This window comes from Eutrigla gurnardus (genome assembly GCF_963514095.1).
Source record: "Eutrigla gurnardus genome assembly, chromosome: 22".
NCBI classification, from domain to species: Eukaryota; Metazoa; Chordata; class Actinopteri; order Perciformes; family Triglidae; genus Eutrigla; species Eutrigla gurnardus.
Window position 1 is genome coordinate 3,691,738 of NC_139933.1, and position 60,948 is coordinate 3,752,685.

Below are 60,948 nucleotides of genomic sequence, written 5' to 3' on the forward strand. Positions count from 1 at the left end.
TTCATTACAGCTTTTTTATTTATTTTTTTTTTTTTTTACCGATACGTTTTCATTCTTGGTGTTATATGTGTTATTTCAAACATGCCATGGAATATGTTTTATTTATCCTTTTTTTAAAAACTGCTAAAGCTGTTAAATAACTTACTGAACAGCGTAGCTGCCTTTATGCTGTGTTCACTCCAAACAGGAAGACCCATTAGAGAGGAGGCGGGGCTTACCTCCACGAAGACGCCAATCATGGCTGAATTAACCACAATCCCTGCTCTGTACATGTGTAGTCTCAGATATGCCGGGTAATCAAACGGCGTCCTGTCTGAATTCATCCAGAGCTGTATCCACTGTATATATAGACACACATCGGCTGGTTTACTACAGCTGTGTTACACCAAAATAAACAATTTTGTTGTGATTTACATGCGATAAACGGATAAAAATTATGCAGAAATAACTACATAATAATGACTATGTGTATCAGAAGTCATGCATTGTTAGGCCTTTCTGCAAGACGACAAGCAAAGAACTTTAAAAATGCTTGTTTTCTGAATGGAGTTCGGCTCAACACTAGCTGCTCCCTCAACACTCAAAATAACGTCTTCTTTTGCGTGAAACGTTTGCTCCCGAATGTTGGTTTGAACACAGCATTACAGTTGGGATTGTCGTCTTTTTATTCCGTGTTTCTATTATTTTGTCCACCTCCTGTAGAGCACAGTGTGTAATGGTGAAAGTGGGGTGACCTGAGGTCCTCCTCGGACAGAAAACAATTTACAGGGAAGAATGTTGACTCTCCTCCTCTTCCTCCTCCTCCTCCTCCTCCTCCTCTTCAGCTTCCCAAACGAGCGAAAGACTCCGATGTTGTGAAACGTCCCATGTCGCTGCATTTCTTTCTCTGTCGGTCATTCAAAGGGCACATGGACACAGTGGACGGGACGATGAGCTCACGCAGCACCAGGCCGTCCTCTGAATGGATGTCTGCTTTAAAGGCTGGGACTAAATGAGTCTGTGTGGTTTGCGTCCAGTGGACGGACTTTTTTTTTTAATGCCTGTCCAGCACCCGTCCCTCAGCTTTCCACTGCTGAGCTGTTTCAACTGGGATAACAGGAGCGCAAAAAGACATGGAGACAGAAGGAAAAAAAAAAACACAGACTGGGACTTTTACGGAAAACAAACAAACAAACAACAAAAAAACAACCTAATGAAAAACAACTAACGATGTCAATCTTAGCAGAGATCCAGGTATCCTCTGATCTCTGCCATGTTCTTCTGATTCTGAAGTTTTCTGTTCTTTTCGTTGTCGGTTAAAGACTTCCGTCCTGTTTACATGTACTGTAAATGCTGTCCATCCATTTTGGTTGGAGAGATTTAAAAAAAAAAAAGGAAAAAAAAGGTGTGACGCAGCTTTCATTCTAGCTCTGGTATTCTCTATGGCTGATTACTGTAATCCTAAGAAAACCTTTCTGTTCAAGCTAGCATGTCCTCCTTTACCTTGGTCCCTTAGTCCTTCCATCCCTCCAGAAACCCCCCATCTCTAGGCACCCACACCTAAGCAACCCCCCCCCTCTCCTGGCTCTACACTGCACATACCATATGAAAAATCCTTGAGCTTCCTACCAAAATCTATGTGGGTCTTCTGCAAAACGTCCCCTGATCCTTTATATTGTGTATACCTCAGATGCAAGCAGCTATTATTCTCTGAAACCTCCTGGCAACCAGACCTCGTTTCCCTCCCGCCCCCTCCCTCCCCCCCACCCTCCCACACCTCTCCACCGACCTCCCATAAGCTAAAACCACACCTACCTCCCCGACTAACCCGCTGACCTCCACCATAAAGGCCGCAGTATACTTTCTGCACAAAAACTTGTTTCCACATTTCAAATTTGCATTTCTCTGCAGTTTACATATTTATTTTTCTTTGTTGCCATTAAATCAGTTTAGAAATTGCTTGTATGACATCCTGTGTGAAGTGAAGGTCCTGCTTTGTAACAGCGCTCCAAAATTCTTATGTAAACCAGAGTTTGGGTCCAATATTTGGGTAATGATTAGGTTGAGATACATCCCAACAAGCCTTCTTACCTATGTGTGCAGGAATGGAATATTTAATGGCATTATCACAGTTGCCATGGCGACAAATACAAGAACTAGCGAGGTCAACTGAGAAAAGAGCAGATAAACGAGTTGTTTTTAGTCGAGATCAGCCAGACGTCGCTGGCTGTTCGTCTGTTTTGTAAATGTTGTTCAATAATTGAGACTTTTACAAAACCTATTCTTTCAAAATGTGAAGGTGCCGTTGTTTCTCAGTTATTATGCATTATTTTTTTTCTTTCTTGAGATCAAAATTGGACTGCATGTGGCCCATGAACTAAAATGAGTTTGACACCCTTTCCCCCTGTTGATAGGAAACTAGACTTCCTCCCCCCGGAGGCCCTGTTATCCCTGAAGCAACAACAACATCCCGCTGCTATCTAGTAAGAGGAAAAAACTGTCACCACTCACAGGACAGCGAGAGATTACTCGTAAGGACGAGATAAACAGGTTTATTTTTATTGCAGTCGTTGAAGTCACAGGTCACTCTCAAATCCTCGATCTCGCTGTGGAATGTAAATACGCGTACAACGCACTTCTATTTCAGCAATTTGGACGTTGGCTGTGAGTATACTGCTGCCTTCCACACATCCATGTCACTCCCCAGAACCCCAACAGCCTCCCTGTCCTATGCAGATCCCCAAAGCACAAAGGTTTGAATGGTAACCAGTGAGTACAATAGAAAGAAATCAACACATTTCTGTCCATTCTGTTTGTATTCGTCGGTCTGTTTTATCTGTTTGAGGCTTCGGTGTGCGTTTGTATTCCTTACAGTCTGTACAGATCCTCCCTTTCTCTCTGTCAATAGCAGAACCTTGTATTACTGTATATTAGAAGAACAAAGAGACTCTTCATGTGTGGCTGTGGCTTCACTTAACCTGTGCAATCAAGACATTCTGTTTTTCTCTCTTTCTCTGCAAACAGCTCCAAGGGTATGTAATATATATATACCGTACTGGGTTTGGTTGTTTTTGTCTTTGTTTTAGTTTTTTATTTTTCCTGGTTTTTATTTCCGTGTGCTCCCAAATGTGCTTCAACGAATCAGTACTATTTATTACATTATTATCACAATTATTATTGCAGTTATTACTACCATGATTACTATGAATAAACATTTCTTTCCTCAGTAACTCCCCTGTTAATGCGATTTATGCTTAAAGTGGTTTCCACGCGTGATCTGCATAAACACATGATGTGATGGATTGCAAACAAATGTGGAAGTTACTAAAATACAAAACAAAAGCAAAAAGCAATGTTTTATAGAATACTGATCCATTTTACCAGAACCATTTCTGTTAAATGTACTGATATTTCCTTCAACCCTTAAACAAAAAATGTAATTCACCAACACAGCTTTAAATATATGTATATTAGGTAGATTTCAGTACATTGTCTATATTATTCACGGACACTTGTTCGATACAGAAAGTTCCTTGTGTGGGAATTGGCTCAAACAGTAGATTGGCTTCAAGTGTGTAGAAAGCACTGACTTAGATAAAAAAAAAAAAAAAAAACATTCTAGAGATTAGCTTTTGATTCACCAAAGTGTCACTTTGAATTCATAGATTTTTATGTCGTTTGAAGGGGGAAAAAAGAGTCCAACAACAATATGAGAGCATGACTGTACTAGCCAATCAGAGTAGAGAAGGGTGGGGGGGGATCAATAAAACTACAGTCAATATCAGGTTGTTAAACTGCCATTTGCTGTGAACGAGGTCATTTGGCATGCAGATGCCTTTTGCCGTATCCAAAATACACACACTTCCTGCTGTATCTATAGACACACATCGGCTGGTTTACTACAGCGGTAGTAAACAATGTTGCTGTGATTTAATTGCAATAAACTGATCAGAAAAGGATGCAGAAATTGCATCTTTTCACATCTTTGCATTGACGTTGTATTCAACAGTGCCGCTGGGGTAAACACACCTAACATACAGCACTTGCCATCGCTTTCTACCCTTCCAGCTCCCACGGATGCCAGTCCCAGAGACAGAGATAGAGAGAGAGAGGCATGATGGGACATTGATAGCCATTTGTCTTCCATCTCCCTAGGGACCCAAGATGGAGTGCTGTTGTCCGTCTCCACCACTATCATTTACTTAAACAAAACAAATGCCTCATCGATCCCCCTTCCCACCTCACATCCCCCCTTGTTCCCTATCCACCAGCCACCAGGGAACTCAACCCACAACACACACACACTGTATTGACACAAAGAGAAAAAAAACAAGTCTTGTACACCTCACAGCATTGATCCTCTTCTGCAGCACTTTGTCATCAACTTCCATTGTGTGCTAAACAATCCCCACTGTCGCCACTGTCCAAGACAATAGATTTTGCTGTTTTAGCAGCTTTCTCTGTCCTCTGTGGGGCTTAAGTGGTCTAACTGTACCGCGGTGGAAAGGAGCACTCAGGCCCGTCACAGGCTTACTGATTGGACTTGTCCGTTCAGTAAATGGAGATCTCCAGAAACTGCCCTGATCACACCAGCTCCCCTTCTCTCCTCAGACTGTTACAGGGCATTTTCAACAAGTTCAGCTGCAGTATGCAAACACACAAACACACCTACACACACACACACACACAAACCTCTCCGACTAATAGCATTACCCCACACCAGATTAAAGCCATCTAGCCTTCCATTCTCCTCGCTACGCCGACCAGCTCCTCAAAGCGGCACGGACAACAGTCCCATAATTTAATTCCCCCCAGTAATGAAGCAGTTTAGCTAGCCGGCACTCTATTAGCGCAGTTACCACAGCTGGCCGGCCCAGTCCTCCCAGCTCATAAGTGCAGGTGTTTCAGCAAATGACTCTAGAGCAGGCAGCAACCTTCCGGGAAAAGTGAAGCCAACGCTGAAGTGCCTTAAACTTGCATTCTCTTTTTGCTGACCATCAGGGGGCGACTCTTCTGGTTTTGAATCAAAAAAGAAGCTGGAATTACTACGTAGCCACTTCCTGGTATGCTGGTAGATCGTGGTTGGAACGGACTACGGCTAATGCAGACAAAAGGGTGATGTTAGTGAGCTATTAGCGTATGAGCTAACACGTTTAGCCCTAATTAATTGAAAGACAAAAATGTGGGTTTTGCATTTCTGACTTCAGTCACACACACCTACACACACACACACACACACACACACACACACACACTGAATAACCGTAATGCACTAAGATGTATGAGCGATCACATTTAATTACCGTTACATGTTTATGTCCACGCAGTGATCTTTCCTGATGTGTAAATCAAAGCATCGCGACAATCTTTGGACAGGCAGACTGACTGATCAACTCATTGGCTGAGTGATACGAAAACAATCTCCGCATTATTACTGACTGAGTGTCACAGTAAGGCAACGTGACGCGTCTCTTTTATGGTCCAGAATGATTTGTCACATGCGAGCGAGCCCCTTCCACGAGAAAACAACGGAGGCTTCACAAACACAGGAAGAGACGCAGGGAAAAAAAAGTGCCAGACAATAGCCAGGGTCCCCCGGAGGACAGTCTATTAGTGCTAATACCCGCCGTCCTCTGTGTATTGTTCTGCTCCTGATGATTACACGGGGAACATCCCATGTTACAACACACAGCCTATCGTCTCATATCACATAACCCATGTAAGAGATGAGGATGTGGATGGGTGGCTGAGGGGAGAGGGACCGGCAAAGCATTAATACTACTCAGTGGTGCGGTAAATTAATTTTGGATTGCTTCTCTGGGTTTGAACAAAATTGTTTTGTTGAGGGGAAAAAAAGAGATTAAGGTTTTTAATTATACTGGGTAATTCATTCCACAAAATAAATCCCCACTAAAATGGTCTCTTCAGAGGCAGATGAGATGTGTCAGCCGTCTCGCGGTGTCGTTATTGAGAAAATGCCCCACGCTCACAAACACACACACATTCTCACCGACGCCACTTTTGCTCCATGGCAGTTTACGGGACGTGGTTGCCTCCCTTCCGTTGCTACCAATGCAATTAGCAACTCTACGCTTTCCAAATATGGTCACTTCCTTCACTGGTTGCAAATATTCCAAAATGGCAACCAAAAAAATCCAAAAACTGGAGTTCACAAACCAATGGGGGAAGTCCCGATGACTACGTCCACTTCTTATATCCCGTCTGTGGGCGTGGCCTCCTCTATCGTCACATTTTCTCAGTTTTTAGACACGCAAAAAGTTGTAATCGTCTCCACTTGTCGCCACACTGCTTGTACGATATCGTATTAGGGCTATGGTCACTTCCTTCAGTGGTTGCAAAAATTCCAAAATGGCAACCAAAAAATCCAAAAACTGGAGTCCACAAACCAATGGGGGAAGTCCCGATGACTACGTCCACTTCTTATATCCCGTCTGTGGGCGTGGCCTCCTCTATCGTCGCATTTTACTCAGTTTTTAGACACGCAAAAAGTTGTAATCGTCTCAACTTGTCGCCACACCGCTTGTACGATATCGTATTAGGGCCAATGTGGGGGGGGGGGGGGGACGGAGCCGAGAGAGGTGGGCAATATTTGAGATAAAAGTCGCAAATTTGCCACTTTATGAACTAGCAAATTTGCGACTTTTTTCTTGGAATATCACCCCTCTTTCGGCTCCGTTTTTTTGTTTCGTTTTTTTCAGTGACCCTAATACGCCGTTGTACACTTGGCCCAGACAGCCACTCAAATCCCCCCCTTACAACTTACACTTCCTGTTTATTAAACCGAGGCACGGCCTTTGGGAAGTACAACCTGCAGTTAATGACTGTAAAATCTCTCTTTTCCTCTCTGCTCCGCTTTGACCACTTTATACTCGGAGGGTGACACATTAATGTTTGTCCTCAAACTGCCGGAGCTCCATCCAAAAACCACCTTGTCCATTTTTCCAATTTGCCAATTCAACACAGGAGAGGAGGGGAGAGTAAAAATAAAAGTCTCCTGCAAATGACATCGGCTCTGTTTGCTCTATAATTTATTCATAATTGGATATAATTGAATGGCGATAACTGCTGAATGTGTTCTTTAGCGAGGTTCAGGCAATTAGTGGGGGGAATTACTGACAATTACTGTTGACTTCCCCTGACATCCTACGATTTCCTGTCACTCGAGGTTCAGGTGAACTGGCTCCAACTGGCAGAGGTGTGTGTACCTTCAGCTAATAGTCACAATCAATGGGAATCATGTGTGAAGTGGACCACAGCGAGGAGCTGTTTATACTAAAGACAGGAAGCCAGCTAGAGAGGAGGAGGATGGGGGAAAAAATGTATTATTATTACTCATTTATAAAAGGTTATAGAATGTTCTGTTTTACTGTGAAAAGTAATTAGTTACACTTGTTTTTTTTAATTCCCCAGTTCTGCTAAAGCTGCTTTCCAGCAACTCAAACACCTCCGGAACATCTTTAAGCATCTTGTAAACGGCTGAGTTTCATATAGTTAAAGTTCATATAGTCCTCTATATAGTCCTCTATACAGTCCTCTATGTAGTCCTCTACAAAGTCCTCTATATAGTCCTCTACATAGTTCTCTATATAGTCCTCTATATAGTCATCTACATAGTTCTCTACATAGTCCTCTATATAGTCCTCTATACAGTCCTCTATGTAGTCCTCTACAAAGTCCTCTACATAGTCCTCTACATAGTCCTCTATATAGTCCTCTATACAGTCCTCTATGTAGTCCTCTACAAAGTCCTCTACATAGTCCTCTACATAGTCCTCTATATAGTCCTCTATACAGTCCTCTAGTCCTCTATACAGTCCTCTATATAGTCCTCTATATAGTCCTCTACATAGTCCTCTACATAGTCCTCTATATAGTCCTCTATACAGTCCTCTATATACTCCTCTATATACTCCTCTATATACTCCTCTACATAGTCCTCTACATAGTCCTCTATATAGTCCTCTATATAGTCCCCTATGTACTCCTCTATATACTCCCCTATATACTCCTCTATATAGTCCTCTATATAGTCCTCTATATAGTCCTCTATATAGTCCTCTATACAGTCCTATAGTCTTCTACATAGTCATGTATAGAGTCTTCGTTATAGTCCTATACAGTTATGATGATGTCATACCCCACTCTAGAGGTCCTGTCTGTCATGTCATAAAAACAGTGAATGGATTGCTTTGTTGCTTTGGAAACGATGGTAACAGTTTGGATCTTGGCCATGGACACTTTTACCCAGCGAATCAAAGCTCACACGCCGACATCAAAGGATGGGAACGGCTGCCATCACTGCCAGGCGTGACAGATTGAGCTTCTGAATTGATAGCCGACGAGAGCCTCAGTTATGAGTGTATTTATTGGTCGGGGGAGAGAGAGAGAGAGACATAGAGAGGACTTTGAGGAAGTGAGGACCGTCCAAAAAGTCCTCACCATCAAAAACATGTGCTCACTATACGGCAACTACAAGAACAAACAACCCTTCAACGAGAAATAATGTAGTGCTGTGAGATACTACAGATGGTTTACAAGAAGAAGCATTTAGCATGCTCACACACACACACACACACACACACACACACACACACACACACACACACACACACACACAGTGTTGACATGTGGGAGAGTGTGTACACCATCCTGCTGTGTGGCCGGTGGCCTTGCTCAATATGTTGGCTGTGAGGAATAGCTCTATTTACCACTGGTCATCTATCTCAGTCACATCCACTCACGTACACACACATTTTCTCTCTCTCTCTCTCTCTCCTCATTCATGCTCTCTCTCTCTCTCTCTCTCTCTCTCTCTCTCTCTCTCTCACACACACACACACACACACCTGGCCTGAAGACAGGCAGGCAGCTCAGCCAGCAGGTATTTAAAATGGAGGAATGCAATCGGAGTGGGATGCCAGATTGTGTTTACAACATCCACTTCCACTGCCCTCTTCTTCCTCTCCTCCTCCGTTTCTATTTACTGGTCCTTCCTCGCCCGGCCGGAATCAAACCAACGGTCCGACTTGTTTCGAGGTAGAGCGATGGGCGAGCACGTTTAACACGCTGAGACAGGAAACTAAGCTAAATACATTTTTACCTGCTTTAGTTCTTATTAGGAGTTGCTGTTTTTAGCAAATGGAAGTCTGATGGCGATGATGATGGTGATGATGATGATGATGATGATGATGATGATGATGATGATGATGCACTAGATCCACTTCTTAAGTACAGATTTATTATAATTCCTCAGGTAAAAGTACACAAAAACATGTTATATGTTACAGCAACAAGAGTAAATGTTTTTTTTTTATTTAACCCTTGATTATAAAATACTATTTTAATATGTTATACTGATGTATCATATGATACACTATGTGTTATTTCTATATTAACACAGACACATACTATGTGTCATGATTCAATCATATCAAATATTAAATATTACATACATACGCTGTTTAAATAATCTCCGCGTTGCTCACATATCACTAATTACACAATTGTCACTCGTTAATTGCTCATGTTTAGTTTCTATGTTCTTTCCTTTTATTGATTTTATTTATTATATCTTATCTTTATCGGAATTTCTCTCTCTCTCTCTCTCTCTCTCTCTCTCTCTCTCTCTCAGACACACACACACACGCACACACACACACACACACACACACACGGCTACCCGTCCCAGTGTCCCAGTGAAGGACCTTCATGTGGAGGTAATAGCCTGTGTGTGTCTGGGGTTTGTTGCAACCCACAAGGTGGGTTTTTATATTGTAGGGACTGTGTGTGTGTGTGTGTGTGTGTGTGTGTGTGTGTGTGTGTGTGTGTGTGTGTGTGTGTGTGTGTGTGTGTGTGTGTGTGTGTAGAACTTAATCGTTGTGGTGTGCTGGGATAGCTCCCTGCCCTGGGCATGTGTTTGACAAGAGCTCACTGTGTAAATCCATTAATTACCACCAGTCACACCAGTGCTGCAGTCACTGCTGCTGAAGCTGCAGAAGCTGCTGAAGCTACAGATGGGGAGTGCTGGAAGCAGTACTGGGAGTAGTACTGGGAGTAGTACTGGGAGTAGTACATGTTTTGGTGCACCCAGTGTTGGTGTACACGGTGTTGGTTATAAGGGACTGAAAGGATCGCATCTGGGCAGACGGCGCCAAGAAGAGGCCTTAAATGCTGAGAGTCGCCTCGTAAAGCACTTTCTATCTCTTTGTCTTGTGTTTCTCTGTCGGATCATTCACTGTCTGACACACACACACACACAAACACACACACACACACAAACACACACACACACACACACACACACACACACACACACACATACACACACACACACACACACACACACACACACACACACACACACACACACACACACACACACACACACACAGTTTAGTCATTTATTTGAGTGCGATTAGGCTCCTCAGAGGAAGAGCCTCAGTGGCAGACGGATTCATTTCACCAAATGAGCCCTTATTGTTCTGGGCCACACTGAAGCAGAGCAGTGTGTGTGTGTGCGTGTGTGTGTGTGTGTGTGTGTGTGTGTACTAGGCATGTCAGCCTGGACCAGATCGCATCACCGTTTCACACACTCGACTGAGTTCTGATGAAGCAGGTCCCTGGAGAACATGCAGACATGCACTCATACAGCCACACATTGCACGTGCACACCAGGGCTGTAACGTGCACACCAGGGCTGTGACGTGCACACCGGGGCTGTAACGTGCACACCAGGGCTGTAACGTGCACACCGGGGCTGTAACGTGCACACCGGGGCTGTAAGGGTTCATGTGTGCCCAATCATTAAGGTACGAAGGTCGTGGTCCGGTGCAGAATGTACGATATGTTGATGAATTTATTGAAAAAATCCTCCTAATGCAGATGTTAGAATTTATTCCATGTATTTAGGGATTTTTAAGGCATGATAGACTCTGGTGGGTCCGTCTTTGCAAAGTTCACTAATAATGTTTTCATCCAAATTTATGGTGTAACCATCAAAAACCTGCATTTGTGTTTGCTCAACATGAAAACATAAGGGGACGTTGACCTTTGACCCACTGAATATTTGTAAGAACCCAAACTTTTGCAGGTTGATTCCCATAAACATTTGTAATAATGATGGAGGAACAGAAATGTAGGTTGATAAAAATAAAAGCGTTCTAATAAATATGAGAATATTATATAATATATTCATAAGAAACATATGTTTATCAGGTCGTCTTCTAATCAAACTCTAAGAAAAGTCCATAAAAATATCAGCCAATGCACCGTTTTAATTTCATTTTTCACAGGTTTTTTACCTCCGATTTTAAAATAAGCATGGAAGAACGTCTGGCAGCGGCCATCAGCCATGAAAATTATTATGAGAATAAGCAAAAAATATCCATTTAAATGTAATTCCCTGAATTAGCTTTCGTTTTTAAATATATTATCTCAGGTTCACATGTATCAAATGGCTCAGAATGATCACTCACACAACCAAACCCTGTTTAATGCAGTTTAATCACAGCATGGGCCTTTTTTTTACCATTTTGGACCATTTTAATATGAGGGAATTTTCTATATCGATGTTTTAAACCGTATATTTAATTACGCATTGATGTGGGAGAAAGAACTTAAAAATGAATAATTTTCGGACTCTAGGGCAAGTTTGATTGTGTAATGTACTTTTTTCTAAGTGTCGGTCAATATTTCTGTCCATATGCTGAAAAGTTAAGTTAATTTAGTTACTGCTAAATTCCAGACTTTTTTCTTACACTGTAAAAAGATGTGGTTCAAAAGCATGCAAGGAAATACTGAAAGTGAATGCAGTATATTGTGGTCCCCCTGGCACTTCTGTTAAACCTATATAAATGACAATTTACAGTATAAGATCTGTGCCATTCATGGTCAAAAATGAACACTTAATTACATGAAATTACATGAAATTACAATAAAATGATGAATGAAATGAAAACTTGCTGTAGAGTCCGAAAATGAGTCTGTAAAATATTCTCTGGTAACAAAAGCTGAACAACTCTTTCCAACTAAAACCTTAATGAGGTAACATTAAATCATTTTATCAAGCATTATAATATTATTTTTACCACAGAAGGTTCTCCAAATCCCAAAAAATCAAATCAAAGTTTCCGTGCCTCGGGCGCTAGCGGAGCTTCTCACTCCCACAAATCAACGCGTCATTAAAAATGCGTTAAAACACCCGATACATACAATTCCTTCACATTAAAACAGAACATGTTTCTGGACTTTTCTCATCTGACTGTTGATTAATCAGTGTATTTATGTCGAACTGCTCCTTTAAGAACACACGTCTCTTCCTCAGACCTTCATCGGCTCCAGCGTGATGCTTTTAAAGCAATATGTGGGTGTCAGACAGCAGAGACAGTTGTGGCCTCGGAGACAAACTATTGTCAGTGTGCTACCTGTGCTGTCCGACATGATTAATGATCGCATTAAGCACATTAATTACTTCCCTGATTAGAAAATGAGCTTGTTTTATTACCGCATGCTTCCCCCGCCAACATTTAGAGCACTTTTTCATTTTTTTCCCCTCACAGCTCCTGATGACCAGCTCCCCGAAGATGACATGGAAGGCATGTGTGTGTGTGTGTGTGTGTGTGTGTGTGTGTGTGTGTGTGTGTGTGTGTGTGTGTGTGTGTGTGTGTGTGTGTGTGTGTGTGTGTGTGTGTGTGTGTTAGCTTGCTGTGCTTAGCATGTTTATTCAGTTAATTATTTAGTGTTAATTAAGTTGGAATCCTTGGCCGGTAAGGCAGAACAGAAGCATCTGCTGCAAAGACAAAGAAAGAGCAGCGAGTGAAGGGGGAGGCAAACTCTGTCTGTCTCCCCCCTCTCTCTCTCTCTATCGCCCTCTCTCTCTCTCTGCTTTCACACACACACACACACACACACACACACACACACACACACACACACACACATAGGGGCAGCACCCTGAACCATTTAATTACAAAAGGGGACAACAGGGAGTATAAGGGTTAGAGGAAAGGAAAAAAAAACCCGACAAAGCAGAAGACACAGATAAATCTTTTAACATCTCGATTAATGAAGTACACAGGGAGGCAGGAGGGGAGAGGCAGCCCAAAACGACATCGACATCTGGCCTCGGCCCGCATTAAAAGCCTATTTTGCTGTTTTAACACCCATAAAATAGGCACTGAAACAGGCCGTAAGTGGCGTCAACCCCGCTTTACACATCCCCACTGTGTGCTTCTTCTCTCCCTCGAACCCCCTACAGACGACTCAGCGTGTGCGTCGGTACTCTAATAACAACAACACAGACAATAAATGCTTTATGGTGTTCGGGGTCACCGGAGAGATCCTCCCATCAGCGTTGCTTCACTGCCTTCACTGCAGCAACGACGCCGCTGATTTTTACATTTTCGAAAAACGGGATCAATCTGAACGGAAAAGGCATGTTTGGTCACCCGGAACGGTGCTTATTAATGAATGGATTCTTCCAACTTCTGCAATTTACATTTCTTTTGACTGGAAAATTCAAAATATAGCCTTAAACGTCCATGTTTTTAATCCAGCTGTGAGTGTGTTCACATGATGAGCGGCGTTTGCGAAGGATGACCAATCATAAACATGGACAAGTCCATATTAAGTCTATAGGCACAGACTGTATATATTATATATTATATATTATATTCTATATAAGTGGATGTCGTCATGGTGACGTCACCTGCTGGTTTGTGGACTATTGTTTTAAAGGTTCAGCATTTTTTTGGCCATCACCCTCTTTGTTTTGCAACCAGTGAAGGAAGTGACCATATTTGGAGTGTGGAGGAGCGACGGGTGGATCTGACGAATACACATTTTGACCCTGCTTATATCTTTTTAAAAAAAATCTGGCTTTTGACTACGTTCTTGTATACAGTCTTTAGTTAGTTGCCTATTATAAAATATTTAATTACCAGCTCCGTCTAACCTCTGAGGACCGACCAGAATGAGTGGATTCTTGGGAATGATAATTCTATTTGACCTCCTACATCTCGTCATACATTTCCCATGCTCATTTCATATTGGCTGACACACTGTATATGTCGATACTGATATATCTGTGATGAGCAAACCGATGTAATCAGCCGGGCTCCATGAATAGTCAGTATTGGCCGGTACCAGCGTGTGTTAATAATCCATAATAATCCAGTAATAACCATTCATGTTTTTTCTTCCCGTAAAGAGAAATGTAGTTCCAGAGCTTTCAGTTTATAAGTTTCATCGCTTTTGGAAATCTTGGAAATGATCAAATATTTTCTTGTCTCGTCTTTTAAATGTGACACTCCATGACATCCACGGCGGAGCTGACAGGAGTGTGTGTGTGTGTGTGTGTGTGTGTGTGTGTGTGTGTGTGTGTGTGTGTGTGTGTGTGTGTGTGTGTTTGCATGCATCAAAGACAACATGGATACGGGGGCTATCCAGGGTAAATATTTGCAGACAGAAATGAGGTGGCGGTGCCAAGCCAACCACTGGAATATTAACTATTGGCAGAAACAAAGAGACTGGCAGTCACTGCCTTCTCCCTGCATCACCTCTTACTTCTCCTCCCCCGTTGCTCCCCCAAGTCTCACCCTTCCCCTCTCACTCTCTCTCCCAGTCTCGGCATCTCTCTCTCTCTCTCCAACCCATTCGGTTTGATTTTAATGCTTCTCTCGCATAGAAGCAGCTTTTAATCATTCCTGCATTTTTGTTCCTCTTTATTAGTTTCCCTCCCCAGAGATGTGAGCGCAGGATGGAGACAGAGTGAAGGAGAAGGAGGGAGAATAAGTGTATTAATGTTTCATATTTCACTGGCGCGGGGGAAGGAAGTGATGATTATTTCATGTTGTCGACATTGTCTTTTTTTTTCTCTCTCTCTCTCTTTTTTGATTTTTCTCCCTCCCTCCCCTTTTTTTTGTTCTCTGAGGTGTCGAGCCGCCGTCCTCCAGCCACTGTCACCCAGACAGCCGTCGGGGAGACGAGGTCCTGCACTGACACTGCTGCTAACACAAAGGAAAGGTTTCGGGTCAAGTCTGCTTTAGCTGCTTGGTTTGACTCGTTGACACTGTCAGTCACCCTTGCCCATCTCTTTCTCTCTCTCTCGCCCCACAATGATGCTCTAGGTTCCCCTCTAGCATCAGTTTTGGTGTCTTTCCATAATAATCGTCTGCGTTTGTTGAATGCAGACGTATTTTAGTTTTTTGGTTACGTTTAAGAAAATATCTTGGTTTGGGTTCAAATAAGTATGTTACATATGATAAGTGAGCTTTTTATATCACTAAGTTACAAAATAAGTCAACATTGCCTTGGTTTCACACAGGACAGGAACATTGGTCTCCTGGGTGAAAGTCCTGTTCTTGTTTGACCCCTCCATCCACACCTCTTCTTACACTTTTTTGGTCTTTACATCTAATGATGACGTGATGGTGTTTACATATCAGTTAGTTGTAAAACATGCTGAGGTACTTATAGTATCTGAATGTTTAATACTTGCTCATCCTATTTTATCTGATCGTCATCTACTTTACATTGAAAGGATGATTTCACTGCCTTCATGTGACACGTTTAATTAAAGGTTGTTTTTTGCAGATTAAGATTTTACATGGATTAAAAGCTGCTAAAATTGTTAAGTTAGATCCACTTTGGGTGCTTGTGTGGTGACCCACAATTGCTGTGTGAGACATTCACCAAGGGACTGTACCTTTAAGGTAAACAGTTCCGGTTTACGACAGTTCGTGTTTACGTCAGTTACGATTTGAACTCATGTGCGAGTAAGACTCGTTTGTTTTGATGTGGAGAGTAAAGCTGACTCGACCCATCTCCGTCTCTTGTCTCATCATTTACCCGACTCCACACTTGCATATTAATGAATCATTAACAGTAATGGTACAGTATAGTAGCATGTTTTTTGCTCTCTTCTTCAAGTCCATCTGTTAATCTAAGAATTTAACTTGTTAAATTAACGAGTATTGTGATATTATTAATTTACTTAAATACGATCTCCCTTTCCACCTTCTTCAAACATAATATACTCCTCAAAAATGCTGCGTTATAGGACAAAAGGATGAAAAAAAAAACGAACCCGCATGTGATGAAGGGGAGGTTCAACGACAGATAATAAACCAAGAAAGTGTATGTAAGAGCACGGCAGAGAGAATGATGAAGGAGGAAGCCGGAGAGGAGGTGGAAAGATGAGAGAGACGCAGCAGAGATTGGGAGAAGGAGGTGTGTTTGCGTGTCACCTGGGGCCAGCGCTGCTTTGAGTATTGGCTTTAATTATGCAACAGCAATCAGAGCAGGTAGCGACATTGTCTTCTTCTTCTTCTTCTTCTTCTTATGTGTGCAGGTCTGCTGCTGAGGGGGAGACAGACCGGCAGGTGATGGAGGGATAGAAGAGGATGCGTGGCAGCGTATCCCGATGGGAGTTGGTTCCTATAGAGTTGAGCTTCAAAATATCTTTCAAAACCACAACTTTTTGGCCTTGACGGAAAACAAATTTTCTACTTGTTGCCGTATTTAGGTCTATTGCATTATTTTGAGTGTCGATGGAGCGGCTACAATGTTAGCATAGCCTAGCACTAATCGGTCCAGACTCGTGATTTGCTTGTCGTCTTGGAGACAGACTTACAAAAGCTTGACTTCTGACTTTTTTACAAATGGTCATTATTATGTAGTTATTTCAGCATCCTTTTTTATCTGTTTATTGCAATTAAATCCTAGCAAAGTAGTTTATTTTGGATTCATACAGATTTAGTAAACCAGCTGATGTGTGTCTTGCTAGATACAGTGAATACAGCTTACTTGCTTTACATTACAAACATTTGAAGACAAACCATCTTTTCCACAACCTAACCACATCATTTTGTTGCTTATTACCGGGCACTTTCCAAGTAAAAGGAGACTTTTATCCATATTGCCCAACAGTGGATGATGTAATGACGCATCCTCATGCACTTCCTGCTGTGAATACATATGAATCAAGCCCATACACAGCTGCTTCTGGGTGCATATAACAGTAGTTTTTACACTGCTAAATTACTTTTTCTTTTAAAAATATGTTTTCTTTTGTCCCCAAAGCTTTGTTTTCATGCAGATGTAGATATCAACACTGTAAGCTCTGAACTTGACACGGCCGTCTCATATATAAGGAAAGAAATTATGAACTGATTATTATTATTTGAAGGAGCTGACACCATGCGATTGCTTTCGAATAACACATGTCCGTGCTGACGATTTTTCTTTGACGTTTTTATGAACGTGTGCTTTTTTTTTTTTATTATTGTCCCTGAAAAAAAAAAAGGAAAAGAAAAAAGATCTTGATCTCAGTGAGACTACTTGATTAAATAAAGAACGACTGAAAAATACACTCAGGCACACACAAAGAAGGCTGACGAGCAGCATCGGCGTGCTGTGAGGCTGAGCGGGAGCTCTTGGCGGTGCTGACACAGCCACCACTGTCCTCGCCATCGATCGGCCTGAGTGGATGGAGAGACACACAGAGCGAGGCCTGCTGTTTTAATCTGCTGTAGCAGGGGGCGGTGTGGGCTCCACATCCCTGGGTGTGTTCGATTCCTCGCTAATAAGACTAAAAGACGACCTGGCGAGCTTTGTTTGTCTATACAAATTCATTCCTTCCTTCCCTTGCTTCTTTTTTCTCCCTTTTTTTTTAATTGTCTTCCCGTCCGTCTGGTTTCATTGGCTCCCCTACAAATCTTTTCTCCTTTATGACCACTTTTTTAACCTGTTTTATTAGATTGAAAGCCTAAAATTCAATCAAGAGGATCTTTACACTTACTCTTATTTATTTTCTCTCTCGCTCTCTCTTTGAGTTTGCTCTCGCATCCGAGTCAATCTGCTGACCGAAGGGCGTTCGCTCTCACATTTAGACCGGCCACATTTTTTTGCCTCGACCTCTGTGAACCGTCATCTGGCTGCTGCCAAAGTTTTAAACTGTTCCCTTCTCTGCTGCAGTCAGCTGTCATTTTAAGTGACCCACCACCACCACCTCCTTCACCTGTCTCCAGCACAACCAGTCTCACCACCTGGTCCTTCCCACACATCGATAAGCACTGCTGCTTTTTCGTCATATTGGATTTATATGTGATTTTTTCGTCTGATATGTGCAGGTTAATTTATCCAAAAGCACTTTCCTGAAATTTGCGATTTAATTTAAGAAGCAAGGAAGGAACCATGTAAACATTTTTTTTCCCTGTTACTCATGTGACGAGTTGCAGGCTTGCTTCAAGACATACGTCACACGACACACGTGTCCTGATTACTGAAAAAGCAAGGGGGTGGAACCAGAGTTCAATCTTTAATACCTAATAAACCATAATGAAAATCACAACTAGGACCATCTATGTTTATATATACACAGGTAGAGCATGTGCTATGAAATATTAATGCCTCGCCAGCAGCCCCTCGGAGGTTGATTATTTAGTGCAGGCCTCCTATCGGCGTATGCTAATAAATAGACGAAACCGCCAAAGTGCTCACTGAATTAAAAATTGATATTTCTCCTAGCCCTAACATATAGAATCACGTACCCCTCGCCTTCGTATAGCCGTGTTTCCACGAGTACCCACAAGCCCCCTTGGGGACCAGGATGGCTGGTTATTGGAGCCAACGCACAAGACGAGGTAAAGGTGACGAATGCTGATATTCAGTATTTTAATATCAAAAAGGAAAAAGAGGTGACCCTGGTATGATGCTGCCTACGCTGGCAGGCTGATTGATTGTCATAACCAATGCATTATGGGATGGTTGTTGGCTAATGCATTCACATGGACTGGGAAACAACAGTTTTACTTTTACTTTTATATATCCTATAGACTTTTTTTCATTTGTGTAGCGTGCTGTATCTGTCATCGTATCCTAATGTTTGTATAACATCACCCAACTGTCCCACGTCTCTTCTGTCATGTTATTTTGCACCAATTCTGTTGCTTTATTTTGACGGGGTGTCTCATTGGAGGTCCCTGCTTCCTGTAAATCAGCTGGCTCGCGTTGGTTTGCCACACAGAAGGGACAATCTAGCTGACTGGCATTCAATCAACTGTGTAATTGTTACTCACCTACTGTGCTTTAAGTTCTTTGTTTTAATTACTTTGTCGATCCCTTGAGTGACGATAAACAATGCTGCAACTTTTTTCAGCAAATATATATATATATATATATATATATATATATATATATATATATATATATCTTGTACTGTCTCTTGTACAACAAATGATGCAGAGGATGAGAGGCTTTACGTTTGGTGTTCAGTGAGATGAAAAGCAAAGTGGTTATTTGTCTCACACACAAAGTAGATGAGAGCCAACTTCTGCATTGCAACACATTAGGTGTAATCTAGCTAATGGTCAATATATAATATATGGGGAAAAAAATGTGATTGAAGCTGTTTGGTTTCCTGCATGTTCAGCTGACCGCCTTATTCCTGTTATTAATGATACAACGAACATCCATCTGAACTCGCATGAGTCGGACTCTGGGCAAATCGCAGTCAAGTGTGCCACCATGTGGCGGTAGGGTGACATCAGCACTGGCCAGGGTTTACAAAGCTGAGAGTGCTTGTAGAGGACGGACTCCATTTATGTGTGTCATGTCACTAAATACTTGTTACAAGTGAGGAAAACACAAGAAAAGAGTCATAGACCGTCATTGAATGAAACACACACACCCAGGCCAGTAGAAACAGTTGATTTCATAACGAAACATGATGACATCACATTCATCATTAAAGACATTATAGCAAATATACACAAATATATAAATCTTCAATATTATCTTCAACCTTTAAAATGTTTTAAGTGATATGGTAGATCATTTAAATCAGAGGTCTTCCATGTTTTCCAGGCCAAGGACTCCTCAGCTTATATTGACCCCCTATTACATATCCTATAAAATTGAGTTGCTTATTAAACCAAGCCAATAATAATGTGTAGTACTGATCTCTATGAATTGTAATGTTCATATTACTGTACTGTTATACAGTACTGTTGTCAGCTTTCATGCTTTAATTTTCCAAAACAAATGAAGACATGCCAAGCAGGGAGCGTAGGACACAAGTAGTAACGTCCTTCTACAACCACTCAAATGTACTGCAGATATAAATCTGAGATAAGATTTATTGGGCGACCCTGATACTGCGGGTCCCGACCCAGTCTTTGGGACTGATATTTATTGTCTATATATATAAAAATATATATACAACCCGCTCCTCTCCTACCTACAACTCATGCTTGGGCTTGATCAGGTGTCCGTTGAAGGTGATGTACGCGTCAAAGTCGTCACTGAAGATGGCGTTCTCCCTCTCGCCTTTAAAGAGTCTGACCCAGACCTGGTCGTCCCGCTCCAGATCCAGCATCAGGCTCTGGCTCTGCATGACGGAGCGGTCGCTGGGCTGGGCGTAGAGGATCACCATCTCCCGCTCGTTGTGCATCACGTGCAGGTACGTCTCCTTCTCGTTCCACGTGTGCACGTTCAGGCTGAAGTAGTAGATGCCCGGCACGTAGCAGTAGAACTTACCGGTGAACATGTTGAAGTGGCCGTAGAGGTTGACCAGCTCGGTGTCGAACACCAGCGTCTGGAAGTAGTCATTGGAGTGCAGGCCCTTCTTGCGGGCGACGGAGAAGGCCGCGAAGTAGGACTTGCAGGGCTCGCCCGGGAGGCCCATGCTGCCTTTGCCGCCCTTTATTCCACCGGGACCTGGAGGACCCACATGGCCTGCTCTGCCTAATTTACCATGAGGTCCTCGTTCACCATTATCACCTTTCTCACCTAGGAGCATCAGAAAGAAAATTGCTGTATAGCATTGAAACAAATAAGGCGTCAAGGCTGTCATGATGCCTTTGAAGTAGAGCAAAGCCTTTATTAATTAGAAATGATCAAATTAAAAAAATACCAGCTGTCACCATAGGAAATTAAAATGTCTTTATATCAGTATCAGCTTTCAGAAACTGTAGCCACATGTGCTTCATCTGACCTTTGAGCAGAGTGATGTTGATCTGTGGTACTATCTGGTACTGTGGGTGGTGCTGGGACTGTTGGGGAGCCTCCTCTCCTGGGTCGCAGCATCTTTGACACTCCCTCACCTCCCTACTCCTTCACATGCGGTACAACAATGTAAGCATTTGTCTTTTAAATAGAAGTTCAAACTTGCCCATTGGTACCCATCTACCGAGCATCGGTGATAAGAGGTGCCTGCGCAGAACCCAACGGATATTCAAAGACAAAAAAATGCATACAAAAGGGGGACCATTTGCTCCAATACATTTATATTGTGTCCATTACTCTCATACACATTAGCTGTGGGCCAATAGAAACTAATATCATTGTGACACCCAATAATTATTTCATTTCAAGTTGAAGCACGCGCTGAAAGTCTGCTTTAGGCTGGTACATTTAAATATCTGGATTATGCTTTTGTTCATTTTCCTGAAAGCTTTTAAGATCAGTTATTAATCAAATTAAAAACAGCTTATATTCCCATTAAATAACCTTCTGTGGGACTATTGAAGGATTATCTCAGTTTATAGTAACACGATTGCATGCAGGCTGGACTGAAAGGTACCTGACATCTTGATGGTAGTTCTTTGGGTCACTACTGGGATCTGGATCTTTTCTCTCATCATAGGGTGTCCGGGAAGGGTCTACTGGACTGGCCCAGAGGAGCAGCAGGGCCCACACACATCCTGTGGTCATCTAACACACAAGAACAGTGTTCCTTCATAGACGTCATAGACAGATACCGAACACTGCATGATAACGTAAGTCACAAAACCTCTCTGAAGTCTTACAAAACGTTTCAGTATTTTTTGTTTTTCCACTTCTGTTGTTAATCTGATGAGTTGATTAGCCTGAAGTTCAAAGAGCTCTTTCTCATGTGGTCCACCCACGTTTAAACGTCTGTAGGTCCGTGTAAAGCACACATTAGAATGGTCACTCGGTGGAAAACACCAGATTTGTTGAGGATTAGAGTTTCCCCCGTGAAACCACGAGTCTCTGAACTCCACCTCTCAGGACATTCCACACACACACCATCCGTAACGTTTAGGTAAGATAATAGAATCCATGAAGTCATTGTGAACTTTGAAGACGGCATGCCTGCCCAATGTTCAACCGAGCAGAACTCACAGCAGTCTGCTTTTATTCCACTCAGTGGATCGCCCCTTTAAACATGAACCTTCAGCCAACAGGCCGTCCTAGCCCGCATGGCCGACCTGAGCCAAGGTCGGCTCCACGATGGATCCAGGTCTCTGTAAAGACGTGGGACCAACAGTCAGAGACCTCCCGTTGCCGGGTTACCTTGAGGTCTTATTTTCGTCACCATGATTGCATTCACCCCCACCCTTTGCCGTTCCCATCACCTAGCAACCTGCTGCAGTTGATAAGAAAGAGGGGAGGAAACTAATGTCATATGATCCATATTCATATTTTATTCTTATTATTTTTATATTATGATGGAGGATATGCTTTGTCATATATTTTTCAGGTTGAGGGGGGAAGAGGGAATCTCCCGCTGTGTTGATTAAAATCCAGTCGTCACAATGAATCTCAGGATAAGTTAGAGAAAAGGTGGATCCATCCGTAATCCATTGGCAATATTAATTTGAGTTTGCTTATTGTAATCTACAGTAATTAACTAATACTGAGTTCCAAAAGAGCAAGACGACACATATTGAAATATTTCTGGTCGTCTTTTAGTCAGGGTGAACACTGAATAAGGAATATTGATAACATTAATAGTCGAGGCAATCCTTTTAAAGTCCATACAAGTGTTCTGTATTGGCTTTTATGGAGTTTAACTTCTTAACTTTTGGTTTTTACTCATTCTTAATGTACCTGAGGGACAGTGGGAGATTATTATATGACCCACGACAGCCTTTTTTCCCTCGGTGGTCTTCGGTGGTGGTAACACAGAGCCTAGGAAATTGATTAAATGGGAGGACATTCACTTTAATATGCCAGAGTGAAATGATAAAGGAGTGCATTTCCATCTTTGTAAATCAGATTCCAACTCAGTCTTGCAGTTGTTTCTTATTCCAAGTATTTGTTCTGAACCGCAGGCATGTAGCTAATGGAAATCAGCTGTTTTGCAGATGAGTGAGGCAGATTCATTTTCCAAACCCTCAGATCTGACAACAGTTATAGAAACTCTTTGGAAAGGTGGGGAAGAGACATGAGTGACATGACAGAAGCAATCACCGGCAGACAGAGGAACGCCGTGCTGGGTTGAACGCATTGGTAAGAGGTTCATGACTGGCTGATTGTCCAACGGCCGGGGCCCCGGGGTTCGGGTGGGAGAGGGCCAGCCGAGGCCAGATCGACAAGATGCAGAGGCTGGTTTGGAGCGGATGCTCGCCGTCAACACGGTGGCATCGCGGGTTCGAATCAAAAGAACTTGAATTGTTGCATTAAAATGCCGTGTGGAGCTATGGCTGCCCAGAGAAAAAAGGCCATTCAGGACCATCAAAAGCTTTTGAAGAGTCAGTGATGACAGAAGTCAGTAATATGAAGAAGCTTGTGTGCATTGTCTGTTTTTCATCCTCATTCAAGTAATATTCCAAGTGAGAGGCTATACTTGATATTCCTGTGAAAGCTGGAGGGAGCTGCAGTGGGACTGGGTGTTGTTTTGGCCTTTTAATTCATAAACATGGGGCTCTTATTACATAATAATAAAGTGAAATAAAGTGATGTCATGGTCACATATTCCCAGAGTGACTGATTGTTGACATGAAAATGGGTGCTGAGCCAAAGCTGAGCTGTAATCCCACGAAGCGAACGTCATTATTATCTCCTGTGACTAACGCAGCAGCTTTCACTCACAAAGAATTAATCCGTGAATGTGATTTTTTAAAGATTGACAGCTGAAGTCCAGGATCCACTTCTACTGATTCCTGTATTCAAACTGCTTCAGCAGCAGCAGCAGCTGATGCTGATGGAAGTGTTGAGAGTTTTATTTTGGTGCTGCTGTCTCCTAAAGCCATGGGATGTACGGGGCATTCAAGGTCTGACATCTGGGAAAGTGTGTGTGTGTGTGTGTGTGTGTGTGTGTGTGTGTGTGTGTGTGTGTGTGTGTGTGTGTGTGTGTGTGTGTGTGTGTGTGTGTGTGTGTGTGTGTGTGTGTGTGTGTGTGTGTGTGTGTGTGTGTATTTCAGAGCACAACAACAGCATGAAGGACCCGATGCCATTCAATGTGTTTTTGAATCGTTTCCCTATAGAAAGTAGAGGAATCTTACTTTTGCCGTGATATTCCAGTCTGTCCCCCTCTGAAGAATGAACGTCTGGCTTCTCCCCTTCGTTTCTGTCTTCTTAGGTCGTCGTCCCGTCCGTCCCTCAGGTCATTCTCTTTCTCCTCACACACAGAACATAACACAATGTCGGCCAGAAAGCCTCGCTCCTCCGAACGGGTGGAGGAGGAGAAAATAAGGGAGGAAAAAGTGGCAAAATGAGGGAAGAGGAAGAGTGTCAAGCAACACTTAATGGTTCTGAGGAGGAGGAGCTCCAAGCACAAGTCGAACTAAAAGGGGAGAAGAAAAAAAAACAACAAAACAGAAGAAAAGAAACAGACGAGTGCTGTGTGAAGATACAGAATAGAACTAGAAGGTCAGTCTCTGTTCACTTTATTAACTACAAGTTCAAGTGTCTCTCCCATGTCCTTATCACTGGAGCCCATTCATGGGGCGACTAAATGACAATCACAATAATTATACTAATAATGACAATAATGGCTTCTTTATGAGAGCAGTTTTCATTGTCAAGTGTGGATACGACCCGGCATGACAGAACAAATCTGCACATCTGTTGCCCAGCATCAGTTCTGCATGTTGCAAGTGTTTTGTTGCCTGCAGACACAACAAGAGACACATTTTGGTATGTAGGATTTGTCTTATCTAGCAGTGAGGTTGTAAACAACAGAAACCTCTCTGTGTGCCAGGTGGAGGAAGTAGGGGTGGCTGATTCAAGATGTCTGTCTTCAGTCAAAACTCACTCTTCACTGCTGGCTTTTCTGAAATCATTTCTCACACTGCACTGATGGTTATGTCATTTTACATGCATGTTGTCTGTTGTTGTGTGCTGCGTTGGATTGCCTTGTTGCTGAAACGCGCTGCGTAAATAAACATGCCTCGCCTTGACACCGCAGGTCGTGGCTTCCGTCTGAAGGAATTTCTCAGCCGGCGTCAACATGCAGCAATCTGGTGAGGGCGGGAGACAAAAACAAGGAGGAGGAGATGTTGATATGGATGATGGATCCCTGGTAGAGACCCCATCTTGACCCAGCAGTATAGCCTTGTAACTTGTAACCCCCAACACCCAGTCTACAATTAGCCTGCATGCTCTGGCCAGACCTCCCACTTACCTGACCTGGTCTTGATGCACTGGGACTACCTGCATATGAGAGGACCCACATTTGTAGAATTAGCAGGACTCTCTGGAGAAAAGGTTGGGTCATCAAAGCATCCCTTCAATCCTCTCCCGTCTCCACATTCAGAGCAGCATCTTATATTATAACACATACTGTATCTACAAACATATCCACTACTCATTACTCATATAGTCAATTCACTGCACTACCTCCAAACGCCCACTAGATGTCACCCTTAGTTGGAACTCAGACTGCTGCAGATGTCATTGAGATGAGATTGTTTTTCAGTGTGATTGTCATCACAACATCAGCTGTTTCCCATCAGTGGATCCCATTTTTCAAATGTAAAATTCCTGAATTATCAGCATTCGGCTGTTTAATCTCCTCCTGTTATCTTCATCTAAGAATCCATGCACGCTTTTTACATACATGGCTTTCTGCAGACATGCTGATGTGAACATGTTTATGTGTAAAGCACTTCCTGTCAGGTAAACCCATAGTGATATGGGTGAGCAATATCTACCTGGTAGGGTCTCCCTAAGGCAAACTAGTCCCAGGACGGGGGACAGACTTATCACAAAGAGGCTGTGAATCTGCCAGAAAAGAGCTTTTCTTTGAATGATAAAATGCATCAAATTTCATGTCACAATTTTAGACACTAGTACAACAAATTGCGCGGTAGCGACCTGTCAAACACAAGGTAGCCCCGCCCTAACGCATATCCCCTGCTTTCTGGTCTGAATATGAATATCGTCCCATAACTGATGCAGGCTATATGATATGGAAATGATACTAAATATATCTATGATATATGACAGACAGCCCTGATTTACATATAGAATAAATATAGTATGCATGGCGTACTGTATCGTGTATCATCCCTCCACCTTTACAGGATGTACCATAAGGGTCACTGTGGCTGAATACACACTCATGCATCCCCTGCTTTCTGCTCTGTTGGACTCTAAATGGACCATAATGTACTAAATGAACATCATGCTGGATTGAAGAAGACTTGAAACTAGAGATTGAGACCATAAACTCATGTTTACAATGTTTACTGAGATAATACATCAAGAGAGAAATAGTAGTCGTCATTTTCTCATAGACTTTAATGGAATCAGGAGTCGCCCCCTGATGGCCAGCAGAGAGAATGCGAGTTGAAGGCACTTCAGCGTTGACTGCCCTGGTTTGGATGCAGGGATAGAGAGCAGTAACCCTTTCATGATTGGATTACTCCACCTAAAACTGTGGCAGCTCCCCAACCAGCTGAGAGTACACTCTGTCCTAAAGTGTCAAGTGCCCTTATGTTGCACTGTTTTCACACATTTACATTTCAAATGATACAAAATTGTATTTCATTACACAGTTTATTTGTGTATTTTCCAATGTAGTTTGATATTATATTTCAACCAGGAAGTAAATGATCACCAAAAACATGTCTCAAGCTTGTGGAACAACTGACGTCTTCTTAAGCTGTGGAGTTGTTGTCACTGTTCCTACAGGATGTGAATGCAGAGTGCAGATTCCATGCAGCGCGTTGCTCTGCACGTGCAAGAGGATTACCCAATCTGGGGAACAACAGGTCTGCCATGTGAGCTGCCTCGGTGTCATGTTGACTGGCCTGCAGGCAACCAATGGGAAAAAATCCTGCGTGGCCGGTGCACATGCAGCCAATGAGAAAAATCTGCACTCGGGGTCTGTGGGCGTGGCTTTTGGGGGGAGCTGGAGCTGACATAATTTATGGGTACATGTAGGAGCTGCTCTCTGCCTCTCCGTCTGTCTGTCTATCTTGCTTTTATGTTTTTAATCCAACACACAATTCAAGCAAATAAAAAAAGAAAATGACACTTTCCCACATGGATGTGAAAACAAGCTCTCATTGTCAGAGGATAATCAGTTTTAGGGGCGAGCGTGTGCACGAATGCTGTGGGTTAAACAAATGCTGTAACAACACACAATAATGATTTTTATCTCCATCCCCACACTTGTCTCTGTGTGACAACCGAAACTGGTTTCGACAACAGCAGATCAAATTACATTCACAGGAAGTGGGAGTCAGATGTTTTGGGTAACCTGACGGATGTCTCGCACGCAAAGCAGGGGAGAGTTTGTTGACACAACCATTTTACAATACAAAGGGAATTTATGTGCACGGTTGCATTTCAACATATTGCTCACAGCTCTTGTCATTACAACATGGCAATAAATGCAAAACAACTCGCACACACGTGTTGTATTAATGTGAGCTCCCAGCTTACAACAGGGCACCCTTTTAAGGCTGTATGTGCAGCATGTGTTGCCATATTATGCATTACACAGTTATAGCTATCAATTACTCCATTTGTCTTGTTTTAATCTTCATCTATATTTGATAATGCCTGGATAATTTAATAATCTGTCACAAAATACTTTCTTTGCCAAGGAAGCAAAATGTGTCGCCTAATTGTGTTTACCCTAATTAATTTGTATTCTACTACAAATGCATAGCAAACACAACATATTATTTACAAAGCATTATTGAATGTTATGACGTAGCCTGTCCTAAATAGGAAATATGGATACGTTTCTTAATCCTAAATCACATTTCCATGTTTTCAAACGGCCTAACTTCTGTGTATTACTGTACTAGTGTTGTTCTGCCTGTGGTTGCTAGGGGAAGTGACGTCAGTAGCGACGGGCAGCTTTCACGGCGCAGGGGAAAAAATCCGACAGCGGAGTGAAGCTGCGTACGATTAAGTCTATCGGCAAGAAATCCGTCTCCATCCTTACGTTTTGGGCTAATAACGACATCCAAAATACGGAGAGCATAAGCTACGCATTTCACAGCATCGAAGGACGTCGATATTTCTGAACTTCGTATCTCGGAAAGATAAGAAAAAGATGGTGAATTTGTGTCTAGTTCGATAGCGGAACTGGGTTTCTGGTGGAGAGAGGCGGGGGGGCGGGGGTATGTGAATCAAGGAGGGTTGTAAACCAGTCAAGAAGGAAGGTGGAATATTTTTTTTTTGCAGAGCTAGCGTAAACAAAAGGGCAAAAAAGCGGAACATTTAGGATACGCGACGTTGAACTACAAAAAGGTACAAACACGAAGCGAACGGACGTAGCTAACGTTTGCTAAAATAGCGAAATGGAGCTGAGAGTGGGGAACCGATACCGACTGGGCAGAAAAATCGGTAGCGGATCTTTCGGGGACATCTATTTGGGTGAGTAAACATCTTTTCCCTTCAACTTGCGCGTACTTTAAAGAATCAAAAATACCTGCTTTAAAAAAAATGTCCGAGCATTAGCTTCATAATATCACGTATTTAAGCTAGGTTTAAGCCACCAGGCTAGCTGCTACTTGTCCTTAATGTTACCTCTGTGTTGCTAAATCAACCAACAACCCATTAAAATGATATAAAAGGCGATGTGAGTTGATATACCTTTGTCATTGGAGGCGTTGTGGAAAATACAGGTGAGACAGCTAGCTTGTTTATCTGGCATTTATGTGGAAAAACCAGGGGACACTTCAAACTGCTGCTGGTTTTTGTTCATCTTTACGGACCGTGTGTAACGCTACTTACGAAGAACAAAGTGTTTTTTTCCCCCTCTAAGCCCAAAATTACAGTTGTTTTCCCCAGTTAGGTGAGCTAACTACCACGGCCGAGACACGGGACATAAACCACGGATATTACGACATGGCCATATATGTTTACAACTGTTACACGGTTGTCAATTTAAAATATATAATGGCAAACTAGTGGTGTATCTGACAGGCAACACTTAACTTGCCATAGAGGAGACTTCAACTGGAGCTAATATCTAGTTGCACCAACTAGGTTGTATCAGCAACAACAACAACCTAAGTACAGAAGCAACGTCATTAACCTATAAGCCTCCAGTGTTTCGGTGATGATGCTTTCAAAGTTAAACTGATGGTGTGATCTTTTGTTCTGTTGTGTCATTGTGTTCCTCTCCTGGCTGCCTTGTACAGTTTGCAACAAGCTGTCTGAAATTGCTGTGATGCAATCCTCCCCTAAATGTTTTTTTCCATTGGCTTGCCGCTCACTCTTTGCACAGCCCAAGACATGACCCAGCCTGCCATTTCAAATGTCACTGTGGGTTTCGCTTTTTCAAGCTGTAACATGGATAAGCGTCCACGTTTGACAGGCAGCAGCTAAGAGTTTTATGCTCCCATACTGCAGAATTTATTTGAATCTGGTTGTTGACGTTTTAGCCAGCGGTATAGATGACCAGCTAAGTGAATGTGTGGCCTACGCCGCCGTCTGTCGGCTAATCCCAGTCCTGAGGATGACGGCAGCTGGATTGCGAGGCCGTTCTGCCCCTCAGACCTGAGGCACGATGAACAGAAACTGGTGCCCTCGACCTCAAAACTGCCACCCTCCTTTCAGTGTTTTTTTTCTACGAGGTTGCTTCTGTTAGTTTCTGTCACCCGTTTGATGGATTCGCCGTTGAGTAGTCATGGGAATGTGTTTGTGATCACATAAACACTGGGTGCGCTGGTTTTTCCAGTTGATGAAGATGTCGGTTAGCTCTCAGGCAAAATGGCTTTTGATAATGTAGGACAAGAAAATCCTCTCAGGTAATGGTTATTCATGAGTCAATCTTTCCATGTCATAATGAGTTATTGGAGGAGTTGATTTCTCTTATGCCGGGTCACACAGCTTGTAATATGGTGTCTAGATGTTGACATGCAACTTGTATTTGCACAGGATTTATACCGTTATTCTACTGTAACTGAACCTGGATCCAGCAGTTACCAAACGCTGTTTTTAGGGCTACAACTAAGACTTTTTCCTTTTCACTTCATCATATGATGTTTGGCATTTAGCTTGATAAACATCTATTATCAAAATTGTTGATTTTATCCATCAGCTATTCCAACATTAAAACCCACGAGACAAACACGTGGTGGTGTCTAAAGTCTGTCATCAGTGTCATAATGCAAATGATAGTTTTTTATAAAATACATCATGACAACTTTCTGCACTTTTGTGATGCTCGATGCGACCACAGGCCAAGTTGTACTGCTGGGATGATTTGTGTTTATTTGCATTAGTCCCGTCGTGGCAAAAATAACCACAATCGGTGCTTTGTGCATGTTGTTGTCTCTATGTCTAGTTAAAATCATCTGCATGTCGGTGGCGACAGAAGGAGAATATCAACTCTGATGGGTTTTCACCACATGAACTTTGTAGTAAACAAACAATGTGCACATCTCCCCTCCCCCTTCCTACTGAAATGTGATCTCCTTCATGTTGCTGTGCTCTTGTCAGACACTAGTGGCTCCATTACCCTGTTTTTTAAAAAAAAATTACATTTTCGTATTGGTTATAGCTTGCAGTTGATTTACGACATGGGCATGCACTGCAACAGGAAATAAATGCGGAAGCATTTGTAATCTTTACATTTAAAACTGCTAAATATATAGTGTATATTAGTGTATGTCTCACACATACATTACACGCACCAATGCTAAAATTTCACACAATTATCTCCTCTGTTCTCGTGTTTCACTGAGTGCAGTGGAGATAAGTAGGTGCCCCTAGGTTTGATTTTTTTTCTTGCACTAGTGGGGTGTACTAGTCCATAATGTGTATTACCTTTTTGTCCATTTCCAGGCACAGATATTTCCGTGGGCGAAGAGGTTGCGATTAAGTTGGAATGTGTGAAGACCAAACACCCCCAGCTCCACATCGAGAGCAAAATCTACAAGATGATGCAAGGAGGAGGTGACTATCTGCTCCCAATACTCATCCTCATCCCTCATTATACTTCTTTATCAATCTCAGCCCTATTGTGCCCAGTTTCCGTCTCCTCTTCACCCCCCAACGCCCCCTAGTCACATGATCTTTTTTTTTTCTTACTGTACCCATATCTGATCCTTCCTCCTCCATGTAAATGTGATGGCCACATGATGAGTCACCAAACAAATCTGACTGCAACGTAGAAATAAAATTTACTGGGACTCTGAAGCCACACCTGTGGGTGAAGGCACACGACTGGAAATGATGTAACCCTCTCTATTTATCCAACAATCATGACCTCATGAGAGATGAGTCATGGGACGATATGAATATGTCATGTCATGTTTATCCTATGAATCACACATTCAGAATCATAGGAGTTGGATAGAAACTAGTAATAGTGCAGAGAGCAAAGACATGATTGTGATTGAAGTTACAACCCATACAGCGTCATCTCTTCAGAAAAGGAAGTTTATCATCAGACGGTGTTCCCTAGACTACTTGTTTCTCTTCTTACCGTTGTTACAGCGTTTACTCCTGTGTTTTTGCAGTGGGAATTCCATCAATAAAGTGGTGTGGAGCAGAAGGTGACTACAATGTGATGGTGATGGAGCTGCTGGGACCCAGTCTGGAGGATCTCTTCAACTTCTGCTCTCGCAAGTTCAGCCTGAAGACAGTCCTGCTGCTCGCCGATCAGATGGTGAGACCGCCTACTCAACTCACACACAATATAAATAATATATTAGAATACACTATAAATACACCACACTACCACAGCTACAGTATAAAATATTAACATAGGATAACAGACTGTATATATGTACATATGTGCAAATTTGCAGCTGGTTTTGTTTTGAATTAAATAAAAATGAGGTAGCAGGATAATAAAACAATTTTTTAAAAACAATGCGCAAATTCACCTTGTGCAGCTATAGAAGAAGCAGAACAAAAACTCTCCAGCTGAGAGTTCTCTGTAAGACAGAGGTGAGGTGTTGTACTGGGTTATTGCTCTGGGCAGGACGGAGCAGCCATGAAAGGCGCTGGCCTGTCCATCTGGAGCAAGTTGTGGTTCAATGTCTTGCCCAAGGACAGTTGAACATGTGGACAGGAGGAGCCAGGGATGGAACCGCCAACCCTGTGATTAGTGGACGAGCCGCTCCACTTCCTGAGCCAAAACTGCTCCTAAACCATCAAAACTCTTTGTGAAAACAATTCCAACATAAAGCAAAACATGTATAGAATGCACTTCAGGAGTGGCTGGTCCACCTTAACCACAGTCCATCTTAAGTGAGCCTGAGCTGCACTTGTTGCTAATCCTTTACTTTAATCAGCAGGTGGAAAGTAAAACTCAAACTACAACGACTGTACACACACAGTCAGCTGTAGTAATCCAGCTGACGTGTGTCTTGCTATGCACACTGATTGCAGCTCAGTGAAATTCACCGAGCACCTCTGGGTGATGGCATATACTCAGACAGGATGGCGTTTGGTTTCCCACATCTACAGAGCAGCAACTCAATTGCCGAAAACCCGCATATTAACACGGTGTTGTGATCTAATTATTTTTGTTCTTCTCCACCACAGATCAGTCGCATCGAGTACATTCACTCCAAGAACTTCATCCACAGAGATGTGAAACCGGATAACTTCCTGATGGGACTGGGCAAAAAGGGCAACCTGGTCTACATCATCGACTTTGGCCTGGCTAAAAAATATCGAGACGCTCGCACACACCAGCACATCCCCTACCGCGAGAACAAGAACCTGACTGGCACCGCACGCTACGCCTCCATCAACACACATCTGGGGATTGGTAATAAAAAACACACACACATTGATAGTTTGAATGCCTTTCTCAGACCATTTAAAACTGTATTTTTGGAATCCAGTTATGACACTTTTTCATCACCCATCCTCTTGTCTGTTGTCTCCCTCTACAGAGCAGTCGAGGCGTGACGACCTGGAGTCCTTGGGCTATGTTCTCATGTATTTTAATCTGGGCTCATTGCCTTGGCAAGGCCTCAAGGCTGCTACCAAGAGGCAGAAGTATGAACGCATCAGTGAGAAGAAAATGTCCACCCCTATCGAGGTGCTTTGCAAAGGATACCCCTGTGAGTCTCAATTCATTTTCGGCTCTCTTCATGACTGCATAATTCTGTATCTACCAATAATATTCAAGAGCAGTCAGCTGATGAAATGTTTTCTCCCTCTCTGTCACAGCCGAGTTTGCGACCTACCTGAATTTCTGTCGCTCCCTGCGCTTCGATGACAAACCCGACTACTCGTACCTCCGGCAACTCTTCAGGAACTTGTTCCACAGGCAGGGCTTCTCTTACGACTATGTCTTTGACTGGAACATGCTCAAGTTTGTGAGTACTAATCATAATGTCTCAGTTGTTTGTGGTTGAAACTTGAGCGTCAATATATACTGAAGCGTTTGTAGATACCTGCGTTAATTTGAAGGGAGGCATTTGTGTGTTTTATAACGGATTAGCAAAAGTCAAAACTAATGTTTTGGGATTTAAATAATTAACCATTTTTATTCACCTCAAGGTTTTATTTTTAGTACGATTGAAAATCCTTTGAAAACGCATCCAAGCAGAGGAGATTATTGAGTTAGACTGATATGTAGACTGAGCACTGTGCCAGACTCCAGTTTAAAGAAATAGCCTTTTAAATGCAACCAGTCACATGGTAACTCAGTTAACGTGTTTGCTCTGATTCATTTGGAATGCAGTTAACACGCCAGTCACAATTTAGCTGTAATGAAAGTCGACTCCTGGTATTTGCTCCTAGTCTTTTGGAAGGAGGAAACGACCCGAGTGAAAGAGTGTAGCCTGTCGAGTTTGATGGATTTCTCTGTTATCGTCGTACTCAGGGAGCCAACCGTGCAGCAGAGGAAGCAGAGAGAGAGCGCCGGGACCGGGAGGACAGGCTGAGGCACGGCAGGAACCCAGGGGCCCGAGGGATCCCCGCTGCATCAGGACGACCACGAGGAACCCAAGACGGAGCCCCGCCCACCCCGCTAACGCCCACCTCACACACAGGTCGGTTCAGTTCTAGACTCGATCAGACATGATCCCGAAGGCTTCAGTCATTGTAACAGTATTTCTGATTTCTGTCATCATATCCACTCCCTCCTCTCTGTTTCCGATCCGTGATCTGCAGCGAACACATCCCCTCGACAAGTGTCCGGTATGGAACGCGAACGAAAGGTCAGCATGCGACTGCACCGCGGCGCTCCTGTCAACGTGTCGTCCTCGGACCTAACGGGACGGCAGGACACGTCCCGCATGTCCACCTCACAGGTACAAGACCCATCTGCTTTCTTCTTAGAGGGTCTGCTAACCCACTAGCATAAGCAGAAACTTTATACCTACCATAGATCATTCCACCTCACCCCCAGGCTAGGGTTGAAGAAGAAGCCTTTTCTTTTAACTTAACAGTAAGCAGATAGGACTACATTTTTAAAGTTTAGTAAACTTCATGGAATCTTGCTATTTCATAACATCATAAGACGATAGTCTCTGATTACTGGAGAGTTTTGGTCTACATGATTTACTGATGTGTACAGCCCCAGACAGAAGAAAGTCTCAACACTCACTTGTTGCAGCAGCCCAGCCTCGTGTTTTTCTTGTTAGACACGTGCTGTTATTCACACAGTGTTCACCAGATGTGTGGTTGGATCAGGATGTGGGTTCTGACTTGACATATTGGGCCTTCTCTCTCCCTTCCCCCCAACCTCAGAATAGTATTCCATACGAGCATCACGCCAAGTAGACGCTCGCCACGTCCTTGTGTGACGGCGGCAACACTGGGTGAGTTCTGTCCCTAAAGCACCAGGGATGCATGGGTCCAGATACCAGTTCTTCACCGGGCTGCCTCAGAGACTCGTGTTCAATCCTGGTTCCAGCGTCTTCTCACCTCCCAGACTTTTGTCTGCCATTTTTATTTCCAAGGCAAATTCTCTTAAGCGGACAAGGAATCAGGGGTGAACACGTCCCGTCTGTGAATGAGACTTGGCTTGAGGCGACTGGTTATTGATGTCATGTTACATAATACCATCACAGCCGTCAAGCAGTACATCCACCCGGCTGTTGATGACATCATAGCTGCATCGTGTCAGCCTAAGTCTCATTGAACAGTCCCATACTGACTCCGTAGAAGGGTCCTCTGAGAACTGGAGTGGATAATGCATCGTGGTGCAGAGTCTTAAGAATGTAACTCCCTTATTGCCTGCTCAGGGTTGACGTAATGCCCCTTTAATCAGCTCTGTGCCTGTGGCTTGTTGCTTGCACTGTTGGTGTGACGCCCTCAATAGCAGGCCTGCAGCTAAAGCATCCAGAAGGAATGTACCTACCTCCCTCCCTACACCAACCCACCCACCCACCTACCCACCCCTCCAGCCTTGCTTGGTGCAGTCCAGCGTTATTTTCACCTTTCTGTCTCCCTGGTCTTTCACGCTAAAACACCTGCATGATATAAAGCTGCTCCTGTCCAACTCGTCATTCAGCTTTGTCACGGCTGTGGCTGAAAGCAAGTTGTAGAGAACGGGAAGGGTCGGGGGGATCAGTTTTTGTTTTTTGTCTATGTTCAAAACTCCAAGGAACAGACTGTTGACTTCCCGTGTCAGAGGTTGCTGGAACAAAACACTGGCAATAAACCTCCACGCGACTACCAGGAAAAAGATACCCGGGTTGATCCGTCCAACAGCTGCATCCCCAGGTCTTTTCCACTACAGGAGGTTGACAACCCGTAACTTCACATGTAGCCATTGTCAAGGGTTCTGTTTTTATTTCCACTCTACTTTCCCGGCTTTGGAGGGCAAGTTCCTGAACCTGAATATTTGGCACCGTCCAGGCGGAAAACAAGCTCCTTCACTTCCCTGTCTTGTGATTCGGTGATGACTCGAGCAGCGGGATGTTTTTTCTGTGGTATGGAGAGAGTGGGAGCTCCACAGAATGACTTTGATAACTGCTTGTGCTCGACTTGCCTTTTATTTATCAGGTGGAGGTGTGTTGCTCAGCTTGGAGAGGCTCTAATTTCTTGGGTTGCCAGTTGCTCTGGAGAGAGGTTTCACATTTGTTCGATACGACGAAGGCAACACGACGTTATCCTCTCATCAGTCGGCTGCAACAATAACCTCACGAACAAACGTGTTTATCGTTCATCAGCAGCTGCAGTGTGACGCTAAACAAACTCCACCACATCAGTTCATTTAGCTGTGAAGTCGTCAGCTGTGTCTCTGCTGATAGAATCTGTCAGGGTTTCACTAATGTAGGAAAGAGAGAGCGTGACAGTGAATATGCAGCTGTAACATAACAACATCCCGACTGTAAACTCTGCTCTGAAACAACAGCATTATGTTGTATTTGTTACAGTCAGAAAGTGAGGATTATCTGATGAAAATACATGTTTTCAACGTTATTGTTAGAACTATAATGGCGTTATTAACTACTCATATACCTGTACTTGGTCTGAAGAAAGTGGTATGGGTGCATCCTTGGTCTGTATTGAACCTGGACCTTGCAGGTTCTTACTGGGTCGGGTTATGTGAAGCTCCAGATTACAGCTTGTTGAGGTCCTGTAGTGGAAATAAAACTCATATTAGCTTCAGCTGAACTTCAACAAGCATTTTACCCCAGAATGACTAATGGTTACTTGTAGTGTAGTCACTCTACAGAGGGATCCGTCACAGCCGGTAATGAAGAGGAGTTACTCCGTTATGTGTCCTCACAGCCTTGTTGTTGTCGAGCGGTTAGAATAATCACTGGCTGTCGGCGAACGCACCGCAGCGCTGCGGCTGCTTCACAGCTGTGCCACTAATCGTTGCACTCCTTGACCTTTTTACTCTGTGTTTTAATTTCATACGTTTTTGCAATTTCCACGCATGCTGATGCTGTAAGCCCTCTGGTAGCTTGTTAGTTCTCCACAGCTGTATTAAGGTTTGTTTTTCTATGAAGGGGTATGAATTTGTCCCAATTATGTCATTTAAAAGAAAAATATTGGGATGTGAGCACCAATCAGCCACCCTTCATTCCTGCAGCTGTTTTCCCTCTGTTTCCAAATTGCACTGTTTTTGTTTGTTTGTTGATAAGCTTTTAGTATTTTGAGTATTCTAGGCTTTAAACACGTTTAGCCTGTAGTTGAATTCAAAGGCTGGCAGCCATGGAAGCGTGTTGCCCCCGTCTGACCCTCCTGCTTCCTGTCCTCTGTTTCCTCTAGATGGTGTCCGGCGTACCGACGGCAGGTCTCCATCTCCTAGCTCCTCGATGAGCTCCCCCCCACAATGCACCCTGGTGGACCAAGCCCTGTTCACTCAGAAGTAATCTGACCTACTAATACTACTATTCATCAGCTCTACTACAGCTACTATTGGAAGCCAGCTTCTGACTCGGCACAAACTGCTTTCTGACCGACTACTCTCCGTACTGTTGCCCCCCCAAAAAAACAAAAAATGCCCCAAAACATTAACTTGTGCCGGACCTCAGGACCCCCCCATGGCCACCCCCCCTCGCCTCCACCACATTCTGAATGAACAGTGCTTTGTCCGGGGCAAACACGGCAGCCAGTCTTTTCTAGGACCCCGACTGACTGATGAAACAACAGCTAAGGCTCCTTCCTCTGCAGAAACATTTCTCCACAATCACTGTCTGCTAGTTCATACCTGATTAAGAAAACCGCTTTTCTCTCTTTTGTGCAGTAAAGTGTATGAAGCTGAACCAGCAGCTCACACACGCAAACACACACACACACACACACACGATATGTATGGTAGTTTTTGGGGTGTGATGATTTTCGTTGGTATTTGCAGGATTCATTCCCTCCTCCTCCCAGTCCCCTTTTTCCGTTTTTAACCACCACCACTGACGGCTCTCTTCCGTAACTATATAGCCATGTGTATTCAATAAAAAGAAAGTACTTCTTTGCATGTTTTACAGGTGAGCCTTCAGCGTCGGGTGTGTGTGAGGCTTCGAGTGCGAGTTGAACCCACGAACGTTACCAAATAGAAGGTGCTTTGGTATCGCGGGTGTGGGGGGAAGGTCGCGTATTCACCCATTAGTCACCTGTCTGTCCCACCTCCAGGTTTGGGTGTGCTGTCCAATGAGCCCTGTCCCCCCCCCCCCCCCCCCCCCCCCCTTTCTAGTGTTGTGTACAAAAGAAGTGCACTTTATTTAGGGGGGAGGGGGCAAGGGCATCATCGGACACATTTGACCAGGTGTCCGTTTCACTGTGTACAGATAAACATTGTTGTTTTTTGTTTCTCATTTGTATCATTTTAAGCTGTGAATTACTTGTAATATTGATGTGTAAATGTTTGCTCATCTGTAAAGATGGGTCTGAACATGACTTCTAGGCTTCTTCCAGGAACCTAGGTGCTGCAATGTTTTTTTTGTTTTGGACCGCCATAAATGTAGTAGTCTCCCCATCAGTCTGTCAGAGCCGCGGAGTCATTCCAGGAATCAGTGCCGTGTGCAGACGTCTCGCTGAATGTGAGAGACACTGCGACGGCTCTCGGTATCGGAGCCTCGGTGATCCTGCACCAGTGTGGCACTGAAATCCAGTACTTTGTGAATCCTGTTCCAACGATTCTTGATTCTTTGTTGAGGGAAGCTGAACTTGGTCCTTTTCACAAGCTTCTCCAGCAGCAGCAGCGCTTCGTTTTCTCTCTTCTTTTCTATTTAACACAACCCGTCTGACCCTTCTGGCTTCGATGAATAACTCTGCCATGTCCGTCAGAGTGAAAATGGCCAGTTGGGAGTTCTTTCTTCTTGCCGCGCATTGGATTTTTGACCCTTGACCTCTTCGGTCAGTCGCTCAACACCTAGTGAATTATGTAAGCAACCAGATCAGCAAGATTCACTTTCTCACATTTATATTTGCCACTGTATTTGTGTACTGAAAACTGTAAATAAATGATTTACTTGTATTACTTTTTTTTGGTCTGTTTGTCACAGATGTGAATAAGTCAGTTAGTCTCAGTGACCAGCAGGGGGTGCTACACATCTTTGAAGCAGTAAAGCTGGGAGGTCTGATGCTACTGCCTCCAAATAACTGATCACTGTGGAATTTAAGCATCGGTGTCATTTTTGAAAGCACAATGTTATTTTTTATTATCTCGATAATCATAAAAATATGCTTAAAACTCACTGAAACATACCGGAGTCACTCTACATTATATACTATATTATATATCCATCTCATCAGGTCTCCCTGCATGAGTTTATGCTTTTTTTTTTCATTTCTCCACAGTTTCCAAAGTCCCTCTTGATGATGTTTTATCCCAATTATGAAAACTCACCACGATCAACTTCATTTTTTTTTAATCGCAATCTGATAAAATCCTATGATCCCATCACTGAATGGAACAAAGACGTCATGAAGTCGTATCTATCCACAGAAAATATATTTATTTGGGAGAGAAAAAACGTCATCTCGTGACCATGTTGTGTTTGACGTCACTCAGAAAAATAGAGTAAGTGCAGAGGTGTGCGTTGAACATTAAAACAGACAGAGAAAACACACCGACACAAAACACAGCAGCTCCCAGTGTTACAGCATATACACACCTTAACAGTAACCTTTGTTCAAGTATTCTACAGACAAATATATCAGGCAGGAGGTGGAGGAAGTCTCAAAGTATACATGAAAGTACTAAAAAGTTCCTTTAAAGTGCAGCAATGAGTGAATAGCTAGTGTGAATGTTGACCGACCCAAATACTTAAGGAGCAGTCTGCAGGAATTAGCGGCATCTAGTGGCGAGGTTAGACATTGCCGGTTGACTACATCCACTTCTCATTTACAGTCTACGGTTTCAGGTGTAGTTTGAGTTGTGAATAGTATCTTCCATTTCTGCCTTTAAATTCTACACACTGCTCCTTTAAATTATGTATTCTTACAATCACTTTTAATGTGAGTTGTCCTGTTTTCTACACCAGAAAATACTTTGAGCAGCCTGATGACATGTTCTTAACACACAGAGCTTCAAACAGACGGGACACGATCAGCACTGAGCAAACCCCAGCTGGTGAAAGAGAGAAAAAAGGCCAATAAGTGGACCTTCAGTGGCGTTTGAAGTGATTCGGGAAAGTGGAATAGCTCGAGTCCTGACTGGCATCCCGTCTGTGAAAAGAGAGGAAACGCAACCCTGGAATTGAATGTCATTGTTCAAAAACACGATGCGTGTCTGAGTCGAAGGCAGAAGTGAGAAGTTCTCGACCAGGACAGGAAACGCTGTGTTTTCGACTCGACAGTCGCTCTGATCAACCAACAGATTCAGACAGTTTCTGATCATGAACACTCTCTGCTTGAGTATCCATCACCTCAAACTGGGATTTTCATCCAAAGTGCAATATCTATGGAGTGATAGGAGTGGCATAAAAAAGAATACATCAGTAAAAATGAAAAGGCGACTGTGTCCGCAGATAGACCTACTACCTAAATGTGGAAAGATATAGATGAATAAATAAAAGAATAAATAAGTAAATAAAAAGAAAGAGAGTAACACATAAAATGTAGAGATATAAAGAGAAATTAATTAAATAAAGAAAAATGTGGAAATATAAAGAGAAATCTTGATCAATCAATAAATGCCGGAATATAAAGACAACAAAATATAAAAGAATAATCATAAGCATTTTCATTGTTTTCTCATCTATTTGTGTCTGAATTTAATACTTTGTATCTTTTTATATAATGTTGTTTAATTTCTCCCTTTAGTTTATTTTAGTCATTCTTTTAGATATTCGTATTTGTTTTCATATTTCAACATTTATTTGATCTTTTATTTAATTCTCTTTATAGTTGCAATTTTTTTATTTACTAACTTCTTATTTCATTTATTCCTCTTTATATTTGCACATTTTTGTATTTACTTATTTCCACATTTATTCTATGACAGATTTTTTTAACGCTCCCATAACTCCATGAAAATACGTCTTTTCTTCTCGCCACAGACCAGCTCAGCACGTTTAATGTCCTTTTGGTGGAAAGTCATCACTTCTTCTTCATGACGTCGTGTTCTCCCCCGCCCCGTTCTCCATCACCTCCTTCACCATCGTCACCTCCTCCTCCGCCTTCACACCACCGACTTTTCCATTCTCCTTCTCCTTTGGCTCCTCTTCGCCTTCGCCTTTTTCCTCCCCAGAGTTCAGCCCCTCCTTCTCTCCCGCCATGACGGCCATCTCCATCTTCGCTTCTGGATCCTTCCGTCTCCCCCTGAGGAACAGGAAGTTGCCGAGGGCGAGGACCACGGCCGACAGCGTGACCTCACAGCCCGCCAACAGGAAGACGTGCATGTACTGATGGGTGTAATCCAAGAGGCGACCTGGTGGAGAAGAATCGCCATGGTTACGGGTTCTCATCGAGACAACCAGAGAGGAACAAAACGTGAGTGGACATTTTTGGAGAAGTGTTCTTTTCAACCTTCCCTTTAAATGAAGCAAGTAAAAGAACTAATACAAAATAATAATAATAATAATAATAATAATAATAATAATAATAATAATAATAATAATAATAATAATAATAATAATAATAATAATAATACTTGCAATGATGAAAATGTAAAAAATAAATAATAATAAAGTAATACATTAAAATAATAATACATTAAAATAAAGTAATGCATTAAAATAATAATAAAGTAATAAATTAAAAATAATAATAAAGTAATAAATTATTATAATAATAAAGTAATAAATAAAATAAAGTAATACATTAAAATAATAATAAAGTAATACATTAAAATAATACATTAATAAATTAAAATTAAAATAAAGTTATGAATTAAATAATAATAAAGCACCTTCTTGCAAAAAGCATCTGGATGTTTTCACGTGGTCTTACCTGCTCCAGGAGGCCCCACTAGTACAGCAATAGCCTCCATCAGCAGCACCAGGCCGATGGCGCTGGAGAACTTCTCCGTCCCCACGATGTTCATGAGGACCTCGAACTGCAGCGCTCCCACCATGCCGTAGGATATCCCGAAGAAGATGCAGAAGACCACCAGACCCGTGTAGTCCTTCGCCTGGGAAGGAGAGGAGCGGGGATGATGATGATTAGACGGTTTAAGGAGGACACACGGGTGACGCAAGTGCGACCCGGCCAATCAGATCACCTGTGATCCTACGATGTCGGTGATCCCGTTGAAGAGCATGGCGAAGCTGAACAGGTAGACGGTCCTGGGCCGGACCCACTTCAAGCCCGCTATGAGTCCGCACGCGGGCCGGGCGAACATGTCGACAAACCCCAGGATGGTGAGCAGCAACGCAGACTGCGTGTCTTCGTACGAAAGCTTCTTAGCGTAGCTGACCACGAAGACGGGCGGCACGAAGAGGCCCAGCACCATGATGGACGCCGCCACGGTGTAGATGACGAAGCCTCGGTCCTTGAACACGCTGAAGTCCAGCAGCTTCCTCTTCGGCTGGACCTTCGCCACCTCTGCAACCTCCACAGCGCCGTCCTCCAGCTTCTTCTTCGGGGCCAACAGGGGCCTCATGAGGGCCCCGCAGGCGCAGCAGTTGAGGAGTATGCCCCCCAGGATGAGGAAGCCCCCCCTCCAGCCGTAGTGGAACTGGAGGATCTGGCCCAGCGGGGAGAGGCAGCACAGCGCCACGGGGCTTCCCGCCGCCGCCAGCCCGTTGGCCAGAGGACGCTTCTCGCTGAAGTAGCGGTTCAACATGATGAGGGAGGGCTGGAAGTTCAACGCCAGACCCAGACCTGAGGACAGAGGGACAGAAGGACAAGATATGTTCGCATCAGTCCATGAAGAAACCAGAAAACATCCCAACACCGAAAAAAATGGAAATAATTTTTGTTGTTGTTTTGAAATGAACGACTACAGATTACAAGATTTATTTTGCATTCCTTGTATCATTTATTCTTTATATTTTTGTTTAAATTTGAAATGTAATATTCAAACATGTTTTTGTTTTTGTTAGTGGGTCGTGGAGGAAGTGCTCAATGAAAAAAGAATATTAAAAAACGTCAAACTAAAATGAGAAACAAAGGTGTTTCGTCACTGTGACTTCTATACAACCTGACTTATTTAACAACCAGATGAGTCGCCCCCTGATGGCCAGCAGAGAGAATGCAGCTTTAAGGGACATTTTTCAGAACCGTCTCATCAGTGTTGTTGCTGTTTATTCCGATCAGAAACAAGCAGCTCATCGGCATCTGATTGTGTGTGTGTGTGTCTGTGTGCGTGTGTGTGTGTGTGTGTGTGTGTGTGTGTGTGTGTGTGTGTGTGTGTGTGTGTGTGTTGTGACTCTACCTGTAATAACTCCAGTGCAGAGGTAGATGTGGATGATACTGGTGGAAAAGGAGGCCAGGATCATTCCCAGCGAGGCGAAGAGGCCTCCGACCATCATCACCGGTCTGCAGCCGTACCTGTTGACCAGCACGCTGCACAGAGGGCCTGAGGAAACACGACCCATGAGTACACGCCGCATCAAGCATCATCCCTGTGAGACTGTGTGTTCTCCTCGGCTACCTGTGCCGTACAGCATGGCGAGCAGGATGGAGGAGATCCAGGCGGTGTGGCTGTAGCCCACGTCGAACTCCCTCATCAGCTCCTTGAAGAAGACGCTGACGGCCTTGGGGAAGGCGTAGGAGAAGCCGGTGATGACGAATCCGCCCGCCAACACGGCCCAACCCCAGCCGCCGTCCGGCGCCTTCACCCCGGGAGCTCCGTCGTCCACCACTGCTCCTCCCATGATGCTCTTGGGCTGCTACGTTAAGGTCAGTCCTTTCTGTCGGAAACAAGAAAAACAGTGTCTTTACAGATGCAGCCGGAGTCCAGACCAAGACCAGGTAAATCCACATCACACCTGTCCTTAAATCACACTTTGACTGCAGTTCTTCTGTTTTATTGTCACTTTTTACAATGTTATTCTATTTGAATTCTATACTATACTTAATTTGAATGTCTTGCTATTACTGTAAAGCACTTTGAATGTTATAAAGTTGACAGGGAGGAGGTCAAACAAGGTTCATAATGATTTAAAGTTGAGCTGAAGCATCATTTCCTGTGTATCTTTGCATGGTGACGTACTTCTGAGCGAAACAGGATAGAAATGAAATGACACATGCCGAGTCATTTCCTAAATGGGCTTTTCCGTCCTTACAGTATCAACAAGTTCATACATTCTGCTTCAACAAGTGTGTAAAATAGATCTTATTCATTGCCCAGTATGAGCTTTATTTATTAACTGAGTAAACATTGTAAATATGAGTTTATGGTTTCCTAGTTTCAAGTCTTCTTCAATCCAGCATGATGTTGTTTTAGTACATTATGGTTTAATTAGAGTCAAATAGAGCAGAAAGCAGGGGATGCATGAGTGTGTATTCAGTCACAGTGACCTTTAGGGTACATCCTGTAAAGGTGGAGGGATGATACACGATACAGTACGCCATGCATACGTTATTTATTCTATATGTAAATCAGGGCTGTCTGTTATATATCATCGATATATTTAGTTGATATCATTTCCATATCATATAGCCTGCATCAGTTATGGGACGATATTCATATTCCATCCCTCGATCATACAAAATAATTCACAATATTATCAATATGATAATTATCAAATTGTAAACAAATGGCACCGAAATATAACGGATAACTTCACGTTAACTGTTGTTGAGAAACGTATATATTTATTGCATCACAGAAAAATAAATAGAGAGTGTATTGTTTGATTCGTTCTTTCTCACATAGTTCCAGTATTTTGTAATCGAGCTTCCCCTTCTCTAGGTTTCACAGCTTCTTCAATTCACTCAATATTCCCCCAATATCCTTATTGTGAGTGTTTAAATCTTCTTTTTTGATCTGTTTATTAAGCCTGCATAAAGGATGAGTTATCGAATGCATATGTACTCATAAATGTACCAAACAATTTACATCATAATCTCTGTCACTAGAGCCAAGCATTCTGCTGATTTCATCATACAGTTATTTCTCAAAATAGTTCTCAAATTATTAAATGACAATTTCACAAGATGCAGTCCAATTACAAGAGTCGAGAGTGAAATTCACAGCTGGGAGCAAATGTGTCTATAGGTGAAGCCCACCGATCTGTTCCTCTCAGACCCGGCTGCACTCCAAACGTCTGTTTTCTGTTCTCCAGCCGGTCAGATGACCGGGACGTGTCTAAGTGTCGGCCATGATAAGAGCTGTGTGACTTCTCTAAATAGGCTCGTTGGCCCATCGTCCTCCTTTCCAAGATGAACTGTGGGAAACGTTGAGTCCAGTATAGAGGGAATAATAAGTCTCTCTAAGCCACTTTTCCTCTACATTGTAAATATTGCATTCCAGCCATTCTTGCCTGCTTGTACTTAGTTCCTGTAAAACCTGCTGACCTGTTTCTGACCTGTCTCCCAAGTTCACGCTGAGTCCACTAGTCCAGACCTCCGAGTGCTCATGTAAAGACACCGGTTGCATCCGGCTCCCGTATCGGCCCACCCACATCCTCCACACTTACATGTGTGACCCATGTGGCATTCTGCCAGGAGACCCACGTATCACCGCCACTCATACTAAAATAAGACCCTTACATTCCCCCTGCACACACACACACACACACACACACACACACACACACACACACACACACACACACACACACTGATAAGCAGATTAAAGCCATGTGGTCCTCCATTGTGTGAGAGAAACACAGAAACACAAGAAAAGCTTCTTGTATTATTATATTATGGTCCAATTAGAGTGTCAGGCAATAAAGCAGGGGATGCTTTAGGGGCGGGGCTACCTTGTGATTGACAGGTCACCACTGCTACCAATGCAATAAGAGATGAGATTAAGATGGTCAAACTTCAAGGCTTCAAACTCTCCAAAACAAATATGGAGCTAGCTGGATGTCAAACTCGTCTCAAGGTCCGATGTTCTTAATCCAACATCCTTGGGTTTAGTAAAAAAAACAACAACGAAGAAGGCGTGACGTCATCACCAGCCTGAGAGAGCGCACGTAGGCAGCACTACACTCGAGCATCACAGCCGTTTCAGGCCGTTTGCGTCACCCTGTTTCCTCATCCACTGAACAGGAAACGTGGAGCCGCAACGCTTTAATATATAAATATATAACAACTTTTTGTTGGTCTTGGTTTGCTGTCCTCTTAGAGAGTCGATAAAATGACTATTTCAGGCGAGTGTTAAGGTGATATGTTATGTTTTACATACAATATAGACTATAGGTTGCTTTATATTTGGCTTTAACGCGTTATAACACACCTAGACGTGAGTTTGTATCCTCCAGCTGAGTAGAAGTCAGCCTCCGTTACTTCTAGTAAAGTTACCCGTTTCCAGCTGACGCGGTGTTACCGCAGACAGATGTGGCGGTCGGCGCGTGCGGACAGACCGCTGGCCTACGTGAGGACCGGGGCGTATTATAGGTCTTCAGTGTGATGAGTGGCAGACCTGATGCCTGATCTGATGAGGTCCACTTTGACCCACCATCCTCAATGATAACACGTTTTAATAACTTACCCAGAGGCTAAGAATCTCTTACACACGTATGATAATAATGTTAATTTAATATATTCATCTGCTCCACTGAGACCAGCCTCCATGCCTACCTGTTACTCAACCGGCGTATAACAGGATATAAAATACCACGGAAATATATACTCAAAGAATGCCGTAACACACACAAACATGGACATAAACCAATGAATAAAGCAACAAAAAATAAAACCATCACGCGGTTTTAGCCTACCTGCCGAGATGCTGTCTCCCTCCTTCACGAGCGCTTACATGAACCGCGTGAGCGCGCTTCCGTGGCTGGCTTTTATCACACGGCGGCGCGCAGGAACCCATCGTCCATATCGTTGTAGCGGGGGGAACGAATTGACGGACGGACGCACGGTTGCCATGGACACCATTGCATCACACAGGAAGGAGCCCGTAGTTGACGCACTTCTTTCGGTTAAATTAATGAATGAGCTGACGTTAGGCAGGTAAATAGTTATTAGTTTGATTATTGCTCGTAGTTGTGACTGTGACGTAGGAATACTTTTAAGGTAGAACGGTGCTAATTGTGCAAAGACCCGTATGTCGAGTGCTACAAAAGCTAAAGCTACTATATCATGGTAAGCTAACTCAAGGGTTTGCTAATAGTGTGTGTGTGTGTGTGTGTGTGTGTGTGTGTGTGTGTGTGTGTGTGTGTGTGTGTGTGTGTGTGTGTGTGTGCGTGCGTGTGTGTAAATACTACTAAGATTGTTTACAATGGAGTCGATGCTGCTCAATACAGGAAACCATAAAGTACATATTTGGATGGTAAAATCACACGGAATAGAAATGTTATTCACTCTTCCAGCCCAAGAATAATCCATAAACATGTTTCTCAGTGGTTTGGGTTGAACTCTAACAAATAAAACATTAACTAAAAATAAAATCACCCAACTGAAAGGATATTAAACACAAACACACATTTAAAAATGAGCTGTGGGCTTTGTGCTTCCCCAAATAATTGTGTGACCCGTGATTCAGCACATTTTTCCATTTTGCTGTTGCTTTCTCTGCTACTTTACATACGTGTGGTGGACGTTCTCTGATTTTAATGTCAATTTATCACAAGAGATCTGGAATTAGAGACCTTTGATGATGTGGATTATACAAATGGAAAATTAAAAGGTTAATGTTATCACAGAATCCGGTATCCCAACACCAAAAAACAGAGTAAAATTCATCAAGTTCACCACCATGTGACATTTTTTTATTTTATGTTAGCATGAATCCACTTTGTGTTGCATGTTGACACATATTGTGTCTCCCCAGGTGTATCCCAGCTCCATCATGCAGTCAGACGTGGCCAGTGGACCGGGAGACCTGGAGGCCCAGCTGGCCAGTAAAGAGAGGGAGTGGAAGGAGCTCCTGGCTGCGAGGGTTCATCAGCTGGAGACTTCTCTCAAGGAAGCTCAGGACGAGTGCTCCTCCCTCAGGTACCGACGTTGTCCACCTCACATCACACATGTGAGCCTCCGCTGTGAACCTCCGCTTTGAGCTGGAAGGATTCCTTTTAAAAATGAATGATTTGACAATGGACCCCAGTCTCCGACGTTTGTTGTGAGGTTGAACCACAATTATTTTCACTTTCACTCAATGTGTTGATTAATTATTCAGTTAATTGATTCATCTTTTAGTATGTGGAATATACCTACCGCAGCAGATACATGCCCTGACGTAGCCATAGCAACCACCCAATTCATAATTTCAGCCCTAGTTTATTGTCAACCATGTCTTCGTTAATTATTTGTGTGAGACTCGTTACAGTCCTTTGAGTGGATAGTGTTTTTGTCACTTGAATTTGTGTAAAGCACACTGAGTTCATTAAATTAAATTCAATAGAAATAGAAATCTTTATCTGCATAAATGTGGAAACACTGAGTAATCGAGTCTCCGGGAAACTGAAATAATGATGAGATGACAATAACTTGAACTCTTCGATGGTTACGCAAAGCACATATTTCTTCACCTATCTGCAATGGCATCTGTGCATGCAGATAGGATGTTTGCACAGGTTTTGAAATGTGTGTCAGAGATGTTTGCCTCCATCAGAATACAATGGAGGTCTGTGGATTATCAGGAGCGACCAGCACATTGTATCTGGAAAGACACGTTGTTTGCACGCTATTGAAATGTTTAAATGTCATTTTCAATGCGCCACAAACTAAAAGTCTAAACTACCTCCATTGTATCGGGGCGGAGTCAGAAATCCCAGAGAACGATATCTCACAACTAAAACACTGGGTCTCATGCAAGAGCAAGTCATACAAACAGATTCGTTCTTCAGCAGCACGTATGAGGGATACAAGAGAATTTGTGTCTCAGACCTTATGTATTAAGATGTGCATCTATTTTTTCAGCTATTTGTCTTTACCCCTAAAAGGGACTGTGCCACTTCATTTGTGGCAAAGTTTAATTCATAAAAATCTTACTAAAACATAAAAAGAAGCATTTCACACTGCAGAGCTTCAGGTCCTGCGGTTGGAAATCAGCAGATGTAAATATAAAAAAGATTTAATTTAGTATATAATCAATAGTGGGACTGGAGATCACGAAGCCAGCCATTAGGAATATGAATGCAGCTGGCAAAAAGCTTTTCTGAAGCTGTCATGTGACAGTCAGAGATATTAAACTGTAAAAACATAATAGAAAACTTTTTTTATTCTGAGAAATTGTTGTGCAGCAGTTGCAATAAAAAGTAGGAAAGAGTGCAAATAATATATTGAGTACAAATGCAACAATAACATAAACAATACAGATTATCAATAAGGTGCAAATGTCACAATGTCAAAAACATAAACTGGTTAACAGTAAGGTGGAAATTTAAAATATACACATGTGTAACCATGCTGAGTCACACTGCTGTGTAACTGGATGGAGTGGATCAGTCTCTGAATGAAGCTCCTCCACTGAGACAGCCAGCCTTCCTGATGAGCTGAGGAGGTGTTGGTGGTGTTTATGGTTTATGACTCCTTTGTCTTGCCGGTGGGTAGAACTCACATTCCTCGGGGGCATCGATGTTGACTTGTTACCCACCAGTCTCGCCTGCTGCTACGTGTCTGTCAGCGAGTCTTTGATCCGCTGACAGCTGGGGGTGGACACAGTGAGCTGGGTGAACTTATAGTGGATTACAGTATGATACGTTGATGTGACACCAATTAATGAAGCCTCCCCACCCGACTTCACCAACGCTCATGTTGCTGGGGCTCTTAAAGGTGGAGGTGCCTTCATCTACACGTCTATATTTATTTTAACCTTCAATCTGAGTATTGAATTAAACTTATCCGATGCCCTTGTATTAAAACAATACATTTTTTAAAATGTAATGATTAACTATGAATTGCGTTGTCCAGGGCAACACACTTGTTGACCCCTTCTTGTACTCTGTTGTACCTGCTCCTCAATCCCAATGTTTTTTAGACAAAATTGGATATTTGATCACAGACACGGTCACTCATTCTGATGAGATTCTAATTATTGGTGATTTCAACATTCACCTGATGATCTGAGAAACTTTTTTTGCACTTCAGAATATTGTTAATATGTCATTTACAACTAGCTTTACACCTAGATCCAGGTCTAAGTATAATTATCGACCAGTCTCTAACCCTCCATTACAAAAGTCATCTTTTTGAACCCTTTCAGGACCTTCCACCCCACTGACACTGCACTTCCTAAGAATTATCCTCTGCTTGCTATGGATTCCTATTCCAGCCCAGTGCTTCTATTTCTGGATCTCAGTGCAGCTTTTGATACCATTGATCTTTATCTTCCTGGACTCCCTGTAAAAATCAATGTGGCGTCTCTGGCCTGGCTCTGGCACGGTTAAAGTCTTACCTATCTGAAAGAACCGTGTGTCCCTCCCTTTTCATCCAGACTGGTTACTTCAACGTTTTGTTGTTAAGCCTTCACATGGTTCACAACACAACAGCTGAATTTGTTAGCTTCCCTTCCTTCCCGTCTGGTCTCCTTAAACCTTTTATCCCATCCTCTCTGCCCCCAGAACGCATTTAAGTTTGGCTCAACTTAAATTATGCTTAATCCAGACTTCAAAAAACAGCTGGCTGCTTATTATTGTTTACCTCCTACCCATATGTAAAATAGAATTGACTTGATTTGACTTGACATCAACGAGGTTGTGTCTTTCTTTTTGAGCAGTGATGAGGAAATCATTATGTTGTAATGTTTCATTTATCAGAGAACGTTACCAACAACTGAGAGAGGATTTCCAGTTCAACCTGGCCATCCTGGACGAACGAGACCGAGAGCTGGAGAGATACGACGTCGTCACGGCCAGAGCTGTGACTGTGGAGCACAGCAGGTACACTTCACATACACCGTACCACGCATGAATAAGACCATAAAGGGCCAACTGAGACATGAGTAACAGCTGAGAGATGTTACAAATAGTGTTCTGAGTGGTGACCTTCATCAGGATGATGTTCCGTCCTCTAATATGGAAACACCGTTGTGATTCGCAGGCAGGAGGAGATGAGCCGGCTGCGTCTGCAGCTCGCCAAGCTGGAAGAACGGAGAGCCAGAGAGAGCGAGGAGAGGCAGCAGGAGCTCAGCGAGGGTCGCCTGCAGCTGGGCCAGCTCAAGCGGTCAGTCAGACGGGAGAAAGTGATCATAAGAAAGAAGGTTTTGATACTGTTGTTCTGCCAAAAGCACTTAATTGAATTGAATCCAGTGGTTTCCGTGTGTTGGTACTGTAAGATCACAGGAGCCGGGCCAAGTGTGTGTAGTGTAGTGGATACAAATGGTATTGGATATGTCATGACTGAGCCTTTTCCTCACTTAATCAGTGGCATGGTACTACAACTCTTTGTGTGTCTTTTTGTGGCTGTAGCTCTTTGGGGGATGAAATCCAAAAGCAAACGGAGGAGTATGAAAGGATGAAGTGGTCTCTGCAGGGCAGGATACAAGAGATGGAAGGAGAGCTGATCCTAGAGAGACAGGTGAATACACACACACACACACACACACACACACACACACACACACACACACACACACACACACACACACACACACACACACACACACACAGTGCATCTTCACACCATACTGATTATTTTAAGATGTGCATTTTCTTTTTCTTATTTTTTTTAAATTAAAGGCATAAAACACACGTGAACACTTCCCTTGTGATTGCATAATGGCATTCAGAGGAAACATAGTGTCAAAATTGTAAATTTTTTTGCATATGTCCTTTTAAAAACAAGAAAAACATCCAGAGAATAAATAATATATATATTTTTTTAGAAATGAATATACCTTACACAGTCTATGTGTTACACTGTGACTGTAGACATTAGCTCATCCTTATCAATAACGCTGAACATTTGATATGAACACTGTTAGAGGTCATGTGTCTTCAGAGGTCCAATCGGAAACACTTCCTCATCTGAACTTTGAGCTCATGACTGGTGGGAATATTATGCTTCTCTCATAAAGAGCACAACACCTTCCAAATATGAGTTAACTGCTGTATTATTTATAATTCAACAGGTGTAGTGATATCTGCTGTTCACTGTTAATAAACCATTCTCTCCCCCCAATAAATAATCAATATGACACAATATTAAAGACAGGTATGCACAGCTATGCCACAAGGCAACTCTACATCTTGTGTTACATCCCCTCGCGGTCGGCTCTGTACAGCGGAGCCGACTGGCCTGAAATATCTGGGAGAGCAGCCAGAGGATCCAGAGCAGACCTTTAGAGTGAACCCAGACAAAAGGGCTCTGGCTCTGGCCGGTGTCTGTTACACCCGACAGGCTGCCTTTGTTATCATGCAAACGGCTCATGACCCGAGATTATGTGTACCGGCTTCCCACCATGCCTGTCAGGTAAGATGACCAGGTGGTGAATAGGACAGAATCATGTCGGCTCTCTGAGGGGAATCTGCTGTTTAACAACAAAATAATCACTATCATCCTCCCTTTACTGAGTCCAAAATGATTCTGCTTGATTCTGCAGCTGTAGTTCCGTTCACATTACTGCTAAACCTCCCAATCAGACACAATCTCTCTCATTCACCTGCTCCATCTCCCTCTCCTGCTGTCCCTTTCTTTCCTCACCCATCCTCCTCCTTTTTTCGGAGCCAGGTCGCTGATCTCATACAATGCGGTTAACTATATCTCATTATCTCGTGATGAATACAGTGGTGTTTAAATTCTCCTCACCACGCCTGTAATCCGTCCCCTCTGGCCAACAGGAGATGACGGCAGCTTGTGACAGACAGCTCAGGCAGCGGGAACACGAGCTCAACTTGAAACTGGATGAGATGCGTGCTGTGGTGCTCTCTTGTGAACTTAAGGTGAGGAGGGTGAAAGAGTGGCGTTCCTCTCTAAACGGGATGTTTTCACTCGAGGAAGCAGTCCATTCGTCCACACATATCAGGTTTGTTATGTGATATGTCATGAGAACTGGTCCCTGTGTGCGCGTCCTGGTCCAGGTGAAGCTGTGGGCCACAGAGAGTGAAGTCCACCTCCAGGCTCAGCATCAGTCTGCAGACGCTCTCAGAGCTTCTCAGGAGGTCTGTCAGCAGATACGAACCCAGCTGCTGCTCAAAGACCAGGAGATCCAAGACCTCACTGCTGTCAGGGACCACAAGTATGCTCCTGTACTGTGTGTGAATGTGTGCGTGTGTGTGTGTGTGTGTGTTTAAGCTTTTATAAGATTAAGATTTTCTGTTTCAGGATAAAGGAGCTTGAAGATGAGCTGCGATGGATGAAGACCAAATCAAAGAAAGAGAAGGATGACCACATTAAGAAGTGAGTCATGGAAGTGCAGAGCCATGAGTCCCCTAAATGTCTCCTTCTATATATATATATATATATATGTAACTGTATGGCTGTTTTTGGCCAGGTATGAGGATGTGGTCCAGGCTCTGAAGGAGTGCGAGGTTCAGCTGGAGGCTCGGTGTCAGGCCCACTCAGAGCGGCTGCTGAAGGCTGAGAAACACGTCGCCCAGCTGCAGGGGAAGGTGGACGTTGTGGCTGCACAGCTATGCTGCACACAGAAGGAGCAGCAGGAGGCCCTGGGACAGAAGGATGAGACCATCCGGAGGTAAGACGGACACTGATAACTGAAAATAAATAATAATCGTCAGATTCCCGTGACTAAACGTGGTATCTGTGTGTGTTTCCAAGACTTTGCACAGAAGTAGAATCAAGAAAGACCGCCTTGGACAAGTACATCAGTCAGGTCTCCAGTGAGATGGTTGTCAAGGATACAGAGATCATCACCCTGCAGGAGAGAGAAACCAAACTGAGGAGTGAGCAGGAGAGGAGCAGGGAGGAGGTGGAGAGGTGAGAAGACTGCAGGAGGTAGACGCATCGTGTTTTTGCTTATTTCTTAAAATCCCTCTGTGTTATCAGGTACAAGCAGCAGTTGAGTGCTGGTCTGAAGAGGGAGAGGGCCTTGGACCAGAAGCAGGTCCAGGTTGAGCTGGAGTGGCAGAGACGCTGTGAGGACATGAAGGCCCAGCACTACCTTGCTCATGAGCAGCTAATACAAGACCTGACCCGAGCTAGAGACCAGGTCAGCGTCTCATGCATGACACAAGGATTTACTGGTGCACATGCATACTAGACTTCATCATCTGCACTGAATGTAGTCAATGGTATGCATACTAAAAGGTAGTTTGCTTGTCTTTATCAGGCTAAAGCAGAGCTGAAGGAGAAAGAACAAGATCTGCAGGACATGACGGTCTTACTGCGTTCTGTTAAAACAGAGAGAGACCAGGCAGTCCAGGTGAGAATACATCCGCCTCACACAGAGCAGACTCACCCAACCACTCACAGGTGAAGCAAAGCACTTTGCACCTAACAGGTGAGGCAGCTGGTCTGATGAAGTCCAGCGTGGTCCACTGTGGTCCAGGGTAAAGGAATCTGGGCTACTGGCCACATAATTCTTTGGTATTCCCACCAGGATGTGTCATCGTGTTGCTGAGGCCGACACGTCCTTGAGAACACAAGAAATATCATATTCTGTTTGGCAGATTCCTTTTGTGACATTTCATGACCTGTACGTTACGTAATGTGTTGCATATAGAACTGCTGAGACATCTCAGTGTATAGCTGGCTGACCAGTGTTCCCAGCAACGCTCCCTATCACTTCTATGGTCTCAGGACTGAGGAGCACATGCTGCTCTGTGGGAGATGGCAGTGCAGGCAACGTTCCTCACGTTGTGTTATAATAATATATAATACAGCCAGGTAGATTTGAGTCTTTTAATTCTCACCAGGGTTAACTAACCTGTCACAGGCTCACCTTCCATACACCCATATGTAACATGGGGGGACCTTCTCATTTGAAATGCTACATTCTCGGAAGAGTTGAGAGCTGTCCTGTTTTTAGGCCTTTGGCCTTTTCCTCCAGCATCCTGAGAGGTATGGTGGCCTTTCGGTCTGGCTCGGTTCCAACATGCCAGCCTTTGTGAGATGGTTTACATGTGAGCCATGTAAACCTTCTCAAATGACTCCAAAAAACACCTTCGCTAAATACCTGATCTGAAGCTCTACATATATATATATTTGATGACTCATTAGTTTAAGACATTATGCTGCATGTTCCAACCATTTAATCTGCCGTGTTCAGACACGACTACGTGACCTCCGTCTGTACCTGACTGGTCATATTCTCACGCGTATTCCCATTAAACAGGACATTCGGGGTTTGATATGCAACATCCTCATGGTGACCCGTGACTAAGCAGCTGTTTGTGGTTGCTACTCGAACACGGAATGACGGCGAGTGTTGATGACGGCGAGTGTTGATGACGCCGAGTGTTCAGGCAGCCTGACACCGCGGACTCACACCGAGCCACGCTACCGATGCAATTAGCAACTAAGATGACTTTAACACTTTAAGTTGACCTTGAATTCTGGAAACGTTGTTAACAGCTTCACACCAGAAACCAGATGGATCCAGATCCGCTGCCAAAGGGAGCGGGACTTCTTATAAAACGATAAAACTGCACAGGTGATGCCCTGCATCAGTATGAGTCAGTGTCATGCATGCTGACTCACAGGAAAAGGTATCTGCGGTGCTAACTGATGGAGACACTTTTCATGAGCTCACTGTTGGCACTAGCAACGCGAAGCGGCGCTCGAGACTCGGTCCGTCTGCTGTCAACAGGTCGTTTCCTGCGATGGGATGAGAAATAGTGTTGGTGGATCTGATGAGTGTCATCCTGAACCCTGGGATACAAGGAGGTAGGGTTCCCACACCAGCTTACCACTGGTTTATGATCAGTCACGTGGCTACAGTCTCCGAATCTTTGGCCCATGTGAGACCCAATGCTCTGCTCCAGAGGGTCCTGGTTACTATTGCAGAGACTCTGATCATTTGGCGCAAATAAAAGGGCTGCAAATCTTTCTTTTTTTTTGTAAATATCTCCTGATAAATGCAGGACTTCACATAACCATGAGCATTGTACTGTAAACGATACATCACATTGTGTTTTTCTACCCACAGGGTCTCACACCCAAGGTGGATTCTCTGGCATCAGAAGAGATCCACTGTCTACAGCAGCAGAACAGCATCCTGCAGGCCGTGGTCACCCAGATGAGGAAGGACATGGAGGGTCTCATCCATCTCCTACCTTATCCCCAGGCCCAGCCTGAGGCCTCCTCTCCTCAGCCAGCTCAGCATCCCGGAGCCCCAGCTGCCACCTCCATCACTCCCACAGCGAACACTCAGACGGCCACTGGACCAGCGGTCCCGTCCACCAACACCTCCTTCAAAGTCGGCCCAGCAGGTATGAAAGCAATATTTTACACAGACGTGGTTTTTGATTTTCATCATACAGCAAAAATACTGTGGGAAGCTACACTTATCTTTTTATGGATTAGCTCCAAGGGCACAAAGATAGTTTTGATAGATTATTTTGAAGTGACTTATATCCACTGTTCCCATATGACACTTCAAATGTAACTATTGACATCTTGTGGCACTTTTACGTTACTACAAAATCCAAAGACAGACGTGGTTTCACCGACATCTTTATCTAAAGTGGAATGTTATGTGTAGTTGGATGTCTTTTTAAAAAAAGATTATTTGTAGAAACGTTGTGTTCATTCGTCTTTGTCCTCTTATATCTGGTGTTTTATCCTCAGGTGGTCCAGAGAATCGTGCCAACGCATCTGCTTTGGTGAAGCAGGAGATCAGAGCAGAGCAGACGGAGTCTCTCGCCAACCAACAGGTGCTGGAGGTTGACGTCGACCTGTCATTTTTATCCATTAGATCAGTTTAAGTGTTAATTCCCCCAGTCAGTCATGTGAGTTGATGGCACATAAACTCCTGCCGTAATCCCAGTCCCTTCAAGTTTCATCTCGTCTTCTTTCCCAGAGTGCACTGGTGCGACTGCTCCTCGAGGAGAACCTGCATTTGCGGCGGCGGCAGGCCTCGGGTGGTCTGATGTCTGGTGCTTTGTTTGGAAATGTGCTGGACGCTAAAAGCAGCCCGCCTCTCCTGCGTGCCAGGCTGAAGCAGGCGGCGTCCTGCATCGCCCGTCTGTCCAGAGAGAAGCAGCAGCTGATAGAGATGGGGAACCGCCTCCGTGCCCAGACCACCTCTGCTGGACTACAGGGTACACACACACACACACACTAGCAGGCAGTGTTATACCATGCCATTATACCATAACTCATCAGTTGGGTTTATGTGGCCGTTGATCAGAAGTCCACAGTTTTAACAGTAGGAAGCATAACTAGCAATCCTGTGTGTCAAACAGAGCCAGTGGAGCCAGAGAGGGACTCCTCCACAGAGAAACAGAGGCATCAGCCTGATCAACTGATGGCTTTGGAACAGCTGCAGTACCGACTCACCACGCAGGTATCCACTCCATCAATCATCTACTCCAAAATAAATAAACCAACCAGGAAAGAGGATTCAATGCCAGTAGTATTGAGAATTAACCCTCCTGGTGTTGTGTAATTCTCTCTGCTACCTCTAGAGGGCGCTGTGGGTGCACTAATGTGTCTGTGCCTTCAGGAGCTGCAGTATGCGCTGAGGCAGAGGGCTGGCACTTCTGCTGAGCAACTCCGACCTGCAACCGACAACCAAGGTCCTGTCACAGATGGGGCTGCCAACCCTTGGTCCCAGGGGCACAGAACCACAGACAGGCCTGAGGTAACAGCAGAGAAAATATTGCATGAATTAAGTGATAAGCGAAAAAAACGGCTCAGCTGCCAAGTTCACTTCTATCTGAGTTCATTCTAAACTAATCATATTTTCATGTGTATATTAAATATATATTTATACTGTATATAGTGCTCCAAGAACAGGCTCAGCGAATCACAGAGCTCGATGGACGTGGAGCACCTGTCGAGTCTGTCCAGGTGTCGACTGCCATCAGAGGAGTCACTGCGGTCTCTCAAGGAGCTGTGGGAGATGCTGGATCATGGAATCAGTCCATCTTTATTCTCAGAAGGTAACCACGCCACAATCACTGGCTCCACTGCTACAGAATATGTTGAGCACACTGATATGTATTTATTTTCCCATTGCTGATGTTTAGTCATGATTAAACAGGGTTTTATTTGGGGCTCATATAACTAAAGATCACCACGAGTCAGCATTTTTCCTATCAGGTCACAAACAGAGCATGTCTGCAAAATGTCTCTTCAAACATTTGCTCTCACTGAGAGGTCAATGCATGCCAGACTGGCAAGTTTCTGTATCCAAGTCACATTTATTTCCCTCGACGTCTCTGCATATCAGAATTTATTCCATCAAAAATAATAACTAAATTGAATGCTTAACTAATCCAACCAGCTCTATAATTTTGGCTTCATCCAACAGGCTCAAAACATCCTGAAGACGCCTTGCTCAAGGGCACATGAAGCATGAATATACATGAATGACTTTTCTTACCATATTTGTCACGAAAAATAATAAGATAACCACTACATTATAGATATTTCAGTGGACAGATGGAGGGAGGGTTGTTGCCCAATTTGTGCTCTCCGGTGGACGGTTTCTCAACCAGAGCTGCTGCCAGATCAGCTCTCAGACCCACGCAGTCATCAGTTTCATGCCATCTCATAATTGTGAAAGTAGACAAACCTTGCATAAGGTTCCAATACACTTATGATAGCTGCCCTGGCCAGGGTCAAATCATTTATTACGGATATCATACAGCTGTATGGGTTATGATTTGAATCTTAGAATGTTAAATCTGTATCTAGATCTGTACTAGGATAAGAGACGCCTGTGACTCAGGTCGGAGAGTGTGTCATCCACTGATCACAGGGTGGTGGTTCAATTTCCACTTCCATGTAAAAGTGTCCTTGAGAAACATGCATTCAATTAGGAAAAGTCTCACAATATCAAGGAAAAACAATAATGTTAACTCTGTTTTTATAGACGTTAAACATTTGAATGGGGTCAAATTGTCCCCAAGGAAAACAGGAGGGTTAAAGACGTCAAATGAAAATATGTCATCTGTAACAGCCATTTAAAAACTCCATCTCCGTTGTGTCTCCCTAAAGGCGAGGGTGAGCCGAGCCGGAGGGCGGTGGCTGAATCCGGTGGTGCTGGAGTCCAGATGACGGTGCAGGGTAGAAGTGCTCCCATCCAGGCCCCAGCTGAAGTCCAGCAGGGGAGGAAGCCCACCAAAACACCATCAAACACAGCCAAGACCAGCAGAGCTGGATCTACGGGCAGGACCTGCAAGATCAGAAACTACAATGTAAAATACTGACACTCATAGAGGACAGTAGGTCAGCATACTGGACATGAGGACTCACACTCGGCCTGTGAAAATGGTTAAAATATCCCGTGGCTCTGGGCCAGATGGATCCAGATCTCGTTAGGATGCCGCTTGTGTCCTTTAGATCCACCTGTCGCTCCTTCGCAGTCCAAATATGGTCACTTCTGTTCACTGGTTGCCAAACTTCCAAGATGGCGAAGGCCAAATTGTTGAATAGTATTCCACAAACCAGTGGAACTCAATTGCTGGACATGAAAATGTGATCGTGACCCATCAGAGGAAGGAATGTGATTCTGCGATGGTTGAATGTCATCCTCAAGAAAGACGTCAAACACAGAAAACCATTAGCATTAAAAAGTGCATTAATTTATGTTTTTTTTCTTACTTCACATTCCTCTCCTCCTACATAAATAATCAACTGTTTTATTTTGCACGTTATTTTCTATTAAACATGTATTAAAAATGTATTTCTTTGAAAAAACATGGTCTATGAAATTAATTTCCATCAAAACCTCGAATGTTATTCTTGCTGGACACGAATGTGATTGTCCTTCAAATGAAGAAGGGCCACTCCATGTGTCTGTCGATCACAGGGTCACTGGCTTCTCGTCGAGCTTATCTCCTGCCACAGTAGGTCAGTAGTGAGAAAACGTCCATGAAGAACATCGTGCTATCTGAAGTGATGAACTCCAGTAACCTGAAGGAGTCAGACGAGCGTTCCTGGTTACGTCATCGCGTGGGCCCCGCCTGTTAATCACCCTATGTCCAAATTGCGCCCTCCCCTCTCCGCTGATTGGACGAAGCCTCACACCCCCGCTCCGTGATTGGCCCATTTGCATGTCATCCAGAGTAAACTCGGATGTGTGTACCCACGTGTGCCGAGGCCGGCTCGCGGCCACGTTCAAGTGCAGTTAGGAAATGTCAGATTAAACATGAACTCGAGAAAGGTTCACAGCCCAGCCGACTAAACAGAGAATAAGGAGTTTATTATTATCTCAACATAACGTCTGATGGATGGGACCATTTAGTACACGATTACTGTGTGTTTTACATCATCCGTTACACAACATGCTGCAGAAATAGTTTGATTTATCAACGCAAGATCATGACCCACAAACTAGATTAAATATTACTAAATACAGTTACTTTGATCCAATCTATACAGTCGGTCCATCAATCTGCAATTTTAGCCCAGTCAGAAATATCTGTAATATGTACAGATACATGTTTTTATATCATAATAGGACTATTTTAATGATTTTGGTGCCACAATACATTTTTTTTAATAATTTATCAAATTAAAGTATGTTAAAATACCATGTTTTGAACTTACAACAAGGTGTGAAAGAGTGAGTTAGTATTACTATTTAATGAAACATTAAGCAATAAATCAGAGTTGTTTTACTATCTTTCAACTACCTGGTGCATTCATCCCCATCACTTTGATTTATGACCAAATGCTTCACAACACTGCTGTCGGCTTCTATGTGTTTAGTGCTAGTTAGCAGAGGTTAGCATTGCTAACATGCTACACAATAATAAACCTTTTAAACTAGCATCATCCAACAATTTATCCCTC

At 43.4% G+C, this 60,948-nt stretch overlaps 4 protein-coding genes across 9 annotated transcripts; 2 read left to right on the top strand and 2 right to left on the bottom strand.

The window, feature by feature from the left end:
* Positions 1-19,645: 19,645 nt before the first annotated feature.
* Positions 19,646-24,407, bottom strand: c1qtnf1 (C1q and TNF related 1). 2 transcript variants are annotated; one of them, XM_084040128.1, is made up of 4 exons: positions 24,249-24,407; positions 21,581-21,711; positions 20,993-21,105; positions 19,646-20,787 (listed from the first exon to the last, which is right to left on the bottom strand). In XM_084040128.1, the coding sequence occupies exons 2-4, from the start codon at positions 21,709-21,711 to the stop codon at positions 20,237-20,239; spliced, it is 795 nt and encodes a 264-aa protein (XP_083896254.1). In that variant the 5' UTR covers positions 24,249-24,407; the 3' UTR covers positions 19,646-20,236. The 2 variants fall into 2 exon arrangements, with proteins under 2 accessions (XP_083896254.1, XP_083896253.1); XM_084040127.1 differs by having other exon boundaries at positions 19,652-20,787; positions 20,993-21,111; positions 24,249-24,406.
* Positions 24,408-28,343: 3,936 nt separating this feature from the next.
* csnk1db (casein kinase 1, delta b) lies at positions 28,344-39,055 on the top strand. 3 transcript variants are annotated; one of them, XM_084040215.1, is made up of 10 exons: positions 28,344-28,581; positions 31,000-31,110; positions 31,677-31,825; positions 32,710-32,938; positions 33,066-33,236; positions 33,346-33,494; positions 34,004-34,172; positions 34,294-34,433; positions 34,878-34,943; positions 37,351-39,055. In XM_084040215.1, exons 1-9 carry the CDS (start codon positions 28,506-28,508, stop codon positions 34,926-34,928), a joined length of 1,245 nt encoding a protein of 414 aa, XP_083896341.1. In that variant the 5' UTR covers positions 28,344-28,505; the 3' UTR covers positions 34,929-34,943; positions 37,351-39,055. The 3 variants fall into 3 exon arrangements, with proteins under 3 accessions (XP_083896341.1, XP_083896340.1, XP_083896342.1); XM_084040216.1 differs by having other exon boundaries at positions 28,346-28,581; positions 34,873-34,943; XM_084040214.1 differs by lacking the exon at positions 34,878-34,943 and having other exon boundaries at positions 28,345-28,581.
* A 462-nt stretch (positions 39,056-39,517) lies between these two features.
* Positions 39,518-46,929, bottom strand: slc16a3b (solute carrier family 16 member 3b). Its single transcript, XM_084040507.1, has 6 exons — positions 46,857-46,929; positions 43,619-43,877; positions 43,400-43,543; positions 42,245-42,846; positions 41,974-42,154; positions 39,518-41,452 (listed from the first exon to the last, which is right to left on the bottom strand). Exons 2-6 carry the CDS (start codon positions 43,839-43,841, stop codon positions 41,133-41,135), a joined length of 1,470 nt encoding a protein of 489 aa, XP_083896633.1. The 5' UTR covers positions 43,842-43,877; positions 46,857-46,929; the 3' UTR covers positions 39,518-41,132.
* A 90-nt stretch (positions 46,930-47,019) lies between these two features.
* Positions 47,020-59,777, top strand: ccdc57 (coiled-coil domain containing 57). 3 transcript variants are annotated; one of them, XM_084040202.1, is made up of 19 exons: positions 47,020-47,229; positions 47,918-48,081; positions 50,844-50,966; positions 51,127-51,249; positions 51,495-51,603; positions 52,866-52,967; positions 53,106-53,263; positions 53,350-53,424; positions 53,519-53,719; positions 53,803-53,961; positions 54,031-54,193; positions 54,314-54,406; positions 56,132-56,414; positions 56,773-56,858; positions 57,005-57,245; positions 57,390-57,490; positions 57,650-57,787; positions 57,929-58,088; positions 59,149-59,777. In XM_084040202.1, the coding sequence occupies exons 1-19, from the start codon at positions 47,227-47,229 to the stop codon at positions 59,358-59,360; spliced, it is 2,694 nt and encodes an 897-aa protein (XP_083896328.1). In that variant the 5' UTR covers positions 47,020-47,226; the 3' UTR covers positions 59,361-59,777. The 3 variants fall into 3 exon arrangements, with proteins under 3 accessions (XP_083896328.1, XP_083896330.1, XP_083896329.1); XM_084040203.1 differs by having other exon boundaries at positions 47,024-47,097; XM_084040204.1 differs by lacking the exons at positions 57,929-58,088; positions 59,149-59,777 and having other exon boundaries at positions 57,612-57,776.
* Positions 59,778-60,948: the final 1,171 nt, after the last annotated feature.

What these genes read in the sequence shown, in the direction of transcription:
- c1qtnf1 (XM_084040127.1), bottom strand. Translation starts at nt 21,711, where the DNA reads ATGACCACAGGATGTGTGTGGGCCCTGCTGCTCCTCTGGGCCAGTCCA. An exon ending in AACTACCATCAAGATGTCAG is followed by an intron (nt 21,112 to 21,580) that starts GTACCTTTCAGT and finishes CCGCATGTGAAG; the next exon opens with GAGTAGGGAGGTGAGGGAGT. An exon ending in CAACATCACTCTGCTCAAAG is followed by an intron (nt 20,788 to 20,992) that starts GTCAGATGAAGC and finishes TGATGCTCCTAG; the next exon opens with GTGAGAAAGGTGATAATGGT.
- csnk1db (XM_084040215.1), top strand. Translation starts at nt 28,506, where the DNA reads ATGGAGCTGAGAGTGGGGAACCGATACCGACTGGGCAGAAAAATCGGT. An exon ending in TGCTGCTCGCCGATCAGATG is followed by an intron (nt 31,826 to 32,709) that starts GTGAGACCGCCT and finishes TCTCCACCACAG; the next exon opens with ATCAGTCGCATCGAGTACAT. An exon ending in CAACACACATCTGGGGATTG is followed by an intron (nt 32,939 to 33,065) that starts GTAATAAAAAAC and finishes CTCCCTCTACAG; the next exon opens with AGCAGTCGAGGCGTGACGAC.
- slc16a3b (XM_084040507.1), bottom strand. Translation starts at nt 43,841, where the DNA reads ATGGGAGGAGCAGTGGTGGACGACGGAGCTCCCGGGGTGAAGGCGCCG. An exon ending in CGCCATGCTGTACGGCACAG is followed by an intron (nt 43,544 to 43,618) that starts GTAGCCGAGGAG and finishes GTGTTTCCTCAG; the next exon opens with GCCCTCTGTGCAGCGTGCTG. An exon ending in AGTGGGGCCTCCTGGAGCAG is followed by an intron (nt 41,453 to 41,973) that starts GTAAGACCACGT and finishes CTTCTCCACCAG; the next exon opens with GTCGCCTCTTGGATTACACC.
- ccdc57 (XM_084040202.1), top strand. An exon ending in GTGACTGTGGAGCACAGCAG is followed by an intron (nt 50,967 to 51,126) that starts GTACACTTCACA and finishes TGTGATTCGCAG; the next exon opens with GCAGGAGGAGATGAGCCGGC. An exon ending in AGAGAGACCAGGCAGTCCAG is followed by an intron (nt 54,407 to 56,131) that starts GTGAGAATACAT and finishes TTCTACCCACAG; the next exon opens with GGTCTCACACCCAAGGTGGA.